General features: G+C 45.1%; 2 protein-coding genes across 4 annotated transcripts in view; one reads left to right on the top strand and one right to left on the bottom strand.

Moving 5' to 3' along the window:
- LOC133392661 (uncharacterized) overlaps positions 1–7 on the top strand; it is a 3,250-nt gene extending 3,243 nt beyond the window's left edge. Inside the window, exon 4 of the mRNA XM_061652994.1 lies at positions 1–7. This exon is cut by the window's left edge and continues 19 nt beyond it. Coding sequence (XP_061508978.1) covers positions 1–7 — 7 coding nt within the window.
- Positions 8–23,247: 23,240 nt separating this feature from the next.
- LOC1280097 (uncharacterized) lies at positions 23,248–64,144 on the bottom strand. 3 transcript variants are annotated; one of them, XM_061656497.1, is made up of 3 exons: positions 63,868–64,144; positions 60,870–61,102; positions 23,248–33,298 (listed from the first exon to the last, which is right to left on the bottom strand). In XM_061656497.1, exon 3 carries the CDS (start codon positions 32,190–32,192, stop codon positions 29,559–29,561), a length of 2,634 nt encoding a protein of 877 aa, XP_061512481.1. In that variant the 5' UTR covers positions 32,193–33,298; positions 60,870–61,102; positions 63,868–64,144; the 3' UTR covers positions 23,248–29,558. The 3 variants fall into 3 exon arrangements, with proteins under 3 accessions (XP_061512481.1, XP_061512482.1, XP_061512480.1); XM_061656498.1 differs by having other exon boundaries at positions 60,870–61,099; positions 64,002–64,144; XM_061656496.1 differs by having other exon boundaries at positions 60,870–61,099; positions 63,868–64,142.
- Between the last annotated feature and the right edge of the window lie 7,945 nt (positions 64,145–72,089).

Here is a 72,089-nt window from a genome sequence, read left to right as displayed (position 1 = left end):
TTGCTAGCTGCCAGATTACAGCAGAAACTGATATCAGCCATTGACATGGCAGTAAACGAAACACATATGTGGTCCGATTCAACCATCACGCTGCAATGGCTTGCAGCACCACCTAGAACGTGGAAAACTTTCATCGCAAACCGAGTAGGAGAGATACAAGCTGCTACCAATGGATGCATTTGGCATCATGTGCCAGGGATCGAGAACCCTGCCGACATGCTATCCAGAGGTGTTTCTGCGGAATTGCTTTTGGAAAGCAACATGTGGATGCATGGACCAGATTGGCTGATGAACGATAGCTCGTGCTGGCCCAGCAAATCGTATGGACAACAGCACTTCACTGATGATGAGCTGGAAAGAAAGGGTAATGTTGTGTTAACTGCCCAAGTAGTCGAGCCCGACCCATTGCTCCTACGATACTCCTCATTCAGAACGTTGGTTCATGTAACTGCATATTGCATGCGATTTTGCCACATTGCGCGTGGCAAAGAACAACGCGAAACGAGCGATCTCTCTGTGGATGAGATTCAAAATGCTAAAATCGTTTTAGTAAAGATGGTACAGCGACAAGTATTTCCCGATGAACTACGACAACTACGTAAGAAACAAAAGCTTGCTGGTGGATCCCCACTCAAGCTACTCCATCCATTCATTGACAAGGATGGTGTCATACGTGTTGGTGGCAGACTTGGACATGCCGATTTGCCATTCTGTGTGAAGCATCCGATCGTCATTCCTGGGTATCATCCATTTACCCAATTGCTGTTGAGGCAGCAACATGAGAAGGTGATGCATGGTGGCATCACATCAACACTTTCAGCCATTCGCGAGGAGTTTTGGCCATTGAATGGCAGGAGAGCGGTTCGATCTACCATCCGAGCATGTTATCGCTGCAACCGAGCCAATCCTGTTCCACTTCAGCAACCGATGGGACAGCTACCGCTTTCTCGAGTCACTGCAAACGAAGCATTTGTCTGTACAGGTGTGGATTACTGTGGGCCGATAATGCTGAAGCCTGTTCATCGCAAAGCAGCTCCTCAAAAGGCGTACCTATGCATTTTTGTATGCATGAGCACCAAAGCAGTGCATTTGGAGCTTGTGGGTGACTTAAGTACATCAGGGTTCCTGAAGGCTTTAGACCGTTTCATCTTCCGACGAAACAAGCCGAACCATATCTATTCGGATAATGGTACAAATTTCGTCGGCGCAAAGAACGCACTTCACCAAGTCTACCAGATGCTGCATGACGAAGCTCAAAACCGTCAAATCAATAACTATCTAGCAGAAGAAGGAATTGAATGGCACCTTATTCCACCTCGTGCACCAAACTTCGGTGGGCTTTGGGAAGCCGCCGTGAAGGTGGCCAAGAAGCTTTTGGTCAGGCAGTTAGGTGTCTCGCTACTATCTTATGAGGATCTAGCAACAGTGCTGATCAAAATCGAAGGCTGCATGAATTCTCGTCCGTTGACGCCGCTTTCGAATGACCCTAACGATTTGTCAGCTTTAACATCGAGTCATTTTCTCGTCAAGGGAATGATGCGTCCACCTCCAGAAACTGACATACGGGATCTCCCTACCAATCGACTCGACCAGTATCAGCGGTTGCAGAAGTACGCTCAACATTTCTGGCAGCGCTGGCGTACAGAGTATCTTCATGAGCTTGCTCAGCAACAGCGACGTAATCCACCAGAACAACAAGTCTCTATCGGAGACATCGTCATTATCAAGGATGAACAGCTCCCACCCGCTCGTTGGCCCTTGGCTCGGATCGTGGAAGTACACCCTGGGCAGGATGGGATTGTGCGTGTTGTTACCTTAAAAACTGCCTCTGGGGTAATGAAGAGACCTTCGTCTAAGATATGTTTGTTAGAATGTTCACGAGAATTTTGAAAACTTAGTTGTTCAAGGGGGCCGGTATGTTTGGTACCGCATACGGTAGGATGTACTGGTGAGGAGAAGTGTAGAGGAATGAGAATTTTCGGCGTAAGTGTGTGCGTGTTTTTGCACACGCTGCTTGAGCTGGGTGCGCGGCGCTCAGTGATCAGTCGCGAATCGATACTGAATAAAGACACACGTGAACTGTACGAACAATATAAATTCCTCCGTGTAAGGCAAATATTGATCAAATAAAAATATCACAACGTAGGGCAAACTTGCTAACGATCACGGGACAGAACAAAAGTAGTTTAACAGATTTAATGGGACATGGTATGATTAAACGAAAGATATAGTTTACATTCAGATACTTAACAAATTGGAACAAAAAACTCGTTTTTAACCGTTTGTAATAAATATTTTGGGTTGTAAACTACTTAACTTTTTAAAAGTTTAAAATTTTGCTAGTTATGGCTCTTCTATTGTTGAGATGGCGAAATAAAACAACTTTATTACATTAGTTTATTGAAAACAGCCATCGTATTGTATCAAAACCATCCCGCTAACCTGCAACAATCGTAAAGATGCCAAAACCCACCACCGCAGGTAGCGTAGCACCATGCCGTCAATTTCGTATCATAAATTTTGCATTGATCGGTGAAGTTGCTGAAAAGTTGACGGACCAACTCGGACCACCGACGACGACTGGGGCCTAATCTCACCACCGCGCCATTATCGGAGTGCCCGTAGAGTAAACCCCAAAATGGATCGTTCCCAAAGCGGGAAGGAGGGGGACAACACCAGGGTATGGAAAGGAACTAAATGGGAATTTCATCGCCTTGACACTGCGATTGTGGGAGAAAACGGGGGAGACGGAGGATTTTTTGGCGAGATAAAGCGAAACCGACTGAAACCGGTAATGCTAAAAGTTTGCCTCGTTTTCGGGAGGGGCAGAAAAGGAGCAAGGAAAAGGAGCATTGCAACAACAACAAAAAAAAGGGACAGCTGGAACACTCTGACAGTGGGCAATCCCAACAACCACGGGGGTGGGGAGGTTTAAGGATGGCGGAAACTTTCTCTATTTAGCTGAGTAATTGATCAGGTGGGAGCGATTGGATCGATATTTATTCGTCTCCCAGGATTGGCTCTTGATCCTCCCTCCCGACCCTCTGTTAAGAGGAAAGCGATGGCTGACTCCCGGGAATGTGGGGATGGCTGAAGAAAAAGTTTCGCCCGTTAGCTTGAGGTTGATGTGCTGCTCGATTGGAATTTGTTCAACGTCACCGTGTTTGGCAGTGGTTCGATCGGTTTTTGGAAATAAATACATTCAAATGCGCACGAGCCGAACGTTTTGCGGGGGTCCTAAAGCTGAACAACAAACCGAGCAACAACTGGCTTCAAAGAATGTTTGAATTTTTTTCCTCTTCTTTGTGAACACATCAAACGCCATTGCGACGATCTGAAAAGGGAACTTGGGGAGAACTAGGTGCAGGAGAGGGGGTAAGATTTGCTGTCGTTATTTAGAAGCATTTCTTGTACGCTTAAGCTGATGTAAGCTGCAGCATATAAATTGGTCCCAAATACATCAAAGACAGGCGTTTGAATGAAACTAAATCATCTTATTTTTTTTCTTTCCACTTCAAATGCACAAGTGTTGTGTATTTTCACAAGATGTTTACAGCAAAATAACAAAACCAACAATCTGAATTCAGAAATTCAGGCTTCAGAATTAGCTCAACATAGCATCCAATTCACTATGAATAGCGGGTTTCGCGATCATTACAGAGAGCTGTGCTTACTATTCTTACCCCTCGCATACATCGCACTCTCCAGCAGATTTTACCCGTGACCAAACCTGCTAAGATCGCTCGAGATGCGAATGGCCGCCACTGGTCCGAGCCGAACGTCTTTAATTAAAAAGGTAAACAACTTCTGGCAATCAGGAAAAATTACACAGACACCCTAATTGTATTAGCCACAATTAACGAACGAGCAGCACCCGAAACTAAGAGAATGACACGCCCGGCACACCAACCGGACAAGAACAGCACCCCGTACCCCGTACCTGGACCCAAAACCCGGTCGTTCTCGGTTGAACGAGCAGCAGAGAATCGGAACGATGATGCCTTTTTCGATGCTAACCCGTGGGCTATTCTACTGTGTCTCTGTGTGTATGTGTATGTGTGCGTCCTGCCGGAGACTCACTGCTCCGGAAACCAGTTTACGGCAAACTACAAAATGGTTGGCCGGATTTCACAAACACATACACTCGATTTGGCACACTGTCGTCGTCGTCGTCGTCAAACGGTGCCAAAGCTTTCGCCGCACCGGAGGCTGTTTTATTATAAATTAAATACAGCTTCCTACGAGAAGACGTTTGGCTTTGGGGCACCTTTTCCAGCTTCCCGTACGGGGTTTGTCTCTGCTACCCTTTTTAAACACTTCCATCTGAACCGGAGTTCCGGTCAAGCGTTTCCGCTCACGAGTAACAGAGCACATCTGTCAAACTGGTACCCTTTAAGCTGAAGATATTTTTCTACCTTTCCACCTACTTTCAGAACATGGCCGGCATAGCATCAAGGTGGTGTTGTGCAAAAACATCTACCGGGCACGGGACGGGGCCCATCACCGCGACCGCACTAGAATCTTTTCAGCATTGGGGGTTCGTGTAAGCGCATGCAAGCAGCGAAAAAATGTTTGCTACTACCAGCAAACGCTCCAGCTCGGTACGGAAGCACACACACCGGCTCACGCCCATTTATAGATAGCCTCGGGAAGGATCTGGCACCTTCAGTTTGCACTCCGAACGGCAGCTCCATGCAACGAAACCAGCCATAGCGATGGGGAAGGGCAAAAAAAAGCACGCAAACACGGTTGCAGAAAGCGTACTGTGGTTCGCTGCTGGTAAAGGAACGGAAGGGGAATTCCAAACAACGTGCATGGTAAGAGCTGGCAAGATTGTCCAAATTTAGACACATACAAACCCCAAACCTCCGGGTCTGCTTTTTGTAGCCATTTTCCAATTGCTTCACCTTCGGGCCGACAGTTCGTTAGCTTTGCCTGTTGAAGCCTTCCATTGCACGGTGTTACGGTTGTACAATGCACCCACACAGAAGTGCATTAGGAGAGCATCGGTAAGTAGCATCGAAACGCAAGAAGATAGTACACAATAATCAAGCATCTTTTACCGTAGATTGTGATGGAAAGGAACTAGCAATGGGAGAAAAAAACTACGAGCTGATGCTACACTGAAGGAACATTCGTGGTTTCAGTAGAAAACTAGAGCCTGCGCTAGTGCTTGGAATGCATGGAACGAGCGCCAAATCAGACACAACGCTACCCAAAAAGCTATCGTAGCGAGAAAATGGTACGCCCCCCTCGAACCGACAGCCTTCAAGCAAAGGCTCGTAGCTGTTTTGCAACCATACAGCAGCAGCAACAGCCGCCCGGTGAAAGTATTTCAACCCCAACAGTTGACCCCATCAAACCGGGTCGGCAACGATCGAGAAGCGCAAGGTTTAAATACCACTCCCGGGGCCTCAGCATCACCCAGCACACAGACACGGGCGCTGCGAGTGTTAAAGCATTGCTTTGGGAAGGGAAATATTTCTTCGGTAACTCCCAAACAACCCCGAACACATCAAACAAACGAGTGAACGGGTAAGGCAAAACAAGACAAGAAAAAATGCTACACCATTCACTACACTACAAGCCTTTACCGGGAAGGTTGTACCGGTCGGGTTGTGTAAACACATGTTCCGATCGTAAATGTCTGCCTAGCTGAAACGCTGGCAGCTGATGATGTGCTTCCTTCGTGAAGTCACTGGAAGAAAACACTAAGAACGCGAACGGATTTAGCAGGAATCGATTGCTACTCGTACACTGTACGTTACCGCTTTACGATTTGGCTTCCGCTTGATGAGCAATTGGTGAGATGAGCTACGTTGCTTCGGTTAACCCCAATGCACGCGCTATCACTTATTAATCTGACATACTTACTATTGGATTCGTTTTTACGAGCAGGAGATGTGTTTGAGCTCGCAACGATAGGTGTACCGTGCCATCATTAACATCAGATAGAACCTGGTATCAGTTGGGTGCATTCGATGCACCAGTAATGTATAACATTACTGTGTAATTTACGCGGCGAAGCGTCTTCTCTTCTTTTGGCGAGGTATTTGATATCATTATGCAATTTGGTTGATAACAGCGTGATTTGTTTCGCTTACACAATCCACACGATTAATCCGGGAGAGAGTTTTGAGATTTAAAGTGTACATTTTGTACAAAGAGAAGCAAATAATTTATCATAGGGATTATCCATCAACTACGTGACGCTTACGAATACTTATACTTAAGAGTACCATTTAACGTTACGATTGATTACAAAGGTGGGAGGGAAAGCTACTGTTTTAATAAAAGACAAACAGAAAAATAAAAAAAAAATGAAAAAAATCCAAAAACTGCTTATTGGTATAAACTATTGTATTATTCCTTCCATGAAACGACAATAGTCCTATGACATTTAATTTAAATATATTTCCTACATCCGCGTAAAAGGATTTCCAAGGATTTTTGGTTCTTCTTCGAAATTATTTGGATGATTCTCACATGTTTGTTTGAATAGTTGCCGCGCTTTATTGAGAGTTATCCAGATTAAGTAGGATGATTTCTATTGGTTTTCAATACTACGATGACCAATCACAGGAACCAAACAAAACTATGAGATACGGTGAATAAGTCGTGAGAAGAACAACATAATTATGAGAAACAACTAATGAATCGCAATAAAGTAAAGTAAATGCAAAGATTCAAAACTTAAAGAATTAAGTAAAGAGTTGATTCTCGACGAATGATAAAACTCTCCAGAATCGCGCTAAGTAATTTGATCACTTTAAGCGAGTTGAGGGTGTGAGTCCGAGTGCTTCATGCAATACCTTTATTAGTGTTACTTAATTTCTTAATTTGTTGTTTCTTATTTTGGAGTATTTGACTTAAATTTGTACGTTGTTAGCAGTAACGAATGCGTTTAACTCGCATCAGTTTGATGGTAGAAATGATATTCAACGTTTACCACTCACTTGCACAGATTGCTTGTTGCTTAGGATTCAATATCCCCCTTTCAATGTGTATAATTCATCAAGGATGAAGCTTTTCTTCCTGCAAAACAACCACGCCACATACTGCAGCAGGTGCGTTAGAGAGATACGTTCACCGGAACCATGGTCCCAGCTTGTGTTTCTTCCACTACAGTGCTTAGCATATACACGCACAAACACACTTGTGCATCGCCCAGCCGAGTACGATGTGTACTCCTGCCTTTGCGCAGAACTTGTTGTTTGTTTCCCGATTATTCCATTATAGAGATTTCGAAATTTAATTAAATGTTTGATATGACAAATCGTGCTATATTTCCGACACATGCATTTATTCAAGTTTAATTAGGTTTGCACCCGTGCGTCAAACGCTACCGGTCGCCCGATGCTTTCCATGCACCCAGCAACGTGCCGTGCGACGTGCCTTTGCAGGGCGTCCAAACAGCCATCACTGCTGGTCGTAGGTAGAATAATAAATCCCACCCATTTCCATTTACTCGTACCAAACAGGCCGGCTCGAGCTGGAAAATCACGGTGCGATCGGGAGTGAAATATAATTTTCACTGTGCACGGAATTACTTAAGCCCCTCCGCACCGGTACCCACGGCTCGTTGCGAAAACGGTTCCCATCGAATGGCTGCAATTTGAATGTGAGGTGCAAATTAGATGCCGGTGCGTGTGCATGCGTGTGATGCATGGGATGCGTGTTCATTTTTCGAGGTCAACGATAGATTTGATTGCTGTCCAACGGTACACACCGGGATTCGTTCCGGTGGGTGCTGGGCCGTTGGAAGCTGCCACTGAAGCTGACAGCGAGCAGTTGGACAGATTTTGCAATCGTAATTTATCACATGCCGCACGCTGACAGTGCCCGCTGCAATGCTGGGTGAGGTATTAGAATAATTTGTGATCGGTAGAGAAAATAATGCAAGTCCCCCTTCGGAATTACTGTGGATAAGGTTTTTTGTCTGTGTTGTATTTTCCCTACCCGTCATTTAAAAATCGAATACGAACTAATTTGGAATGGTGCTGATTTAAATAAAACCTGGTATAAATTTAACTACGAATTATGGTAAAACATTATCCATACAGACTACTTAATGCTGCGGGCATTAAGCAGTAAAGCTCCTGCCGGTCCGTTCCCATCCGGGACCACTGGGGCTTTCATAATAGATTAGCGTCTGGTCGGTACCATGACCACTAGGATTAATTGAATGGATTTAAATGATTGATGAGCGTGCGTTCGGGCTAGGGGCCGGTTGTATCCTGCAGTTTGGCTTTTGCTGTTGATACTATGATTTTCATGCTGGCGGCAATCCATCAATAGTTTTGCAGGAACCTGAACAAGCTTCCCGGTAGAAGAGTGTGTACTTACGCTGACTGTGCATTTTGTATTTTTAGGGAACGTTCCTTTTATTCGAATTTCATTGACCAGCATCGAAGATTTAACAGAATGTTACATATTTCAAACCATTGATTGTTTGATCCAATGTTCTATAAATGTACATGTGTGTGACTCTAATGTATTGTTATAGGTTATAAAATTATACATTTAGAAGAAAAAGAATTCTTTGGATTGTGAATGAATATTTGGAGCAGTTTTTAACCAAATAAATAAAACAAAATTACGCAAAAATTAAGCTTAAAAACGCACTTAAAGTAAATGTTTGCATGCCTTCTTTACATTTACAAATACATTCAATTCATATAAAATAAATAATTTATTACCATTTGCGAGAAGTAGAGCACAACCAACACAAACATAACTTCAAAAGAAGAAAGAATCAAATACAAAATTCATTGGGTCCTCACAATTTGATGTTATATCATTAGAAAACTATATTGCAGAAATAATGTACTAAATGAAAGTTTGCTGAACGATTTCCTACGTACCGTGATCGTGACTCTTGGGTAAGCTGTAAAAGCCCATTTAAGCTCACTCTAGCACCAGGATTAAGAGGTGTCCACTGAGAAACGGTTTGTTCTGTAGTGTTGCGTTGCAACGTAGACGGGACACCTGCAACGCACCTTTTTCTCGCGGACCAAAACCCTCAAGAGCTCATACTGATTAACAATGGAATGGGCTTGGGCGAACCTTCGTGGACTCGGTCCCTTGTGAGCGCAGCCGGTGTGGCTCAAGTCACGTCAAAGTTAGCTCACACTAACGAAGCGGATTTCGAGTGGTCATCCACCCGGTGTGTTGCGTGTGCTGCCGGTGACGTTCGTGATGCCGTGAGCCGTGCGAGTCATCCATATAAAACTGCAGCACCGTACCAGGGTAGTACGGGTAGCACCGTGGGACACCTCTCACCTGAGCATGTCACTAAGAATCGTGCGTGTGTTACTGGCAGAGCTGTACGATCGCCGTACTCGGCTCCCGCGCCTGGTTCCCAGTCAACAAAGGCAATATGCATATAAAATCGCAATCTACATTTATAATCAATTCCATCGGGAGTGCCGCAAAGTACTCTACGGGGCCGGTCCATCCTATACTGAACCGAACCGAACCGAACCGTCCGAAGAAATGAAATGGCACATCATCGTCATCATCATCATCATCATCATCATCAACCTCGTCGTCGTCGTTGTGGTGAATGCAGCGGACCGATCGAGGTCCCGGAATCCCAGGGACTCCCAGTGATTGTGTGATGCACGTGCTGCTAAATGAAAATTGTGAAAACTGGCGGCATTTTCTTTTGCGAGCAGCGAGGCGCAGCCTAACCTCCCAGCCCAGGTTTCGCATTGGATAACGCTCTCTGCATATCAATTAAGCGCTAGTCAGTCGGATAAATGGATACCTTGCGGTGGATTTCCCACCGCACAAGAAGCGCACTCAGCAGCGAGGAGCATTCTGGGCCGGTCGAGAAGTAAGAAAGCACCCGAAAGCAGGACATACCATTGCCCGTTGCGGTGGTTTAAGTGGCTTTCGAAGTAGACCGAAACCACCCAAAACGAAGTGCCCCTGTTCGGGGCAGTAATCTTTCACCGATCGTATTTGGTGGACCATAGCAAAAATAAAAAGGATCCCTCCCGATTTGCTTACACAGACAGTTTTCTTTCTTTGCCGTTTTGCCCTCCCAATGTGGTTCGTGGTTGGTTTGTTTGCTGCTTTTGTCAGTTGCAGTCTTTGTTGCGCTGTTTGCCGGTCATTTGGTCACCGATCAGTTCGCTTCTGAAAAGTGCAGCAGTAGCATTTGCGGCCACATTTGCAACACACGAGCATTTGCATACGAGTAGGGTGCCTTTTTGGCTGGTGGGTTGTGTTTTGTGCAAAATATTGAGATACGCAGAATATTCATATCCCTCCGCTCTGTTCGCTCTTCCCAGCCCAGCGGGGACCGTAGTTTTCGCGGGTGTTTGCTGTTATTGTTTGTGAAATGATTTCATGAATTTATACGATCCACAAACATTGGGGTGAAAATAAAAGGAACACAAAGAGGAATGCTTCTTCAGAGACAAAGAAACCTCTTGCTTTAGGGAGGGCCAATGCTTCGCTGCAGCAAAATCTGCAAGCCAAAACTATCTTCCCGGGAAAGTGGATTAGGTGCTAGTTAATATTCTTCGATTGTGGTTGTACGGTTTTGTATGGTGAGATTTGCAGTGCGGCAGTATCATTACGTTAAGCGACAGATGAAGCAGGTTGGCTTTCTCCCGCATAAAACTATTAAGCGCAATGATCACTTAAATTATAGTCCCCGATGGACTCTGATGCCTCTCCCACCGAACGGGCCCAAAAGTAACACCGCCCTCATCTATTAACTTTCTGACACGTTACGACTTTGTGAATCGATCGTTTTTTATATCACTCCTTCTCCATTGGTTAACTGTGGACAGACCAAAAAAACTCTTACATGTGTCGTAACAAACCCAACAGTAAGGAAACATTCAATTCCATTTTGGCCCGCGCTCGGGTGGAACTTTTCTAGCCATTTTCTATCCGCAGTCAGTCCATAAATTGACGTGATTTATCTAAAAGCCAAATAAAAACTAAAGTTACTTCCGTTCAGTCGTTCCACCCCGCCCGCGGAACAGCCGGTGACAAACAGCAGCGGCTCCCGGGCTGAAAGTCAGCCGGCTCATCCTGCTGCGAGCTGCGTAACTGACCCAGGACAGGATGAACCTATTACTGTTAACGCTAACGTTGGGTGATTTCGGTTCGATCGAAGTTGTGTGGCGTTCTTTGTGGCGTTTTTTTTTTATGCTACTCCACCATATGTAGTCGTCTCGAGCCCGCTCGAGGTGTCTTATAAATGTCTTTTCACCGTTGCTTTCACTCTTACACCGTTACACACTCGACAGAGATGAAGCAAGGGGATGATTGTGATCCGATAAAGTTGAACCTTTTTTTTGTTGTTATTGTGTTGGACTCTGGACTGCGTGTTATTGCTAGTCGCACCATTTTTCGACCTACGAGCTACGCTTCGACAGGCGCCGGGGCTCAGTGGTAAGTGGCAGAGAAAAATCACCTCGTACGTGGCTAGAAACACAGCGAACCAATCAGGCAAAGTAGAATAGATTTTTTGTTTTGTAGTTGGAACGTACTATCGAAGGAAGGCAACCTCGGGACACTCTCGCTAGCCCGAGATTGTTTAAAGATAGAGAAGAATACATGGGACACCGGTAGGACAGCGTTCAATGCACGACATTGTTCCCCGAGAACGGACGGTATCTTCACCATCAGTGGCCCGATGTGGCCGAGCGAGAAAAGCCTCCGTGCCCTAGAAGGAGCGTCCAGAAAATGTCGACCCGAAAACTCCGACCGTTCCCCCGGAAAGCTAAACCCGGAAAGATAGCATTGTGTGATTATGTGCCGGGCGAGCACACGGGCGAACAGAACAGAACAGCGGCAAAGGTATTTATAGACACCCGAAAACCCCGGACAGCGAATGTGTTTCTTTGGAATGTGTCCCCGTGCTCTCCGCAAGCTGGTTGCTCCCAATCGTTCAACGTTGCTCATAACTCTTCACGGATGCCCCGGCCAGCCGCCGGTCGGAAGGAAAGAAGGATTCGAGTATCAATTTTATCCGTATCGTGGCACAATCTGATCCTCCATTCATTTTCTTATTATAACATGCAGTGTAGAGACGGAGATACGGAGTGCGGTATGGTCCGTGTCCGAACATGCACGGATGGGGACACATACGCCGGATCAGAGGGCTAAAAGGCTTTAGCTTGTGGATAGAGAGTGTGTGTGTGTGTGACCGCCCCGGTTTTGCTGAACCTTCAGCTCATAGCTCCGGAGTGGACAGTTGCGGGGGAGAAACTAGGGTCTCCCAGTACGTTTGCTACCGAATGTACCACACCATAAGACACCTAAAAGAATGGGAGGATTAGTGCAGGGAGATCTCTGGGACTGTCTGCTCCCCCACGGGAGAAGCGAGTAAATACTGTTGACCTGGATTGGTGATTTTTTTTTGTCTCTCTGGCGAAACAAACTAGCTTTTCCCGAGCGAGCAGAACAAGCCAATTTCGGGTGCCAGTTTCACCGTGATCAAGATGCTTGCGCACTGTTTTGCAATGTGTGATTTCTGTAAAAAAACTAAATTTCATGTGATTTTTCACTTCCGATAAGGAATTGAGCGCTGTTTGTATCGCCGTGCCGAGTTCGTCTCTTTGCTGAGCTCTTGCTGGAATAGCAATGTCTCTTCTATTTTGTGCGATTTTTGTCACTGTCTTTATTCCATGAAAGACAAATAGCCTTTGGAACCTGTATCCTTTCTTTTTTGCTTAGAATCTGATCCAATAACCCGATGGATGAGCCCAGACAAAGCTGACCGCTCGCTAGGTGATAGCTGTCAAACAGTTCTCACAGTAATGGTTTTGTGGTGTTGTGACATTTCATACAGCACCCCAAAAGCCACCAAGTAAAATCTTGCGAGAGGGATGAAGAGACATCTGCCTAAGCCACTGTACGGAAGCAGACATGGCAGTCTGTCCGAGAATCATCGCTGTCGTTGGCGTTATTATTAACACGAGGCTACCATCTGCCCGTGCGGCAATCTTCTACCATCGGTAATGATGGCACGCTAACGCTTTCGGCAAACAAGCTTATCGAAAAGTTCTGGTCGAGAGTTTCCCTTCCCGAATGCTCCTCTTGTCATTGTTCGAGGCCTACTGTCCTTCCCTACCATAGACGAATCCCACTCACAATCTACGGTGGAAATGCTTTCGACTGTCACTGTCCAAGAAGCAGAAACGAGAGAAGAAATGGTGAACCTGGCAGGGGACAACAATTGACAACTTTTCCACCCTCGGTGCGGTTCCTTTCAGCCGGTGACAATGTTTGGTTTGAATGGTCGGCGGGAAAAACAACTCATGTGAAGCGCGCCTACACGACTCTCGGCTACTCTGCGCCGGAGCGTGCAAGGGACCTTCTAGTGACTTTTGGGATGGTAAATCTTTGGAAAGCGAAAAAACACACGATCGAACTCACCACACATCAATCTGTCGCATTCCCGCTGTTTTGACACACAAACGCTGGAGCGGTTCGGCGGACAGATTGCTTCGCCATGTGCGCCTCAAACTGGAGCCCCAAGCTAGCACACCCGATGGATGGAAAGGAAAGATCGATTTGTCTTTCTTTTTTGCTGTTGCTTTTCTTCCACTAAAATAGGACACCGGGCCGACCGTTTCGGTACCGTTTATCGGTCCCACGCTTTGCTAAGTGGTTCAAACAGTTTTCACTTAATAAAATTGGCATAATGACTTTCGCGCCCTTCTCGGGGCCCCGTCGTTGGTGCTGGTGGTTGTAGGATGTAGTGTGGTTAGCGGGAAACAACAGGGATTGTCAGTTTGGGCGCTGCCCGTTCAGTTGGTTTGTTTGTTAATTCTGTAAGAATGCGTTTCGTTTTGTATGCTAAGCGGGAGCGGGATGAAGCTCTATTTGTGTTGCCTCTCAACCGAAACACACGGCGCTTATTGGAAGGCACAACATAAAGCATGCTAGGCGGGGGCAGTGGTTGCTTTTTTCGATGCCCCAAAAGCTTGGGAGGGTTCGGGTTCGCTCCCTTTCTTCTGACCGGAGGACCCTTACATCAGTGGAAAGTAGTTTGTGTTTGTGTCATCCGGAGGGGTGTTTTTTTATTTTATTTTCTTTTGTTGCTGTCCAACTTTCACCCCTGGCACAGAGTTTTGAGTGCTTTGTGTGTGTGTTGATTGGTGACCGAGAAAATGACCTTATCCCGGCGTATTTGCGGCGCAAGGAGCGTGGGCGGTGGGGTTTAAGATTGTGATTTGAATTGTGGACAAATCTTGAAGTGAAAAGTTCCACCCTCAGGGTTACGCCAACCAGCGGAGCTGCCTCACCCCGTTCTGGGGTGTGCGGCTGGTTGAATCCAATTCTAGATCATCTGCTTGCCGCCTTCAAATAACGAGACCGCTCGAATCGTTCGCCATCGTTTCCAATTTCGCTCCCGCCGTTTCTTTCGCTCTTTGTTTTTCTGCTCCTTAATTTGCTTGTTTGGCTGAGGACACTTTCCAAACCTTTAGCCTTTGTGTCATGTTGGCGGTGCGAGGTCTGTTTGGGTGTCTCTTTTCCACGGTCTCTATTTTCCTACTGAACAACTTTCTAGTTTACGATCGGGAGCAAAAGTTTGACCCCCACCCCCCACTTGAACAACCCTCCCGAACTTCATCCGCCCGTCCGATTTCCGCTGGGAGTCGTTAGTTTTGATGAAACGCTCTCGAAACACTGGAGACAACGTTAAGCTTCGGGCGCTTCCCGAGCGGTCGCTATCGATGTGCCGATCCTTCGCTAACGAATATCAATCAAATTATTTGCAAAGTTTTCTCTCGAGTCAATTCAATTTCGCAAAGTTATAGGTCAACGGGAGTGCGCGCTGAGAGTATGCGGGAGACAGAGACAGAGCGGGCAAGGATCGAAAGTAGCCAACGGTGGTGAAGGTGAAGTTAATTAAAATGTTTTGCAGTGAAAGAATGGCGAAAGCGATGGCGATGGGTTGGTGGAAGCTGAGGGCTTACTTCAATTTAAACAATTAATTTTACGATGTAAAATTATCTATCGTTTGAAATTTGCACACAAAACGTCAATGTCAATTAAAAGAGCACAAAGCTTTCATCATTCGGAGCTCGGACGATGCTCGAAAGGTTGGTTTAAGTTTCTTTTAAAGTGAAACGTGTTCTTAAAGATGAGCCATTTTCAAAGTTTGGTGCAAAGCATCAAACCATCAGCGAACGTTGTGGCTATTTATCAATTTACCCTTAACAGCTGCTGACACTTTGACATACACTTTATCGCATCGCAACATGCGCTGTTGTGCCGGCTACTACGGGCTAACTACTGTTCATGGTCATCCCGCAGCAATAGCTTCCTAACCATCCCCGAACCGATCAGATCCAAATGGGTAGCGGGAAGTGGATTCTAGCCAACCGAGCTTCCAACCAAGAAATGGCTTCGTACGGTCGCTATTACAGCGATGCGAACTCTGGCATGCATCCTCGCAATCTCAGCGCTCGATGATGATAGATGCATGGCGTGCATCGGTTGGTCGAAGCAACGGTTCCAATTCCATCGACGTTGCAGCGGTCTGTTGGTTTCGTAGAATGTTTTACGGCATATTACGGCAAGCTCGCTACACAATGATGCTGCACCGTGCTGATGCAGCCTGCAACCCTTACCAGCTGCGAGAGGAAACAATCCTTCTCGCTGCCGCTTTTCTTCGGTGGTGCGCTCGCGCGCTCGCGTATGTAAGGTAGATTCTAATGGAAATTGATATTAATCTCCTTGTTTATTAACACCAAAAACAGCTCTGCCGGTTGAGGGTAGCTGGTAAAGCACTCAGCAACGGTTGCTCATGGCTTTGGGTGCGCTGTTGTTGGGATGTTTCTAGCAATCGTACAGGCTTCTAGGACATTGTGATCGAAGTATCGAAAGAGGTGAAAGTTTTTAAAGATTCTCCAAAGAAGCCCATTATAAAGTTAGCCTTCCATGCTGAAGTAAGTCTTTATTACGATCTGAGCCAGTGAGAGCTTCAGACGTCTTGCTTGACAATTATCTTTGTTTGGACAAACATGTTAGCTCGGTAATTGCTAAGGCTAACAGGACGGCAGGTATTATTCTAAGGATAAGTAAAATGTTCAACGAAACAATATACCTTTAAACAGAACTAAGAGTCCATTTCATCGTTTTCTTTATCCCTTAGCTCCAATAACGCAATCTCTGGAGAGACATGTTTACCCAAGGCACCAACCTGTCAACTAGTGAACCCAATCACTTCCCTTACCCCAAGGTATCACAATTGTGTATTTGTAATAACATTTCACCACGTGGTAGAAAAATTCTGAGCACAAATCAACAGCACACTTCCAGCAAATCGTTGTTCAAACCACCAGCCTAATTACTTCCCGGATTTCAAAGTCAATTTCTCCCCTCATATTCCAAAAACTCACACACCAAACCTAACATGTGTAACGAGAAACATAATTTCCTTCTCCAACGCGGAGGGCCAACTTCTGCAAAGCAAGGTAGCTAGCAAAGGGTCCCTGGAAGGAAGCAAAAATAATCCTTGCTGGACGGGGTGAGGTCGGTTCACCTTCGTAACAACCACTGGGTTTGACTAGTTTTCGAAACGAGCCACCCCAAAACCCCAAACACTCGGCTCCCTCGCTGGCTGGCTGCCCGGGGCCGATCGGGTGGATTTTAATAATTCATCACAATAATGATAATATATTTACGCCTAATGGTAGAATTATGATAAACTACCCGCAGCCGACCGGAATTTCACCGCTTCTTATACGCCAACGCAGCAGCGCTTGTGATGCGAGTATGTGTGCGTATGTGTGTATGTGAGAAACCCTTACGCCGTGAGAGGGGTTTCGGGGCGTATTTTCGGCATCCTGCTATGTCTGGCACCACTTCCGGGACCGGCAGGGACTGTACCGTTTCGTTCCCTCCGTAGTTCCTTCCAGGCGAAAGAGTTTTGTACGGAAAAAGTGCTTCGCCGACGGGGGATTTTTCCATTGGTCTTCCCGCGTTTGGCGGCGATGCGTAAGACGAATTTCCAGCATTGCCCAAGGATTGTTTCACTTGCTGCTGAACGCATCGATATACACCCCGATAAGCCTGGCGGGTGCTTTGCTTCAACTCCCCCAGTTCATTTGTTTCCGCCAAGCATACGGATGATGTGCCGTCGATGGTGGAAGGCTTGCGTTTGGCATACGATGGTATGCCCACGCACAGCAGCCACCCACTCCACTCCGGCAGTCCCACGAGCGTTCATGAGTGGGGTTTAGCTCCTTCGCTTTCACCCTCGCCAATGCTGCTGTTGGTTATTTTTCTTCGCTTATCAACACCATCATCATCATGCGCTGGGTGGGGACTGAACGTTCCTTATGCATGGGAAGGGGAAATGGGGGAAACCCCCGGACGGAACGTTCTAGAGTGAGGTGTGTGTGTGTGTGTTGTGTCGGATGTTGTGTAAAGAACATTATACAAAATGCAAAAGAAAGGGCACCATCCGAAAAAGGGCGTCCAGCTACGCGCCAAAAACGCGCGAAACGGGCACATACGCACAGTAAGATAAATTGAATTTCAAGGGTTTGCCGAAGGGAAATTGGCATATTTCGCTTATCCCTGTCTCAGGCTTGCCTTTTTACGGATTTTCTTTCGCTGCTACCGAGCAAGAAGTACACTGGAGATCTCTCTGTACGGGACAAACAAGCTGCTAGCTCCAGTTAGGGTGAACACCGGCAGGGGACTGCCTGGTTTTACCAGTGAGCTATCCCGGGACCTAATCCCAGGAGCGCTCAGGATTAGGATAGAACGCAAACGCAGCAGCTGGGTTTTTGTTGTTTTCCACCGCCAAAGATAAATGATGATGGGCTATGGTTGCTTCGTCGATGATTGGAATGTTATGATGGTTAAAAATGAAAACGCTTCATCGATCTTTGCGTGCGCGGTGCGGTTTTGGCGTGCCTGGAAGCAAGCGAAGGATGTGGCAAACAAATAAAAGCGTGACCGAGCCGTGGGTTAACCGTGCAGGGCGTTCCGGCCCTTGGCGCGATGCGTGTTTACAAATGCGGACCAGATACCGGGAAGCGTAAGAAAAACAGTTCACGAAATTATTCTTGCTTCAAGGTACTGTTTTCGAAATGGAGCTTGCAGTAGGAGTTTCGCTGGAAACGATGAGATTCTCTTGGCTTACGATGTGGGATAATGAGATGCATTGTTGGGATGATCGGCCCCATCATTCTACGCAGTTTCTGTGGCCAGCACAGCCAAATGGATCGGATAAATCGGAAATAAACTACTAGCAGGAACAAGAAAATAATGATTCACAATTATTGGGTCCAAATCGGTGTCAAGGTCCAGTGTGTAGTAACCTTGACAGAGACAAACGGTGATGAAGCGTAAGCTCTTTTCGAAGATTTAGATGTCATAGTAAAATTGTGTGCCTATTCTGATCAAAGTAATTTAGAATCATTAGACGATTACGGATTGAAATTACGAAAAAAGTATGGGTACGAAGAAATTACGAATAAATTATCAAATATACGAAATTGCCCAATTGACGTGTTAGCTATCCTTGAGGCTTGCTCGTGAAGCTGGTTGATTCTCTGCGCTCATGATTTTTTGGGTAATATTATTACTTGTAGCGTATACTTTAAAACTGAATTCTATAATGGTCACGCCTTTTTATAAACAGCTCATGCACATCATTATGCGGTCAGAAATTTTAAAATGATTTATTAAAAGACTGATCCAACACAGGAAAAATGTATCACCGTAAAAACATTTATATTGCCAGCGATAGATATAACTGCAAACTATGCAGCAGTTTGCTAACTACTGGGATGCTTCAGCAAGCTCAGCACCAAAAATATTACAATTTAAGTCAATTGTGTAAAACCATTCCAGCAACCTATGTTACCAGCCATTGCCATTGAGCTGGTTGCAACATCTCCGTTTTGCAATAAAACATTTACATACGTTTTCTACCAAAAGCATCGAAATATGATGGGCAACTGTTGACACGTTACAACATGTTGCTTGATTCCTTCCCAAACAGTAATCGAATTCTTATCACTACTGGTCAGCAGCAGTGGAAGCATTCACCCTCAGCAGCCTTCACATATTGCACCTATAGCGGTAAACATTGTCAGGCCTCAATCTGCTTGCGATTGGCTACGATGTATGCAAGACAAACTTTCTGATCCCATAGGTAGGCAAATTTCGGCATACACGCCCAAGGTGTATTGGTCCGTTACGCTGCCACCTTTGCACCTGAAAACCTGCAATAGAGAAAACGGCTACGACATATCTTGCCAACCATTCACTGAAGGACTGCGGCGGAGGTGTTTTTGGTTGTACGGTTGTACTGTTGTGAAAACTCTCAACTCCTGCTACATACGGACGGGCTCGGCTCGAGGAAGAAGCCCATCGTTAGCTTGGCACTGCGTAACGAGAGGCTTCTTTGCACGGTGTGTTGCTGTTGTGCTGTGAGTGCGTATGTTGTTTGCTCGTTTGTCGATGTGTTTTGCATTGGGAACGCGCTAAACCTTCCCACCTTCACCTGCTTTTGCTGCTAACCAGTATTTTCCCACTCGGCCTTCCGTTCGAGTACAATCAGACGAGCAAATGGCATTTGGAGTGTTTTCGAAATTTAAATCAACACATACGGCTCTTACGGACACCCCTTTTCGGTTTGAAGGTTGTCGTGGCGGCTTCCCCCGTAGCCCGAAACGTGTTTGTGTTTCGGAAAAGGGAAAATGTTTTGCATCGGTAATCGGACAGGGGCCCGTGGACCACACATCCGGTGCTAGCCATTAAACAACCCATTGAGGGGCCGGCTGGCTGGCTTCTTCGGGCGCAGTAATCCTTGCGTTCCATTAGAATGGCGACTTTCGATGTGTGTTCGGGTGATTTTGTTTGCGCTGGGAAAATACAACGTTCTGGGTGCTGTTTCTGCACACGGTGACCTAATGGTTCTGTTCCAACCGTGCTATCACCGGTACTTCACCATCGGTTAATTTTAAAACCGAGCAACCCGGCAAAAGACACTCGTCTGTTGAAGCATAACGTGTCTCATCAAAGTGAATGTTTGAGGACGAGCCTCGTTCGAACGGTTCAAACTCGAAGTAAATTGAAGTAGAATTATTTACCTACGTAGCTTTAAGCGGATGCTTGAGCGGAAAAAGGGTTTGCGTGGAGCAGGGTGTGTCAATAGCCCATTGTAGTACAAGCTTATTCACTTTATATGTTTAATCGTTATCGATTGAGGACACTGGGAGTTTCATCACAATGTCGAGAGCTGTCGTACTCGATCGAATGTTGACTGTGAGTTTGATGTTAATTATTTCATAGAGCATTGGTGTATCATTCGTTGTCTGATGACAGGTAGCTTCAGAAGACGTTGAGGCACTAGATAGATCTAACAGTCAGAGACATTGCTGATTCTATGAATATAATTTAGAACACAAAATTCCCAGTTACATATCATTGTTGGTAAAATTTAAATCTCTTTCTTTATTTGCTCTTTCACATGATGTTATGAATGTTCATGGTTTTTATTTAAGCCACTTGCTAAGCTGTATTAGGATCCTATTGAATGGTGCAGTAGTGTAGAAAATTATAAGAATTTGATAGCATAACAAAACAGATTGATGTTGAATTGAATTGAATTGAATTGAAGCTATTGATAAGAAGTAAGTAACGAATGGCTATCAGAATCGTCTGAGAGACTTAAGACGACACAAAATTGTTGCATATTTTAGGATGAAATTATACTTGAGAATAATTTATATTCAAAAATACCGAAACACATCATTACGGTTCTTTAATTTTTAAAGTTCTTTGCACTTTAAAATTGCTTAGAACTCGTTGAAACCTTTATCAAACCTGCTGAAACTCAATCAGCTTGCAATTATCAATAAATTGAGCCTGTTGACAATCATCTTCACCACTGCACTTTGTTTGTATAGCTCATCTTTTTTTAGCAGGAAATAACTTGTAGTGATGACATTCATTCCACTGCACACACAAAAAAAAAACAAACTTCTCAACACAAAAGGTGCAAGAAATCTAACGACATTTCTCGGAAGAAATCGAGCTGATTGCTACCTCTTAACCAATCTGCTTCGCAGCTCCGTGCTTCCTACCCGAGCTGGATGAACGTGGCTTTACCGCAGTATCAGTAACCGAAGTACTGTTAATTCCTTAAATCTCGTTAGCAAAGCCGTTGAGATCCTTCAACACTCGTGCACACACACACACACGCGCACGCTAGCATACACACGCACTGCCACGATCGACCGTTGCTGGGATAACACCCAGCTCCATTGGTGTATTCTTCATTGTCTGTGCTAAAGGCTCCGATGCTTTTAAGATAGCACGGACACGTGTGCGATGCATTTAAGAGCCAACCCGGAACAAAAGCTCTCTGACACACGCACACACACACACACACACACACCCACGTACACAAGGGTAAAACACATACACAGTGCTTAATCCTTTGATTCACTCGTTTCGCCTACGTTCGCCTTATGTCTGACATTATCGTCTCAGCTTCAACATCAAAAGATTTGTCTTGGATTTCGGGCCCGACATGGAAGTGGTATCTTTTCCACAGTACCGCTTTATCGTCTGCTGGTAATCAAATTCATCAACACGATCCCGCAACAACGGAACAGCCAAGCGGTGACGTACATTGTTGTAATTTATCGCGCAAGACAATCCACGGCTACGGGCCCTGCTGCACGTTACGTCTACCAAATCAAACAACAGATAGCGAATGTATTGCGTCGTTGACTTCAAAAGACGACCTTTACGCTTGCATAAAAATAACTCTCCTTCCTGTAGGTACGATAAACAAACGAGGCCATATTGTGAAAAGGGTGCACCTTTTTTTTTTTCTTCCATTTTAACCAATACATCTCAACCAGAGCAATTTACGCTTTGCCGCAGGCGGAAGCAGCAGTCGATTGTTGTGCTCATTGTGGTGCTAAGGTCCTAATTTTCTTTGCGCTTTCCAAAAACGGGTTATCTTTCTTTTTACGCAATCCCACCCATCGCTCCCTTTGTTGACGATTTTAACAATCACTCGCACCAAACGGCGGTTGATCTGTCGCCGTGGCGAAACTTTGAGAGTGGGGCAAAAAACAACGACAACGACACCAAACGTGCGTGTGGGAGGTTAAAAGCTCGCATCCGCAACAACGTTTGCTTCCCTTTTGGCGAAAATGTATAAATATATTTTATGTCGGTCGAAAAAAAAAACAGGCGTTTAATGGGCTCATTTTCTGTTCGGTACGCTGAGGACGGTGGTATGAAGAGACGCAGGAAAAGGAAAAGGGGAAAGAAAGAAGACGTATTTGTGTGCCTTCCCCCTGTAGCCCTAAGCCACGCACTGCTGTTTTATGCTTTGTTGCATCAATTTACGAAACTGCTGCACGTTTTTACAAGGCGTCGTTTGGCAGGGGAAGAGGAGTTAAGAAAAAGCCATCCACGGAAAAACGATCCATTTTCTACAGATGTTTTAAAAACCAAAATGAACGCCAGAAGACAACAGCCACAATGGCCGTGTGTGTGTGTGCGTGAGTGCGTTTTGCAAATTGCCGTATGTCTTTTTTTTGCATGAATCTTTTTCTCACCCAACGTGGTCCCTCCTTTTCCATAAAGTGGCTCTCGGGTGCTCTGCCGAAGAACTTCATTATCGAGCAAAGGCGAAAATTGAGACATAAACCATCGGCGTGGCATGGTGTAGTGAGGTATTGAGGTGAGGCAAATAAAACAAAGCACCACTAGGACGGCGCGAAACCAAGGGGCTGCCCGGGCTGCTTTATCGTTACCATTTTGTTCGCTCGATTTGAAGAATGGGAAACAGATTAAATCGTAAATGGCAGCGAATTGAAAGAAGCTGAGCAAACATCCATAGTGTGTGCGTGTTTTTTTTTCTTCTTTTTCTCGCCTGTTTCCGGCGGCGAAAAACAAAGAAAAATCAAATGAGAGAGGAAAAAAAGGAAGCACGAAATGAGCACTAAATGATTCCGACCCATGTGGTAGTAAAAATGCGTATTTTGATTAAGCACAAAAAAGAGGAAACGTTTGGAAGAAGACGAAATGCAAGCAGAGAGGATCCAAGGGACGAAAAACAAAGCTCCAGCGTCGGTTACTTCGTGTGGGGGTAAAGCTGTGATATCTTTCAGAAAAGAAGAGCAAAACGAAAGAAGAACCCCCAAAATCGACATAAAATCAAATAAACGAAAAGGAACTGAAAAGAAAAAAAAGAGAATGAAACGCTCACAAACGCCCAAGACATAAAACAGTATTTTTTTATGTATATTTTGTTTCCAGTTTTTTTTTTGTGTTTCCTTTTTCTTCCCTCAATAAAAATTACCTTTGTTTTATAACCTATTTATAATTTGTGTTCAATTTTATCTGCCGCTTCTTACTGCAGTTTTCTTTATGCTTTATTTTCTGTCTGCCCTTTTCCTGCAGTCATCTGCACACGCATGCTAGTTTCTTTGTTTTTTCTTCTTTTTTTCTAATTCAATGTTTGTTGTTATCGTCGTTTCGCTGTCGTTTCTTTTTTGTTGATTCTATTTCCTATATGCTGCTTTCTTTGTTTTCCGTCTTTATTTTGTTTTTGTTTTTTTTTTTCTTCTTCTGCTGTATATCCCTTAACTCCATCACCATTTACCATCACTCTGCCTCTCTTTACAGCTTCCATGGCTTTGTTTGTCATTAGGGTTAGTGTTTTTGCTTCGCTTAATTTTACTTCTCCGTATGTATCTTTTTTTTACGTTGGTGAAGTTTTCATAACCTTTTTCGCTTACTGATTTGCTCTATCGTTTTTTTCTCTTCTTTTTTTCCTACACGATTGAAACTCTAGTTTTCCCATCGGCATCGGAAGTGTCGTTTCATTTTCTTCTTGATTTATATATGCTCTTCTAAATGGGTGAGTGTTTTTTTTCTTCTTCTTTCTTTCGCTTTGTTGCTGTGCAACGAATTCGATAGCCGTTTGATAGCTAATTTGGAATTGCGTTTGATTACCAGCTGCCGCGGGGGACAGGATTTCACGTTTATAGTTTCTGTGTTGCTTCTGCCGTCTTGCTCAGTTTTATTTCCTCCTTACCCACGCATTTACTTTATTACCAAATATATTAACAGCAAGGGGTTGGTGCGCACGCGCCTCATCTTTACAGCCCGGTGTGCATGTGTGCGTGAGTACGGTTTGGGGTTTGTTTTCTGTTTTTGTTTATCTTTTTTGTTTTGTTTTGTAGCGTTTCGCTTACTTTATATCATCGCCATTATCAACGGCTATCGTTATCGTTACCGATGATCATTCGATCCACGCTTATCGACGCTGAATCAAGTGTGCCAGCCGATTATCTTTTTTTTTTGCTATAGATTATGCCACACAGACCTGGGGGGATTCGGGTGCAGGGGTTGTTCGGTTTTATTCGACTACCACAGACTGCTTGCCGTCTTCGAGGTCAATTGCTCATAATTTCTGTCAGAATAATAATCAGCAGTGAGTTTGAAGAAGGAAACAAATCCGAGGTCGAACGCATCCCAGCGTGTGTGTGTTTTTGTGCACGCATGTGCTCTGTGTGTGTGTGTGTGCCTTAAGTGGGCCGTAAGTTTTGTGTTGCCCAACGTCGAAAAAAAGGATCGCAATCAGGCTTTCGCAATCAGCCATAAACGGGGCCGTACATTTTTCGTTTACGCTCGGTACGCCTTTATGGGGAGCCACCGTGTACACCTTCGTCTTGCCGCTTTCTTACCGACTTGGTCCTGCTCGGCACCGAAGACCCGAAGCCGGTGTAATCATTCACACATAAATGCTGCCAATTTGAGAAGCATTCCAAAAGCCCATATTTCTCGTTCGGCCATGGTCGAACGTTGCGTTAACACACACACGTGAGCGAGTGTGTGTGTGTGTGTGTGTATTTTCCCCGTCCTAATAATATATTTTTCCTACCCTAAGCTTTCCCGTTGTTTTCCTCCCCATGCCGTTGCTTCGTTTACAGCCCACAGCCACAGCCGCTCTAATCGGGCCCGGTGTGCTCTTTTCGGTTTATATCCCACCGAAAAAGCTCCCTGGAAACGCACAAATCAACAGCATGTGTGAACAGCTTGGTTTGTACGCTAGTCCATCCGTTTTTCCTTCCGACGTGGCTTGCGTCACAGCGAAGAGGAAAAAAAAAGGCAGAAACGAAAGGCCCGGGCCTGATTTCTTACCCCGGACACACCGTAGAATGCTGAATGTTTTGCCATGTTTTATGCGTTTTCCCGGGGTAAGTGCGCATTTGCAGAAAAGCAATTGCGTATCTGCAGCTAACAACTGTCGAGCGCCGGCCGCCGCTCCACTGTGGAGTGTATTGCGCCCGGGTTGAAACATGCAGGACAGAACAGGGCAGGCAAGAAGGCAACAAAAACCAGGCAGTGCAAGAAATAAGCATTTTTATGGCAATTGGCCATTTGGTTTGTGTTTGTTTTGTGTGCCCCAACGAGTGCTGTGCCGAGAGAAATGTGTTTTCTGATGGACAGCAAAGCAGCCCGGCAGAAGCGGCCTGCGGCACGACAGCACGTTATGTTTGGCTTTTCTTATGTTGAGCATGTGCTCTTAGTGGCAATTAAACGAAAATTTATCTGTTGCCCCACTCCCACAAACATCAAACAATCGTGCACTTTTGGACCGGTCAAACCATTGATTTTAAGTTATTTTTTCCCCCGTACCATTGACACAACGAAGGAAGGAAGCAAACATTGTATTGTGCACAACATTTTATTGCTTACACATTATCTAAATACCCACCTCCAATCATGTTGGTATGTGTGCATTCAATGTGCAATGAAAATCGTTCTCTGCAACTGATTACACACAGCAATGTGTTTGTGTATCTAAACAGCGCCGGCTGGAAAATGGGAGGCAGCAGCAATCCTATTTGCGCTGGAATTAGTGCAATAAATCAGCTAAAAGCACACGCGTTAATTATTGGCAGCCGGTCCGGCCGTTAATGACATTCACGCCGCTTGATGCAATTATGGAGATGCTTCAGCTCGAGCGCGCGACGGTGCATTGCGTGCATCACACACACAAAAAACAACACCCATCGCTGCCCACTGGCTAAACGGATGCAGATTGCACATCGAGTGAAGCGAACCGAAGCGTTGATAAATTAAAATATGATTTTAACAATTTTATCAAACACATCCCACATGGAAAGCCCTGGACTGGAAGTGTGTGTACATGTGTATCGGCTAATAGGCTCATGCATCCATGCAATCAAAACCAAATTTGATCAATGTTTGTAACACTTTCCGATAACACCTGCACAATTATGAGCGCTTATCCTTAAACACTCAAATAAGCTTGTTCAACCATTGCGTAAAACATCGGAATCAATCACTGGAAGGATAACTTAAATATGTCTGTTTGTTTGTTTCACAACGCTTTGTTTTTTGTCGGTCCAACCACCTCCACAGCCAGCCACTCTGTTTGTCCGCAATGGAAATGCAAACAAATCGCTAAATCGCATTAAATAGTGTTTCGATTTACCGCGTCCCGTTCTTTGCGCGGATGCATTTTCCGATTAGCTGTGCAGCGGAAAACCGTTCACGCCACACTCCACAAACGCACTCAGAAGGAATTTATAATAATGGTAATGCAATTCTAGCCCCTTGTTGGCGAGTAGTGTATATGGAATATGGATTTAATTAAATAATAGGAAACATTCCCTTCCCTCGTACATATATGTACGGAAAATATATTGAGCCTCTGTTATGGCTAACACAAGGTAGCAAAGGATTTAATTTGTAATAACGCATAAAAATCCTCATCGGGTCGTAGTTTGTATGATGTTTTTTCCTCGATGCACTGTTGCGAATAGTGTTAAAACATGTTCAAAACGGAATGCGTCATATGCCATAAGCCTTATGGATAAAAAGTTTCGAGTTTAGAAGCTTTTTGTTGCACTTTTACTTACTACTTGATGGCTTTTCAAGCAATCACTGATTACATAGCGTGAGTTAAGTCATGTATGTACTAAACACACACAATTTCCTGGTATAAAACGGTTTCCTATTTCGCTCCGACGCTGAAATTAATCCGTGTGTAACAAAAAAAAAGAATAAAAAGGAACAATCAACCCTTTGAAGCTGACTGGGGCCATTTAGGTAACATTTTCATGAGTCACATATTTTAACTTTTCCTACGGCACTTTTCCACATTTTCTCCGCACCCCCCAGTACTCAGTGTGGCACAATATAGCTCGCGTGTTGTGTTGTGACTTTTTGCTACTGCTGTTGCGTCCATTTCCATCGGCTTATCTACAATCTATTTTCACCTGCACCACGCTCCCCGTTTTATTTACAATTACCCCTTAATGCATCTATTAATCGATTACGCATGCTTACCATTTCGTCCCGCACGAAGGGGGTGGCGTTAAATCGACCGCCCAAATGCACCGACCTCATACGAGTGCATCTCTTTCCGTTTTTTGCTCCTAATTTCATTTTCCAAACTATTATGGCGGTAATTTGCATTTCCTATTTTTTTGTTTGTGTTATTTTTTTTTGTGTTATTTTGTTTTTCCTCCCTTTTGAAATCGCTCATGACTTTTTCGAACACGCAAACACACACACACACATACAGGCCATGATGTTGGACATTCTATCACTCACGCCCGAACGGGCACAGCAGCCATGGGGAGGAGGGCGTAATGGTATAACAATGCTGTCGGCTACAGTTAAATTTTTCCTCGCGCACGCACACGCACACTCACACCGAAGACACTCACAGTTTGCGTTTTGCGCTGCAGCTCGTCGGTGCGATATCAACGTCAACCATTTTACACATTCGTTCACATACATACACATACCCATGCACACGTTTCACACCTCTGTACAGTTTAGTGAGTGCTTGCTACAACCGGAACCGTGGCACTGTTAACGTAATTTTGGGTTTACATGTTTTTGTTTTAGTTCTGGGAGCTCGTTTTTTAGCTCGTTCATTTCCGTTCCATTCTCTAATCGCAAGCATGCTTCAAACGGCAAAGGGGGAGAGGAGGAAAATAAAGCAAAACCATCACACCGTTCTGTTCATTTTTTCATTTTTGCATTCGTTTATTCGACTCTTTTTTTGTAGTTTCTTTTTGAGGAAGCTGAAGGCTAGATTCCGTATTTTTACGGGCCTAAGAAGAGGAGGTTCGATTTCAGGAGTTTCTGGGGTCACTTTACACATTGTTTGAGCCTTTAGTTTTAGAATATTCAACATCCAAAGTGACATGCTTTCGCTTTCCGCAAACATTACTACTTTCAATCAATTTCAACTTCTATTTACGGTTGCGCTCGTTTACTTGAATTAATGTACGTTTTTGTTGTTGCTGTTTCTTTGCGCTTTAACTGGTTGTTTGTGTCGGAAAATAGTAAATTAGAAAATAGTTAAGGCTACTGATTGGAAAATAAAACTGAAAACTATTAACTGAAATAAAAGTATGACGATGTTGCTGTTCGTAGTAATTTCGCACTTAATGTTCGCTACTTTGAAAAGAAATCCTTCATCACTTTACGCAATGCTCATAACCTACAGGATCTTTTCGCTCTTTCAACGTTTCAACTGTATTCCCTTGTGCGTCCAACAAGTAGCTGCTTTATCGCATCACTAGACGGCATGAAACCTGAAGAAATGATCTAAAGTGTATGGCGAAGAAACGATTTGATCCAGTAAGAATGTAAAAAAGCAGTCAGATTCGATTTATTTAAAAGAGTTTGTATAAACTTGTGCAGATTGGTACACAACAAGGTAAAACACAATGGAAATCGTTATTTTAAATCATGATAAAATGACAAGAAAATGGCAAAAAATACAAGAAAAGACGAGTTGTGAAATGTATGAAGATACACATCAATATTCTGTTTAAACGTTCTGTAAAACTATTGTTAACAACGTAAACTTTTCGAAGAATTCAACTTCATCCTGATTAATGGAATTTATTCAAATTATTGCAATTACCTTAAGGACTCTTCTTAAATAATAAATCAATTAAAAGCTTATGTAAATAGTAGTATGTTCAATCTTAATCAATAACTTTGAAATAATGTGTTCCTTTTCCCTTGAAATAAATATCATTTTAAGCTGCCAATAATGATTGGTTATGATACAAAAACTGATTTCATCAAGCTAGTTGCCAATTTTACAACAAAACTACCTATTTCTTTGAACCAAAACGATTGGAAGCAAAGGAGCAAAGTTTTAGTGCAGAATTGTTTCCATTCTAAACCTAGGCTATGATTCACTTACCCCGTCAAACTACTAACCCAAGCACTTGCTGCACTGCTCACAAACAAGCACGGCAGCACACAATCGAACCGCTCGCTCGTTGTGTAAACACCCTAGCACGGTTTTTCCGATCAGTTTTCCCCCTCCTTATACGTTCTAAGTGGCGTTCTACGTTATGCTACAAATGTACAAAAAACACTAAAACCCGCACGGCACGGGACCTTACCGCCCACCGCTAGTCTTATAACGGCACATCGTCCGATTCGAGCTGATGCTGCGGGTGCCGGTGCTGCTGCTGCTGGTGATGGTGCTGCAGCAGGCCCGGGTCGTGCATGGGTTGCTGTCAAATGTCGCTCGTCTCGTGGCTGTCGCCGACGTACCCTTCGTCCGGGCTGTCCGCCAGCGGGCCAGTCAGATGCCGCAGCTTCACCGTACTACCGCCTCCACCCCCGTCCTGCTCGTCCTCCTCCTCTTCCTCCTCCTCGCGCTGCTCCGGTATGACGTCCTTGTCCAGCTCGGACGTTTGCGCACCCACCGAACACTTTTTCAGCGCACTGCCCGGCTGCGTCTGTGGACTGCTCAACAGTTGCTGCTGCTGCTGCTGCTGACCGCTGGGGGATGGCATCATGGGAGAGGCTAGCAGGGCACCGCCGGCCGGTGCCATGATGGGGATGAGCTGCGGATGGAACCCGGGCAGAAAGGTGGGCCACTGCTGGGGCGGTCCGGGCGCCGGTCCCACGCAGAAGCCGGCCGACGCAGCCGCCGCCGAGCTCATGTAGGCCACCGGGTGCACCTCGCCCTTGTAGCCGTCCGGCGGGGAAGGGAACTGGCCGTGCTCGTGCTGCGGGTAGCCCTCGGCCGTGTACCGCACGTCGGTCGGGGCGTACATCTGATAGGCGGCTGGTGATTGTGTGCGGTTAATAAACTCGGCATCGTTCGCGTACCGCGCGATGGGCTTGCCGGGGCCACCCGGCTGCTGCTGCTGCTGCTGCAACTGCTGCTGGTGCTTTTTGTGCGGTAACGTGCGGTAGTAGTTGACCGGTGGCCCGCTCGGGGCCGCCATCAGGCTCAGATCGACCGGGTAGCCGTTCTGGTCGAGGAAGCAGCCCGGACTGAGATGGATATCGACCTGATGCTGGTAGGCGGACAGGTCCTTCCCGCCGAGCGCTGCCGTTCCACCGCGCGGCAAGGTGGAGAGGGCGGAGGAGGCGAAGCGCGGACCCCGCAACACCATCGGTGGATAGTAGGGACCCTGTCCCTGACCTTGCTGCTGTTGCTGCTGTTGCTGGTGCTGCTGCTGCTGCTGGAAGCTAACCTCACTGCCACCGTCCTGCACACTGCTCTGCTCGTCCGAGTCCTTCTCGCCCAGGTCCGAATCGATCGCGTCCGGCCGGGGCCGCGCCTTGTGCTGCCCACTCTCCGCATCGTTGATCAGGTCCGGGTTCTGGTCCTGGTAGCTGCGGGCCGACGGTGGGCTGCAGAACTGCGCCATCGCCGTCATGTTGTTCAGCGCCGCCTTGTCCAGCCCGTTCGGGTTCGCGTTCAGGTAGAGCACGATGTCCTGCGGGTTGCTGCCGTCGCCCAGCCCGAGCGCACCGTTCAGCTTGCCCGCCGTCAGCGGCTCCCCGAGGTCGTGCGTAATCGAGGCACACTTTTGCTGGCCGGCCGGTACCCCAACCAACCCATCGGCGGTGGCACCCTTGGCGCCGCGCGGCTTCTTCGCGCCACTGCCCGAAGCGCGGCGCGCTCGGGCACACTTGCAGGCGACGATGCAGCAGAGCAGGGCGAGCAGCACGGCCGTCGCTGCACTCGCCGCCACGATCGCCAGGAAGTACTCCTCGGAAAACGTCACCTGCTCGACCACCGGCTCCTCCTTCACGATCACGTGCAGCGTGTAGTTGGTCTGCACGCGGCCGGCCGAGTTTTCCGCCACGCACGAGTACGTCCCGTTGTCGTCCGCGTTGATGTTGTAGATGAACAGCTCACTATGCTTCGCCCCATCCAGCTCGTCGACGAAGTAGTACAGGTGCAGGTTGGGCGACAGGAAGCTATCGTTCAGCAGCACCTGGCCCTGGAACAGCCACGCCACCGTCGGCTCGGGCGTTGCCACTATCCGGCAGTCGAGCGAGATGTTACGCCCCTCGGCGATCTCGCGGTACGACGTCTCGGGCGTCACCACCGGCAGACAGGCGAGATCGTCGAGCGTCAGCGTCTTGACCGTTTCGCCCGCCAGCCTCGCCGGACCGCTGCACTTGATCTCCTCGCGCTGCGGCACGTTGAAGCTGTTCAGCCAGGTGTACACGTCCGTCAGGTGGCAGTCGCAGTGCCACCGGTTGCTCTGCAGATTGATGCCGTGCAGCGACTCGGGCAGCACGTGCGCCCCGCGTATCGTCGCGATCCGGTTGCCGTCGAGCCGCAGCCACTCGAGATTGTCCATCCCGATGAACGCTTCGTCCTCGACCAGCTCGATCTGGCAGTTGCTCAGCTCGAGCGTCGTCAGGTAGGACAGCTGCTTGAAGGCGCTCGCACGCAGCGCCCGGATCGGGTTGCCGCTCAGCGACAGCCGCATCAGGGCCGCATAGTCCTGGAACGTTTCCGTCGGCACCTCCGACAGCGTGTTGTCGGACAGGTCGAGCTCGACCAGATTGGTGAGCCCCCGGAACGCCCGGTCGTGTATCTTGACCAGCTGGTTGCGAGCCAGGTAGATCTTCTGCAGGTTGATCAGCTCCATCTTGCGGAACCGCTCGCTCTGCAGTATCGTCAGGCTGTTGCCGGAGAAGTTGAGCACCTGCGTGCCCGGATCCATACCGTCCGGCAGCCGGTTTAGGAAGCGGCCACCACACTCCACCGTCTGCTTGCCGCCCTTCCACTTGCACACGCACACCTCCGCCGGGCAGCCGGTCGCCGGGGGCAGCGCGCTCCAGCTGACCGTCAGCGCCAGCAGTACCAGTGCGTACGTGTCCCACCGGTACGGCATCGCTGAGGCAGGCAAACACTGGCACCACACGTGCAGGATCAGGAAATGAAGCACGATCCTTCCTGTACACACAACTCCCTTCGCACACACACACACAGAGCACCGACTCGACCCGTTGAAGGTTCCAGAAAAGGGAAGAGACGGCACACACACGCACACGTACACTCACTTTTTACACTTTCCCGAGCTATCGCCAGCGCAATGCCCCAAACGACTGTTGGAGCCTCATTTTACGAACTTTTTTGGGAAGTTGTGGCAGTTATCTAATGTCCTCGTACCGGCTCGGTACAACCATCGCACCTACACACACACACACAAGTACACGTTTCACTCCCACCACAACGGTTCGTTCACTGCGGCCATCCTCCTGCCTTGGTGCGTCTTTGAAGAAGTAATTATGAATGACATTTCCAACGACTGCACAACCACTGCGAGACACGTTCACACCGCTTGCTTTGATTTACGTTTGATTTGCGCGACCGTCACCACACGCACACCTTTTGGTCGGGCACAGAGAGAGAGAGAGAGACACACACACACACACTCACTGGACACACTGCTTAAGGATGAGCACGTACCACGGTGGGATTCTTTCCCGTTCTTGGAGGCCGGCCGAGGATCGCCTGGAGCAATAAAGTGATTTTAATTTCGTCACGCCCGGCCACAACCCCGAAACAGCCAGCCCAGCAGCCTCAGCTAGGCAACACAATTAAGCGCGTGCATAATACGCGACCCACGACGCCACGCCACGAACGTGCTGCTGAACCGGAGCTGGTGTTGCTGGTGTGATGTTTAATTCCGGCACCACTTGAAACGCGAGCGAGCAGGTTGCTGTTGGGTGGTGGTGAAGGTGGCGTGAGCAATGAGAGGACATTCTGCCGTCCTTCCCCCAAACGGGGAGAGGGCTCTCCAGGACGGGTCGTGTTGATTGTTGGGCGCTTGTTGGCGTGTCAAGAAGTCGTTCCGTGGCACCCACACAGATGGTGATAATTTGCCCGGGTTGTGTTGTATTTTTTAGTGCCACACTAGCCACGCGCGACCAGATTGAAGCCTCTGGAGGTGCATCGCCAGTGTCCAGGAAAGCGGGTCACTGCGCCGTGAACAGGCTGGAAAAATAGGGAAGAGAGAGAGAAAAAAGAGCATGAGATATAAATAAATATTCGTGTCACCGTGGAGCCAGTGCTGGTGGGAAGTGGATTGAGTGGATTCGAGAGACTATTTCGACAGCTATCTGGATTCCAGGGAGCATCATTGACAGCAACAAAAACAGCCTGAAGTGGAGTTTTCCAGGTCACTGGTTTTATTCTGAATCGTTTCCTGATTATCATTCTGCCCGGTTTGGCAAGAAGCGTTTGGCGATGGCAGAAGAACAAACGAGGCTTTACGGTCTGAAAATCGATTAGACGTTCGAAATCATTTACACCAATTGACAGCTTCCACTAGCATTTTTGAAGTGGTTTTGTGAAGTGGTTAGCCTCTTCAAATGACTTCTTGGCTTGGGAGAGAGAAAACAAATGTCAACCGAAGGAAAACAGTTTCTTCACACGAACGCCATGTGAAGACGAAGTAAACGAGGGAAATAATTAAATCCAATTGTCTGACCAACCGTAGTCTCTTTAAAGTGTGTCAAACCGTTCCAATCGAACGATTACTTAATCGATAGTAATTTCCCCTCTCTCTTTCTCTCGCTTCGTTTTCTTCTCCCACCGGGGAAAACGCTTTTGTGTCAGCAGTATAATTACCTCCGATCCGTGCATTTCCCCCAATCGATCGCCCTCGAGGTCAAATGCAATAAATCCCAACCCAACAAGCTACCAATGCTCTTCCAATTGCTACTATTGCTTGCCGAATGTTCTTCGATTCGGGCGATCCTTCACCAATTCACCCATTCACCCAAGCAGCGATAAATTTCGCCACCAAGCTTTTCACCAAGCTGAGCACCTCCACTGACCCACTGGTCCTGGATCTACGCATTAGTTACAGTGTGCAGTGTTTCGGTAATAGGATTATTTCGGACTGTCGCATTGTCTGCCTGGTTTGGCGGTGGGAGCGAGTCCTCGCAATTGTTGCACCGAAGGATTTAACGCACTTTAGCATCCGCCGCCCGGTCCCGGTTGCGTTGGGGCAAAGTAAAAATGGAAGCCGTGCCACAATACTGCAGTACTGCATGCGTGAACGGGAGAGCCGAGCCGCATTCGGTAATTGTTATTAAGAACGGTGCAATAAATAATAATCGGATGTGAATAATGGTATTTGCGTTGGAATTGGGTTTACTTATAGTGCACAGTGAAAGGGTGGTGTAGAGTAGTGCTGCTGAAGAAGATATGCGAAAGCACAACACGGGTTTGCAGTGAATTATTTTCAAAAATAAATAAGCGAACAACACAAAAGCCAGTCTGCTTTGGAAGGTAAGCTCAAAACACTCATTAAATTTGACATAATTATATCTGCTTTGGAAAATCTGGATTATGAGCCAACATCTATGAACAGGGAAAGAGGGGTTCCTTTGGTTTTAATTCCGTCCCCGAACTCATTACAACCAAACCGGCTTACTTTTTAATCACCTCTTCATCTCGCACACCCTCACCCGGTTCTCCGGGCACTGGAGTGCTTGTTAATTGAGTTAAGTTTAATGCAGGCATACACGCTACACGACACTCTGCTCGGTGGTAGTGCATTAGGTAGGTACACCACAGGGCCTACAATCTACACCCGGAAACCCAGTGGAACGCTTACGGGCGTGGCGTAAATCAGTGCCACCGTCATTTCACTACACACACTCAACTCGTTCGTGTGTTTGTGAGAGGATTCGCATGAATTTGAAAGACACACAGACGCCGGCATTCACCTTATCGCCAGGATACGCTGACTTAATCACTCAATCCCATTATCGACATTTGCATCTACTGCTCCACAGCTTTGCCTGGGAACTACCGAACGGAACCGAGTGCTTTGGTGAGTGTGCGTGACATGTGGGTCACCAAAACACACCTATCGACTGCTGCTGCTGTTGCTGCTGCAGTCACAGATTTCGATCCGGTGCCTGTGTGGTCGATGCTGTCGCTGCCATCGAACTTTTTATCACCACGGGCGTAGACGTGTCATCTGGTACTGAGGTTTGAAATTTCTCGCACAACCTTCCAAAAACCCTCGAACGATGATCAGGAGGATTTGGACAAAAAAGGGAAACATCAAGCAACACCTCCCCAGGAGCCTCGGTGGAACGTGTACAAAAAGTAGGACTAGCACAAGTGGCAGATGACTTGTACGCAAAGCTGATGAGGAATTCACGGGAAGCGGCCGGCGATACGGGAGTGACGATGGGTTTAGTTCCATGTACATCCGATGCCCTGTAACGGTGATAGCAAAACGTTCTCAAGCGCAGAATGTTACGCTTGTGAGGATGTATGTTTTTTCTCTCTCTAGCAATGAGAAAAAAAAACCTTTTGCCTTTTTATAGCAGTTAAACCAGCTAGATGGCGCTGCAAGCACGCGGTGGATTACATTAAACATGTATGCATAGTCCCGGGGTGAACCTGGGTAGCTGCGTACTGCGTTTTGAAGGTGCAATCGATAGCCCCGACATGGATACGGTGCCGATGGATACGGGGGCAGCCACACCGGAGTGTATGGGAAAGTTCGATCGATTCTGGTGGTGAGTGAATATTGAGTTTAGCAACCTTGGTGCAATGGATGAAGCCACAGTAGTTGTTCTTAATGGCTCATACTACAGGGCGATTAGGGACGGGCGATGGCTTAAGGTAGCATGTATCCTGTCTGAACGTAGTTATGATGGTCGAGGGACAACACAGAGGCTACATCAATCGACGTAGTTACAGTAAAGTTCACAGCTTACATCATTTTCTTTTTTTTTAATAAATACACAGAATTTGTCGGATCTTAGGATCTTAGCAAGTTACATGCATAAATTGCGTAAATAAATTGCATAAATATTTCCATTTAATTTGGCAGAATTTTCAAACAATTTCATGCAATAAAATTTGTTGGAAAATTATTGCATGAAATGTATTTGTTTGATGTTGTATTGGAAAAAGCAACCATAAAGACGTAATACTGAAAATTCTCTGAAACTGAGGTTTTAAATATTAAAGTATGAGCAGTAAAAATTTTTTTGTTCCATTTTTGAAACATCAATCAAATTATTATGTGTAGCGTTATTGTATGAAACCTTATCAATGTTTTCAACGGTATTTCAAGATTTTTTTTTAAATTTATCGTTTGGAAGTAAAAAAATCCCTTTACAAACGCGAAGTGAACATTTTCCCGAGAAGCAACCATATCTCTCCGTATCATGTTTTGCATTTGCTTCAACCAAACCAACTGCTTCAGCGTGTCAATTACTACATTAAAATCACTGCTTGTGACACCAACGTGCACCCAGCTGTCACCGAGCAATGCCGCTTCATCATTCGCCGCACTATCATTGCAGCGTCTCTGCACTTGACACACGGTGCGATATCACGCTGATACGTCCTTAGCACGAGTGCAAAGTTCATCTTTACATACCGCGCCATTCTGGTCGCGTCGAGTGGACGTGTATGTGCTTGTGTGTGTGTGTGTGAGTGATGTATTTCTCTTTTTTTGCATGCACTTTATTCTCTTTTTTCTGGCAACCTCACTACCACACTTTTGTACGTCAGCGTGAAGCCGCCCGGTAAATGGTGAATGAAAATATGAATACCTTTTCTCCTATTAATAGTAAAGATAATCTTTTCCACAAGTAAATGCACCCAAACACACTCACACAAGCAACCACGCAAAGAGACAGTTCAACCCTGGTTTTGCTTTTTTTTCCTGGATACTGCTCGCTCATCTTCAGGTTAATGGGATGTTATACCGTGATGCTCTCAGGTGCATTATGGTTGGTATTTTATTCCCACACAAAATGCAACTTCCCAGCCCAAAGTATGTGAAAAATATTTGCAATCATTTCAGGAGAATGCAACACACAAAAAACTTCAACATTTTTTCCCCAGTTTTGGCTGGTGCATCAGGCAGTGAGGGGAAAAAAGTCCTGTAAACGACACGGCACGTGGAGGGAAAACTGCATCCAACAGCAAATCGCAATGGCGCCGAGAATGGCGAAAAATTGTGATGCTCCACTATTTCGGTCGCAGGAGAAGCGGCCGAAAGCGAAGAAAGGGGCAAAGCGTAAACGGACGCTCCTTGCTGAAGGCTTCATCTTTTACTCGTCTACTGTACCGTCAGCGTCAGACAGCGACGGTAAGCGAGGACGGCAAAGGGTTCACCGAAATAGAAGGTGCGCTGCTGCTGCTGCTGCTGCTGTGGAGGGACTTTCATCTCGTTAGAAATCAACACGTGTGGGCTGAGGCTTCCAGCAGAGGGCGAGATGTTGGAGAAGTTGTGTCGGAGCCGATGCTAGCAATTCGTGGTAGAAAAATGTGCTATGTTCACCACCGTTGTTTCCAAAAAAAAGTTAAAAAAAAAGAAAGAAAGGCCAAAAAGAAGCGACTGATGTTCTAAAACGGGAGAAGACCGAGTTCGCTTTCACGATGACATATACAAAAATACACGCGCACTCGGCTCGATCGTTTCACACACGGCACGGCAGGACTGCGACAGTGTGGCCGAGACGAGACGGGCAAGCTGTGCGCAAAAAAGAGGCAAGCAAAAAAGCGACAAAAAGAAAGGATACGACACGAGGACGAACAGGACACTGCAGCGCGGCCCACGGTGCGGTAGCGCAGTCGCCATCCGTCGTCGTTATCCGGGGAATGTCTTTGCCCGTGTGATTTTCCACCAGATTTCCATTTTTCTTACCGGCTGCCGGCTGGGTTGGGGTTCGGGGATTATGTTCTCTAGCATGTGATGTTGGCGTACCGGTGACGTGATTCATACTGATTGCCGCACCCTTGAAACTTGCCGCGGATGAAACGCACACTCACACACGCACTCACCTTTACATTAGCATACAGTGGCGGAATTTTGTCGTGCGTGTGTGTGTGTGTGTGTGTGTGTGTGTGTTCTGGCAAGAGCGGCGTACCGACATTCTTGCACTGACATTCGTCCGCTCGCAGCAGGTGCCGGGAAAGGATTTGTGCGAATAACATGCTGGCTGGTTGGCTTGGATCCCGTTCGCTGCCGGTATGTGCCGGTGTACAAGTGGAAATTGCATGTTTTGCTAAGGTTAAAATTTTGATTTAACAGCAGACCAAGCTACAGCAGGGTGAGATAGGTGGGGTACAAAGGGCACCTGACCTGAGCGGATGCGTCTCGGGTGTGCTTTGGTGTGTGCTTTGGTGCCAAACTGGGGGTTTGTTATGCTTAAACAATCAAGTTGCGTAGTGTAAGGCGGTTTGTGGTGGGGAGCGCTATGTTTTGAATAAATTTAATTTCGTCTCAAAACATCAAACACTTCTCATCAAAGTGTGTTTAATGTCGATAGACACTGAGACAGCTTCATCATCAATCAGAAAAGAGTTATATTGCAGCATCTCTCTCGTAAGGCTCTCATAGCATACGTAGGAAATTGGCGTTAGTTTGGATGCAAGACTATATCTTTAGAATGTTTGATCTCAAATTTTGGGAATTGTTGACTTAATCTTCAACATTTGGGGATTTGAAGGAATTAGGAATCGGGTAGGAATCATAAATAAATTTACTATATTTGATTTGAGTAGATTTATGACAACTGAAACTTGAAATCACGAAATCATTTAAAAAAAGTGTAATTTGTTTGTTTTTTATATGAAAACCCGATTTTGTTCACTCCATTACAACTTCCAAAATTGGCATGAATAGTGTAAAATTTTGAAATTCTGTCAATTCAATTATTAGCTACCTAACTATTTAATTTACTAAAGTTATATAATTATAGTAAATAATTATATAATTAAAATTAAAATTAATTACAAATATATTATATAATTATAAGTGTATAATTACAATTTAATATCAAAAACTTATACGTTAGAGACAAAAATTGATGCGTAGTGTCTAAATGATTCATGATTACTGATGACCTAGGGCGAAAAACTTGATAAGCCGTCAAAAAGTAATGTCCTTAATAGAAAAGCAGATGAGTTTAAGCTATAATTTAGTGGAAACGACTGTAAAATGGACAAAGAAAAGGTATCGTAAAACCTACAAATATTGGTTGGATTGGTGTATCTAATCCAATGTGTTCGCTATTGTTCACTCGAATTGGACGTTTTATTTAACTAAAAATCAAAACCTTTCTTTCAAATGTTTGCATTGAAAGATTCAGTAGGGGAAGGTAGGTAAAGACGGACACTGCGGGTAAGATGAACACTTCTCATAAATGCATGAAAAAGGTAATTTTCGTGTAATTCAACAATGTAGAATCCAAACTGAAGGTAAAACAACACATTTGAGAACATTTTTCGTGTAATATAAGCGAAATTGGTTAAATTCACGAACAAAAAAAAATTCAATCGTGCGCACCTTTGTGGATCTAATTTGATTATTGCGGGTCTTAAGCTCTGTATCTTGCATTGTTTATATTTTCGGAAGTTTTATTACATGAACGATTTGTCATGATGGTAAAGCAAAAAACTGGCGAAAGAACGAGAATGAAAGCAATACAAAATCTTGTTTTCTGATGGTTTAAACATCCTGACACCATAGCGGGAAAGACGGACACTTTGTCATAGGGAAAGATGGACACCGAATTTGTTGAGTTATTTTACTTCTTATATCAATTGGTGATAAAAATATTTCTTCAAACACCTTAAATAAGGGTATTTTGAAGATATAAACCATTACGCAACTAGAAAAAGTAATAAATAAGCGATAAATGAAACACCGGTCACAATAGCAGTCATGCGTTATGATATAACTCGCTCGACGTTGATGAGGTTCTTCACGAAATCCAATATTTTGTCACGACTTGGACAACTTAAAAAAAAAAAAGATTAAGTGCAGATATCTAATCGTTCAGGAATAGATGAGAGATTCTATGGCTTTACAGAATGGGGTTCAAAAAGTTCAATTTTCAATGTAAGAAATGGCTGGACCCATTATCAAGTCCCTCAAATATGCTGTGGTCGCGGACTTTCTGCGGAATAATTTCCTAAAGCGTTGTTCTGTAAATTGTTGTTCTGTAAGCTGATGCAACGTAGACACTGTTAGTGCCCGATATTAAATAAGATGCCTTAAATTCTGCATTCTACGTTCTATTAGAAGCGATGCTAACAATTCCTAAATTCCCGGCTGATTGAATCGTTGTTGCAATTGGCCAAGAATTGGTTTATAAACGTACCAGGACGTGGAAAGCGATAAATATTGTTAAAATACTGTAAAACTCTTCAATTTCCTACGTTTTCTAAAGGTGTCCATCTTACCCTTCATGGTGTCCATCTTTCCCATATCAGGTGTCCGTCTTACCCGAACATTTCAAAACTGCACGAAAAAAATCATGTTTTTCATTAATGAAAAAAACGCAAAAATCGATGGAAACTTAAAAGTTCCAACTTTTTCTGATAAAACATGAGTGTAAGATAATGTATGCATATTTTCATGGTCGTTGCACCTATATATCCTTACATTTTGACCATTTCCCTTAACGTGTCCGTCTTTACCTACCTTCCCCTAGTTAATTTAAAAACTGTCTTATGAATTCTCTGAGTCTAGATGTTTATAGTTTGAAAAAGTTTGAAGCTTAAAATTCAAACAATATTTTGCCATGATTTCTAAACTAAAAAATTAACTTTATTTTTTTACGGTTGAAAAGTTAATGCTTAAATTTATGTTTTCCCCTTGAAATATTCCAACAATGCCTTTTGAAGCCTCAAAACCATTTCTATTTTAGGCATCTTCAAGATAATACACCTTAATAACAGTGACCTACATTTTAAAAGCTTAAAATTCATGTTCCCTCCCTCCCAGCTCAACAAGTACGAAAAAATGCTTCCTCCGCCCAGCAATGCCTTCCCCAAAAGCCCAAACATGGCTGAACTCTTTTAGAGGCAGAAATTTCACTTAAAACAACATGTGGCACCATTTGCAAACAGTGCCGGCAGTTGGGAAAAAGCCGTCCAAGCAAGAAAAAAAGGTAAACCACTTCCATGCAGCAACTCGTTTGTTCTTCCTTTTTCCCTTTTTTTGCTTTTTCGGGAATACTTTCAAGAAAAAACAAATAAAAGCGTACAGGCGGGCACGTGATGGAACCAGTCATGCGAAATTGTGCCCACCCGGTACCCGGCGTCATTTGATGCGGAAGTAGAAAAACGGCATAACGGCTTGAAATTGAAGACATTTTCTGAATAGGATCGGAGGTAAAAGCATAAGATGCAAACGACGCAACAAGGAGCAAGAGTGTTAAAAGGGAAAAGAGTAAAATAGGAATCTCCTCCCGCTGAAAGAAAAGAATTCAAAAATTGTTCAGGTTTGTGTGTGTATGTGTGTGTGTGCTTCTCCTACGGTTAGAATGGAAACAGTGAACAGCTTCCTATTCTTTTGCTTCGAAACCGGGAGGCAAATACATTACACTCAAACCTCTCGTAACAAACCTCCCGTCCGGTTCATTGGAAGGGAAATGGAAACGAAAAGGTTTTCGTGCTAAAAGTGGGCTGATTGGATGTCGATCAATATCAATATCGCGCGCCCACGCGCTCATGCAAGAGCAGCGGGAAGTGCGGAAAAGAGAGTTCTCCTGTGTCTGTGGAGCAATTCAGTGTAAATTCTATCAGCATTAAGATATGTCGCTCCGTCTGCAGCACACGTTCTGGTTGCCATTTGGCACGCCTCTGTCCTCCATTTCATCCTCACTTCGTCCTGTAGCTTGCGCGTCGCCTCAATTATTGCACCTCACGCTTACATCCCAACCTTGTCCTGCCTGTCTGCCCGCCCAAGAACGCAACGAAGCGGGAAGTTTTGGTCTTGCAATCCCACTGTTTGTGTGTGTGTGTGTGTGTGCCTTCGCTTTCTCGTGCGCTTGTGTGATAATAGAGCCATCCTCCCTAGCTTTACCGTACATTACTTCACGTTTCGACAATTTGTATGGAAATTGTTATGTTATTGAGTTGAGACGCCGTTCGGCACTGTATAGTACCGAGCCGTGTTCTATCTCCGCGGCACCGGGACGGATGTGAAATTGTGTTTGAAACGGGAAATGCAACACACACACACACACACACACACACACACACACACACACACACACACACACACACACACATAAACACAGCCAGCGTACACAAGATGTACGCCAGACGCCAGCCGGCTAGACATCGTCGACGCTCGCAAACTGCCCTTGCCCTGGGATCTATGCCACGGATGTGTTTTTCCCCTCTTTTTCAAACACCCCCCCGACGGCCCCCCGGCTGGCGACAGCTCGTGGCTAGCAGCCGGAGCCAATGTCAGAACGATCGCACTCGAATGCATTCCCGTCCGCGCATCCGCTTCCGGGGTGGGTTGAAGCGAAAAGCCACAAACTCACAGCCCACTGCGAGCTCACGCGAGCAAGAAATAAATACTCAAAAAAGAAGGGGCTTGAAAGAATTCCGGGGCCTCGGATTTCGGCGGTTATTGCTTCCGGGACAGTGGCAGTGCAGGGACATCCCATCGTACATACCCGCGCCCGTGCACCACACAACGAAGGGCCATCTTTTGTCGGTAGCACCATATTTGTCTTTCACTCGTCGAATTGATAGAGTGCTGCTGCTGCTGCTGTTGCCGTCGGTGCTGGTTGTTTGGTCCGCAAAAGATGATTGCGAGTAGACAATTTGGGGCGCTGCTCTTCGATGCTGCTGCCCTATTGCAGATGAAACTGGCCCAGCCCAGTCGCATATCGATCGATAATGCTGTCCGTTTGCCAAAAAATCCACCTCTAATCGGTGGGGGATAAGAGGTGAGGGCGAGAGAGAGAGAGAGAGGGAGTAGAGAAAGAGCACATTTTTGCCCCTATTTTTGCCCTTCCCTGATGGCTGCCAGATAATCGGATCCAGGGTGGGATATGGTTCTGCTGGTTATGGGTGGATCGGCGCTAAAGCTCGCCAAAGCTCGTTATTTGCTTGCTTGATTCCAGTGTGAGCACTCCGAGTGGATTGGTTGTGGCTCTGTCGGTGTGTGTGTGTGTGTGTATGTGTGGGAGCATTTTCACGACCTCATATTCGCTCGATTTGCGGTACGAGCTGAAACGATAACGAACTGGCCAGCCGTACGTGGGGACTGTTTATTTTGCACTCTGGCTGCATTATAATATCGTTTTGTTTTTATTTTTCATACCATATTTTTGTGTGTGTGTTTTTGTAATAGATGAATGAGTAACGTGAGGTGAAAATAGGTTCAACAACTTGGCTAATAATTTTATTCTTTATCTATGGTTTTCCATTCACGATTTCCTGTTCTAAGTTAAAATGCAGACATTCAACACAGCTTTTCTTAGGTTTTGTAAAAAATAGAGACATCTTTTGTGAAAATTTTGCTTACGCTGCAATGTTGATATGCTTATAGGACTTGTTTAAGAGTCTTTGGTCGTTTGTTTGTATCAACTTAGATGATGGAGCTCATATTATTCTATTAGGGGAGCATTTTATTAAGTTGAACTAAATGAATCGTATTTAACTACAGATTTGCAATCAATGTTAATGTTTTTTCAATAGTTATGATTTTATCATCATCTTCAATTTTTAAAATTTTTTAGAGCATTTTAAATTATTTTATTACAAAAAATTAAGAATTGTTGACCTTAAAGCTAAACCATACAATCATTAAAGCTATAATTAGTTTTGAAACATCATTAATGTAAAAGAGTCATTCTTTCCAACTGATGTTCATTCGGAATGCTTTTTTCGATGTAAAGTCATCACTCATTAAAAATAATCAGTCGCTGTAATGAATACCTTAAAAATTAGAGTGAAAACGCAAAAAAGAACATTGATTCTCCCGATTTTTGAAGCGCAATATTCATTTATCTTTAATAATCAGCTTGTACAGTGTTTAAATGAATAGTCGATTTTTTTTAATCCTGGAGTTGATTTTAATTGTAAACAAATTGTGAAAAAAATCATATCCCTCAAAGCTTAAAATACTGTGTATGCACACACACACACACTCACCGAAGCACATTGGTTATATTTATTTCATGCAGAGTCGGAGTCATGCAGAGTTTACTGCACATTCCATTGCTGTTTGGACAGTATCAATAAATAAGTTTCTGTGTAAAAATTCTACCTAACCAATCGTGAGCTTTAAAGCGTGTTAAACACTCACCGCACCAGGTGAAAAAATGATGATCATTAGCAACGCTTTAATATGTGTGGACGAGCCAGAGTTTTTTACGACCCATTTCAGCCAGACATTCGGGCTTTGGGGTATTTACGACCGGGAAATCGTATTTTGAATTTTTGACAAAGTTAAATCGTTCAGAAACATAACAAAAAATCGTGCGAAAATGGACTACATTAACTTTAACTGGTGGAAGCTTGAAAAGGGAAAGTTCTTTTCACATTGGCCACCCCAATTTACCATAATCTACTTTTTTTTTCGGTATGCAAATTGTACCCCCAAATAAATATCTTTTTTTTTTATGATCCAGCGCCCTTCCCTGGCATCATAATCTCGCGCTTGAGTAACCTATAAAAATGGCTAATTTTTATGTGCGAAACCAGCGTAAAATGAACCACCATGCAACCTCCCTCTCCCTCCGCACGGTCATTACGTACCGGAGGGGGAAGCGCGCAAAGGAATTACTGCTTCACCGGTTATCTCAATTTCCTCGACCATCATTAATTTAACCGCAGGCTACAAAAACCAATCGATCTGCTGCAGCACTGAAGCGTGTAGCGAAAGCAAATCAATTCGATGGCACTGGCCCCGGAAGGCCGGGACGGGTGAGGGCGAAGGGAAGTTAACGAAGTTTAGTTTACAGCCGCGTTTACAAACGGGCGCGGGCGCTTGGAAGCAGGTGCACATCGGGCGCACATCCGGGGTTCGATTCGGGACCGCCGACGCTCTAGCTGCACGTTCCAGGGAAGTTCTCATTACTAAGGGTTCGAAAGTGGCGGCAGTGGCGGGAGGATGCAGGCTTGGGAGGTAAAAGTTGCCGCTGATGAAGCGAAATGGAAGTTAAATACGATTTTCCTCGCTTGGTCTAATCTTGTGCCGCCCACTGCCACCATCCAGCGCTGCCTGGGCAGGGAAAATCCGAAACGGTTCAAAGAAATTACATTTCTCCTAACGAGCGCATGATTTTATATAAATTTTCGATCGTTACCAAGCGCAAATGGAAATGTCCTGCCAACCCCGGGCGCTCTAGTCTGCGGGTCAGCCCCGGGTCGAATGTCGTTCGATTTCGTTTCCAATTCGGTTCGGCGGTCGCAGGACGTTGTGCGTGGCTCGAGCCGCCCCAGTTTTCAAACGATGGCGATAATAGCTGCAATTACCATTGTCATCAGTATCTTCATCAACGTCATCGTCGTTCGCGGAGCGTTTTATGTGGGTGTGTGTGTGTATTTTTTTATGTTTTACTGTCCCTAGTGGTTCGAGTGAAATTGTAGTCAAAATTGAGTGCTCTCCGGCCATTGCCGTTGCCGTCGTACCCATCGCACAATGCTCCGCACATTAACCGCCGATACAGAGCCGTCCGATTCGGACATTTAATTGACGACTTTCTGCAGGAACGTGCGTCTATCGTGTGTTTGTGAGTGAGATAGCCGCTCTCTCCCTCTATGAGGGAAAGATGTATCAGCAGGAACGAACTGTTTCGCATTATCGTGCAATATCCCTCCCCACGGCAAATAGATTACGATCGATTGAACCGATCATGTTGCGTGCAATTTCGCAGTAATGAATTCCCATTTCGGAATCGATTTTATGGACCCACCCAAAGTAGTGGAATGGTAGGCCACAAAATCCGGCAGTAGTCACTACGAGGGAGGTTGCAAAAAGGAGACGGAGTTCGTCCAGGACCGAACCTCAACTCGAACGATCGGAAATGGATTTTAGTTTTACCGATGAACACTTAAGCACACTCGTACGCAATCGGTGTGGGAGGGGTAGCGGAAAAGTTTGCTGACAGCGGCCCGACCGCCCTCGACCCTCGACTGTGCTGTGCTCGGCAGGGAAACCAAACTCCCCTTCCTTCCCGCTGGTGGTTAGGAAGCGCTGAGCACACTTACGGGAAATCTCGAAACGATGAAGTAATATGATAATATTTGCACACTGTTTTCCACCTGCCGCCACGGTGCGCTGAAGTGGTGCTCCGGCCGTGGGTAGATGAGAATGCTTTCCAGCGGCACCGGTTCTGACGACTACCCCCCCCCCCCCCCCCACCCTGCATGCCCGTGGTGAGGCTTTTAATGAAAAAGTTTGCAATTCTCGCCGGCTGCCGAGTCGGCGGAAGTGAGATTTCGGTTGGAAAAGTTTAACCGTATTTCCGTTGCGAAAAAACAAACACACACACACACACGCACACACTCACACACATACAAAGCATGGCGGAAGAAGGGGAGGGAAAAATCGAGCAAACAGCAGTGGGGATAGTGAAGGTTTCGTCGTCGTCGACGTCGTTGTTCGGGCAGTCAAGCTTGCTGGAAAGGATGTGCTGTAACTTTTTCAATCGCTCGTGTACATTTTCTATGAGCATATGTGAGTGTGTGTGTGTGTGTGTGTGTGTGTGTGTGTGTGTGTGTGTGTGTGTGTGTGTGTGTGTGTGTGTGTGAGTTTGTACGCGTATTTGTATGAGTTTGCACAGCAACTGATTGTGCGAACGGCGTCCTTTGCTTGCTGAAATGTTTAGCAAGTTGTTCGGCTTGCGTTTACAGATTTTATGGTACGTTAAGCCGTTTCTCATGCGTAATGGAGAAAGAACGTTTCTAGCGAACGGATCAACTGAATGGAATTCTTGTCCAGTGAATCGTTTGAAAGTGATGTATCTGTTTAAGGAAAAGCGGGAAAGCAAAAGAAGAGTTTTGAGGAAATTATACAGTTTAACAATGTAATCGAGATTTGGTGTCTGTCCCGTGCCTATGGTTTAACCGATAAGTGATTGATAGACAACAATCCGTTGGTGGTTAATGGAAGGCCTAGACCCATCGCAGACGTTTCACCAGAACTGAAGATGAAGATTCTGATGAACAATTCTTTTTAAAAGCAAATTATACGGAGCCTACTTTCGTGCTGGAAGCGCTTTTTTCCAAAGTGCAATTCAATCTATCCATTATTTCGGGATGTAAATATAGTCCATTGAAAGGAAATGGAGATCCATGTAAAAAGAGAACGAATCAAACTGCGAGATCGAAGAAGTTAATTTCAATAAAAAGGTTAATTTTTTGAAAATAAATATAGTCTTTGTGTCTGTGAATCCACTAGCAACGATTGTTTGTTCCATAGAAGCGTAAAACTTAGTTTGTAAGCTTGTAAGATACAAGATTCTATTTCATTTTCACTTTGTTTTAATCCACTAATTCATAGAAGCACAGGCAATAACTTTAATGAGTTTCCGATGAACAATACTTAAGTTAAATGCTCGCTTCATGATTTTAACACGATCAGTAGTAGTAGTAGTAGATGTAGTATGTAGTATTAGATAGTCATTTATCATCCGAAACAGAAAATTCTTGTATTGTCGATCGTTTATAGGTCGTTATTTCGATGAAGTGAACTGTTTGGATGAAACACATCAAAACCCACAGCAAAAGGAATGGTAAAATTCTTGCATCAAACACCATGGACATTCCAAAAGACTTCCTCATCTCAGCACAACAAATAACCCCATTCCAAGGAAGACTGCACTGATGCAATGTACATATAAGTCGTATTTGTACATGATACATGATGCATTATCCGAGCACATCATATTGAAGCCATTCACTTACAATGATTGCCATCCCCCCCTCCACTGCAGCACACCGCAAACATGCTGCCTTAGTGCAAACCAGCCCTATTTCTTCGAGCGAAACAACTTCCAACTGCCGAATGCCACATCTTCTCACCCGGAACGGAATGTTGTTCCCCATTCCATACTTTGCCATTCCATCCGGTCCCACACCGCCCGTTTCAGGGTGGTATTTTTATGAATATGCAACAGCAAAGAGGAAGCAAAAGGCGGGGGGGGGGGGGGAAGAAACCCCTGCGCAAACTACAAGCAAAAACTTTCACCATCGACATGTTCGTGTGCGATGTACCTTGCGGGGGCTACATCGGGGCTTGCCGAGCGAGCGATTTTGGAAGCAGAAGAAACAAATACTTCCCGTGTGCCTCGGTACGTGTGCCACATGCACGCAAGAAGTTGGCCACCAGAACGTGGCCCCGGGAATGGCAAATCGTAGAAAACGGTAAAGGGGCGGTCGGTTCGGTAGTTACAACACTTGCCATTTGCGGAAGCTGGAAGTGCAACTTTTGATAGGATGGGGTGGCGAACAGTGGACCAGGCAGTAAAACAATTAGTCAAACGACCATCAAACGAGGATTATTGCAATCGATTGTTGTTGTGCTGGCCGGGATGGGGCCGGTTTGCTTACGCCGCTGGGAAACTTAATCACGGCTCTAGCTCGAATGCAAACAATATGGTTCACTTGGCGCTAGTTGTTGGTGAAGAGAATAAATCGTTTGTGGTTTGTGGAAACTTCCTATGAGTATGGGAATGTTTACATGATGGTAGCATTTGCTATTTAAAAAGGCGGAAGCGGTACAGAATTCACGGTACAGAATTCATTCGAATTAACATCATCAATAACATTGTTGGTTTAGCTTAGTTCGAAAGTTTAATAGGATAAATTGCTTGTTTATCTAGTTTAGTTATCATAAGTTTTGAGCACATCGATGGTTTTTCCCCAGGAGTTCGTAGAAAAAATCTCAGTCTAAAATTACTCATTTAAGCAGGTTAAATGCCGCGACGACTGAGACATGTCAAGAAAACTGTCGACGCCCCGACGACTGTCAAGAAAAGCTTATTTCGCAGGCATGTAAGGAAGTGAGGAAGGAAGTGTGTTCGTGTATGTGTGTTTTTTCGAAAATTGGAAAAAGCACGATCATGCATTTGTAAAATTGACGATTCGTTACCCTAAGAAGTCTTCCAAGGCTGTGAAAAGAAAATCAATCAATCATCAACGTTAATTAGTGCCAATTGCAGTAAGCCTTTTTCGGAGAGGCTCAAGAAAGTTGTTGTGCCTTGGAAAAGAATTCGCATAAAATAGGTATATTCTCGAGAAAAGAATGAAGTAAAAGCAATGAATTACATCAGCTTCTAGTTTGTGACATATTGTAATTAATTTTACTAAAAACTAAAAAGAAAAGATATATGATGAATCAAAACTGCTCAGACGTTAAAGCAAATGACGCATTACTTGCTACCACATTACTCCAAACTTACTAGTATGTCAGTGGTAAGCCGTAGTTTGAATGCCAGTCTGCCATACTGAGACAGAGGATCTTAATAATTTACGAAACAAACAGCAACCATCTATTAAAAAGGAAATGGTCGTTGTGCTACAAACACATTTCATCAATGGCATCCTTCTAAAGGCAAAAGACGCATGTTTACGCTTCCAGTTAATTAGTGAAATCATCTCGAAACCCATCCTCCCATTGCTTCAACCACAGGGAAGCAATACACGCCGTTAGAGAGCGAAAATGTTTGTGTGGTTGTGCTTCACTTCACCCACGGCCCGGGCCACAACCGGTCGCAAAAGGAAACCGTCATAGAGCTTACCAAACTGTCATTCCACATTTGCCGTCCCGTTTGCTACATTCCTAGTAGCGGCTGCTGGGTGTGTGTGTGTGGCGCACACAAAACTCGTCCAATAAATCATTTGCAATCGATGTCCGATGATTAGTGCCCGTGAAGCGTGAAAAGGAAGTCAACTGCCATTCGAAATTGGCCATAAATCAATCGTGCGCCGGGAACGAACGCAAGGGGTTGGAATTGGTTGGAAACGCGCGTGTTGCTGAGTGGTTGAACTTATTTTTCCAATGGCTCCTACACACACACACCCGCATCATCACGTGGTTGGCTCGAGGGCCATATGTGCAGGGCCACATAAACTCGCGGCTCGAAGGTCGGTTTGGCGTGGCATGTTGTGTGTTGGTATGTTTCCGAGAAAACGCCATGCGCTCCTATTGAGTGTGAAGGTTAGGGGGGGGGGGGGCATGATGAAACCGTTGGGTGTACGGTGGTAAATTTAATTTCCCTTCACTTCACATCACGTGGCCGAGGTTTCACTTTCATTTCACTCTCGGTGGGATGGGCAAAATAAGCAGCATGCAGGAATGAACTAGGGGAGAAGTATAAAAAGTATAACGCAAGCAAAATAGCGAATACATAAAACCCCTTCGGTGAAATATTTCCCATGAATTTAATTTTGAAGCCATGCGGATAATTCGTATCGTATGAAGCCGGGGAAGGTTTTGTGCGAAGCGCACCTCCACCCATACGCGCTGCTTCGGCATTCGCCGGCCTCGTCCAACCGTGGAAGGCCTTTGGCGAGGGTTTTGCGAGGGTCCATCACGCACCGCGTCAATCCATAGCACCGCGAGGCTTAACGTATGCGCACATGCAGGCAGCGCAATTCCCCGGTGGAATTCCACCGATGGATTTTGTCCAAAAACCGTAGTGTAAGCGAGGGATTTTCCCGGGGAGGAGTGAGAGAGAGAGAGAGAGGGAGAGTTATTTTGTTATTTATTTTGCCCCCCCCCCCCCCCCCCTCCGGACTCTCCGGACTTCTGCACTCTAATACGTAATACGCGCTATCTTACCCACCGATGGTTAGGAGGAGGATGTTGAAATGCGAGCGAACATACAACAACAGCAGCGGAAAAAAACGATACGAATCAACATTCTAGCTCACATGCGAAAAGTTCCTCTTCAGTTGCAGTGAAGTGACAACACACACACACACACACACACTCACGCACACCGCTCACTAACAAAACTAAGCTTACCCTTTTTGGTAATGCTAGAGGCGCGGGTGGGCCCGTCACGTCAGGCACGTCGACCCGTCGAGACAGAGTCGCCTGTCTGGAGTGGTATGGGCGGTTTTGTATTTTCTCTCTCTCTATCCATCTCTCTGTCCCTTTCCTTTGCTCTCTATTGAGTGGAATAATTTAAATTTCTGTGCCCCTGCCGGTCCTCAACCGCGCTTCATCAAAGCTTCGCCCCGTTGGTGGGTTTTTTGTTTACCTAAACGAGCTACAGTGCCATTTCGTGTGTGAGTGTGTGCGTACATTCCATAGTGGGTTTTGTCTTTTTTCCCTTATTTCGGAGATTTTTTTCCCCCACACAGTTTCTCGCAAACGAAAGCACGTTTCTCATTTAGAAAAAAACACGCACACAAGGTTTTTTGTGTTGCGGCGAGGCTTCCCCCCCCCCCCCCCCCCTTCTAAAACAGCACACCGGAACGAAGCTCACCCACCACGATGAAGCCATCTCTCCGATGACTTCTTCTGCTTCTGGGACGCCCCAGGACAATCATGCAATTAAATCAATTCCAAAGCTCGGTACGATGGTCGTGTTTTGATGTGAAAATTTGGTTGGGCTGTCTGTAGAAAAAAAAAGACTGCGCTAACGTCAGAGAGAAAAACAGAAATTGTTGAAAGAATTGGTAGTTTCTGACAGCAGGATGTGTCGTTCACTTTGCTTTTGAAGACTGTTTTGCCCTCTCTTTACATGTTGGGTTGGAAAATGTTATAAAAAAGGCAGCATGGAAGCAAAAACATGCTTCAGTTTAGGGCAACCATGAGTTGTTGTCAAGTATTTGCCAAGGCAATCATTTTTCGAGTACTTTTCGAGTAGTTTCGTTTCAAGCAAACGTCGAAATGAGTACTTTTCGAGTAACTTTGTTTCAAGCACAAAGGGAACATAATTTTTTTTTTTAGTTTTGTATTTATCTTCTGCGTATATTATGTGATATATCATAGGTGTTTTGTCACATCGAAATGAGTTTCCCTTTACTATTAGTAGCATATCCAATTCGATTATCCGAATTCTCTGGGATGAATTCTTGTTGGACAATTGACCATACATTTTAAAAGAACTGGTCTAAAGAAGCCATATTTCAGACACTTGGAGCCTATGATGCTCCATAACAACAAGTAGATTAAAATTCCCTGTGTAGTTATCAATTATCATCGAGCTTAACCTACATTTCCTCTATATTCTCGAATTCATACCATGGAAAAATATCATGGCTTTTTTCGCAATAAAGACAGCAACAGCAAAGAATCTAATGAAAAAAAAAAAAAAAAACAAAATAATTTAGTTCACGTTCACGTGTAGCTTGTCACACGCAGAACATGTTCATATTCTGTCATCCAAAAAAAAAAAAAAAACGCTTGAAAAATGGTTTCGTCCCATCGCAAACCACCAAACGCCGGTAAGGACGGTGTTGCCCGCACTGCTAATGCACTTCCGATGTATATCCTGCGTCGCGGTGTGCAAATATTTTCCCAGTTTTCTACGCTTAAAAAGCATCGTCAACAAGCGTTCTTAACATAACCTTGCACCACCTCCGGCAAACGATATTCTGCACCACATCCCTCCCACTCTCCATCAGCCTACATTTGGGGCAAAAAAAAGTCTGAAGCTGACATTAGAAGGCCAAAACCGGCGGCAAGATTGAAGACCACAAATGGGAATAGCTCCAGCATGTTCGGTGTCCCTGTATCATGTTGCAGATGATATACGATACAGCACGACATGATGCCCACAGACACACACACACACATACACACTCCGAGTTGTCGGGTGAGCGCATCGGGATCGTATGCATTCGCCCACGTACGGCGGTTACGAGCCGGGGCGGATGCCATCAGCTTCCAGCGCTATCTATCTTTTCGCGCCAGGCCAGGGCCAACCTGATCCGCTACCCAGCAGGCGCGTCATCCTGATGATGATGTGGGAGAAGTTTCACAGCCGGGTGCAGCAGGGGAGGATGAGTTGCATAAATCCATCACAAAAACAGATTAACTTATGACGGTGTCCGTCTTCTGCCGGGGTTGCGTGGGAGAATCACTGTGCTTTCCGCTGGCAGGCAACGCTGCTCAAACACCATCTATCTACGCCGCACAGATCCGTGAAGGATAAAAATGGACCTTTGCCGCAGTCTTGGCGGTAGTTGAGTGACCAGCGTTGCCGTGAGTCCGCAAGAGGGGCAAGATCACACACTGGTTTTTCGCCAGCACATGCCAGTGGTGCGATGGGACAAGGTGGAGATATTATTTCAAAAATCTACCACCCGAAAATCTCGTCACATAGTAGCCCGGATGTGGCAGGCTTGTACGGTTGGAGCCTCACCAAACGGTCGATGATGGCATCTAAGGTTAGCATGCTATATTTGCAGGGCAAATTGGAACAGGTAGGTAGTGCAAAGTGTCAAGGGAAATCGAGAGGAATGAACATTGCATTAGACATTGTTTTTTTTTCTATTTTGCCTTGAGTTATTACAAGTTGCAATTTTGAAGAATTTGTTATACGAACTTTTCTAAAATTAACAAATACTTTTCATGAAATTGTAAACTATTTTTGATGGCTTTTTCAACGAAATTTAATATCCTTGTTATCTTAAAAAATCACTCATTTTGTATTTGTTGATGTTTTACACATGTTATATTAACTTCTTTAACAATATTCCGTTAAATTATATCTTCTTAATCTATTTCGTGGTATTTTATTATCATTTTGCTTGCTACTGGTTGCCTCTTTCTGGCCCAATCTGCAACCAAGCAGCATTTGCTTGAATATTTAAAGCCTTCCAAATCCATTCCTCCCCATACACCACCAGACTAATCGTGTCGATGACCCAAATTCACTTCCCACCTAACCATTCCGCACACCCCGCCCAAGTAAAGGCTCAGCAGGAGTAGGGCTAATATTGGGCAAAACAGTTTCTTGCCCAAAGCTTAAGACCATAATCGAGCGAACCGTTAAGATAGCGCATAGCATTTGGTTTTGTTTGTCCCGTTCATGGCGTCCTTCTTGTAAGCCTAAAAGTCAGCTAAAATATACAACCAGCCTGAATGGTTAAAGCTCTACGAAGTTCTCCAAGCAGCAAAAAAACGGAGCTGGGAACACGATTAAACATTTACAGGTGGCCGTTAAGGCAGACGGTCCTTTGCTGCTGCTGCTGCTGCCACGGACATCTTAAACCAGGGGCCAGAGTTTGTTTGTGTGTGTGTGTGTGTGTGTGTGTGTGTGTGTGTGTGTGTGTGTGTGTGTGTGTGTGTGTTTGTTCTCGCGAATGTCATCAAAAATTCAACAATCACTAATTAGCTTTGTTGCGGAAAGAGGCAAACGTGTAATGGGGATGAAAACTCATGGCCAGCCGTGAACGAGAACGTTCACAGCTGGGACGGTACGATGGTGCCTCCAAATGGTGCCGGTGATGAAATTGTTCGTGATTCGGCTACATCAACCCATTTAACAAGCGGGCTAGTTGATGGTTTCGTGTTTCTTCGTGGGCCAGATTGATTTTTGATGTTAAACCTAACACCTTCAAAAGTGAGATAGAGAGAGAACCTTCTTTAAGACGACAAAAAGGAAGAATATTGTTTGTTTGTTTTTCATTCAATGTAGTTGATACAGCTTTCTGTGCTCTCAACTATAATTAAATAAATTGGAAAAGTATGAGCATCTGTATATCGGTAAAGCTATTAGGATATCATTAGGCGAAACTTGAATTTCATTACATATTTAATATTAATGTTTCATTTATTTAAATGGATTTTATATTATATAAACTACTGAACTACTTTTATACCGAGTAATACAACGTTTTACCGTGCTTAGCCAAGCTTTTCAACAAAACACCATGCGTCTCCATGCAAAAAATGAAAACAACTGGGCGCCTCCACGTAGCACGTGAGGGACTCACTTTTTTATCTTTAGTTTCTAGTCAGTTCTTCATTATTTACCAAGCCACACTAATTGCTATTTTGCCTAGTCTTATCTCTCTCTCTCTCTTTCTTCCTCGCTCTCCAAGCGGCTCTCGATTGTGCCAAAACAGTTCAGATTCAACTCCAACTCATCCACTGCAGAGACACCCCAAGGGAGGCTGTCGACAGCGGAATGAAACTTCTATTAGTGGCCGTACCAGCAACGTACATTGTTCGCAGCGACTGTATAGCAGCTGATAATGACTACCGTGGCGAGTGAGCAACACAATATAGCTGCGGAAGGGTAATGCATTGCGGTTGCAAATTTTCCATTTTCCATTAAACGAAACCTTCCTACCGTTCTTTTACAGCAGAGCTAGAAGAAAGAGGAAAAAAAACTCTCACACACACACAATGAAAGCACCTCAAGTAGCTGTACAATGCCACGCCACGAGTGTAAAGAAAATAAATTGCACACAAATTGAAACAGGGTGCAAAGCAAATGAGACATTGACCGAAACTTTTGCCAGAGAATGCAAAGGAAGCAGAAAGCCACAGAACGCCACCAACCCAGTAATGAATTGCACAATGATGATGAACACTGATGGTGGTGCGATGTGTTGGGCACCGATTGTGGCAAACCACACGCCGCACTTCCCCTGCAGCCGAACGATGGCAAAGTTGCTTGTCTTTTGCGATGGAAAAAGTGAAATCATAAAACACGGGGAGAACGATTCCATTTCGCGCCCCACAAGGTGCCGAAAGTGAAGCACCGTTTGGTGTTCGGTGGACCGTAAGGCTTGGCTTTACGACCAATACAAGCGCTTGCCTTTCCCCCCAAAAGAACAGCTCACACCTGCTTCCCATGCGAAGGATGTGCGTTGGGCTGTGGGGGATTCAGGGGGCGCTGTGCAAAATATAAATTGGAAATGATGCGTGACAGCAGTGAACGGGAAGCAGCTTCCGGTGTTGAAACATCTACCATTCCGCACTGCTCTTGGCTCGTGCTGACTTTCTTACTTTGGGCGCTGTTTGTTCGCTTTTGGTCGATGCTCACTCGAGCGAGAACGCGGCGCGACTGTGGGCGGGACGGTCCGAATTGGGGGATGGTTTGAATTCTTCGCCAACACCATCAAGCAGTACGTGACGGCATCCACTTGACGGGATTGTGATAACGGAATAAAAAAGTCAATCAATTCTGAAACGATGGTGCTACGAGTCGTTGATAGAAAGAGAAAGGGAGAGTGTGAGAGAGAGAGAGAAAGAGAGAAAGCGAGAACGTCTGAAATCGGAAACAGAAGCGCATAAAGTCAATGATGGGCTTTACCAATCGCTTCAGCCTTCAGCTTGTTTTTTATGATGTTGCAGGGGTCAGACTGATTCGATTGAATTTTGAAGCAAAACCACCCGACCACAGGCACGTTGACGCCGCCGATCATCTGACATCCAACAGCAGCAGCAGCAGCAGCATTCGAGCACGATGTACGAGCAACGCTCTTGCCCTTTGCTTTTATTCAAACACGATTCATCCGGCCGGATGAAGCTTTTTTTGGTTTGCGAGTTTTGTGAGTGCCGTATGCTAGCGGGTGGAGTGAAATATAGGCCTAACGTTGAATTGAGTCATTTTCCAACGGCCAACAGTGCAGGAATAGTTCTTCGAATTAGCTCGTGCATGATTGATTCTACGACACCTCAGTATGGTGGACAGAAAAAAAAATTGACAGCTCAATCTGCTCGCCAAACACGACGCCAAGCTCAAGGATGCTTCACTTTATGACTGCTACACAAACACGCACGTACACATTTACAGAGAAGCAGTTCGGATGGCTTTTCATCGAAAGAAGCCAAACCTTTGCTCGAGAAATTCCCCAGTTTAAGGCACGGCGCACGCAGACAGGGTATGGATTGAAAGATAAGGGCCTGGAAGACGCCCTCCGGTTGTCACAGGCACGCTCGCTTGATCTTGCCTTACTGCTTAGCCTCGTGTACTTTTCTTTTTGCCGAAGGCCACTCAGCCAGAGTCAAGCGGGTTTTCTGGGAGATTTAGGACAAAACTGTTATTCGAAACAGTCGTATTTGCGTAATAATAGAGTTTCCTTCGGAGAAAACAATTTCCCTTTTCGCCGCATGCCGGCCGAAAGCAAGAACCCTTTTCTGCAGCGCACAGGCACACACACACTATACCACGAGAGCGGGATGATGGTTGGTCTGCAACCTGCCAGGTAGGGCCCCCTCCCACCCCCTCCCAAACCAGATGACAGCAGCTGCTGACGAAGGTTTTGTTTTCAAGGAAAATTTTCTACACCTTTATCAGACCGGTGCCGACGGTACCATGGGCTTCCGAAAGGTATTTGCCTGCCCTTACTGTCACTGTGTGTACTGTCGGTGTGTGGGTGTGTGTGTGCGTATGTAATCGAGAAGTGTTGGTGTGGAAAAAGTGTGCTGTACCCTTTGCCGGGTGAACAGTTGGCAAAATGGAGGGAAAAAGGGGCTTTTATGGGTCATTTTGTGCGTACGTGCTTATAGATTTAAATGTGTAACTGAATGTGATCCGAAGGTTGTCATTTACAATCAAAGTCCATGCGTTTGTAAGTATAAAGAATCATTCTTATTTAAAAAAATCATACAAATACTTCATTATATTTAAAGTTCATGATTTCAAACAATTGACTCAGCTATGATGGTTTTACTTATTTAAACAAAACATTGTTCTTGTTATAAAACAAACATTTAATGATACATATTCCTTGTTGTCTGTGGCTTATAGTCTTGGCAGGATAATAAGTCTTTCCGTGCCGAGAGCTTGGTCCGTATGGTTACTAAACGTATGATTGATATGTCGTTAGGACGTGCAACTTGTTAAACCGTTCTCAGAACTTATAGAGCTTTATGTTCGTTGCTCAATGAGTTGTTTAATTTCTTATGATCATCACAAACATCATTACTATCATCCACATGTATTGCATATTAGTTACAATAGACATTAGATAATGTGTTTCCGTGTTTGTTTATAGAGATGTGTTCCTTCTTTACTAAGAACGTACAATAACAGATTTCATACAAAAGCAGCCATAGCAAATCGTGGAAACGATAATCTTGCTAAGGTATGTAAACTAGAATGAATACAAACCATGTTTGATGGTTGATACTTCAGCATGTTAGCTATTGTGTCATTTTTTTTCATAATCATTCAATTAACTAAAGAAAAGATGCTCTGTAGTTGGAGCACCCTGCATACTTCTTTATGTTCATCCTAAGCGACAAAATCAACATGCTTTCTCGCATTCTCAGGTTTACTGATCTATTGCATAGAATGAGAAAGCATGTCGATTTTGTTAGTTGGGATATGTACCTCCATGTCATACATAAACTCACAAACTGTCTATATAAACACCGTCACTCTTAACCTTCATAGAAAAATCGCGGATTTTCATATAAAATCGTGTTTTCTATTTAAACTGTCTACGAGTACGTCCAAATCGCTTCCAGAAAATATCAGCTGTAAAATCATGACTTTGGGGTCCTTTCTGTTTTAAGTTCGTAGGCTGAAATTTCAGCCTGTCAGCTGTTTGCATTGTATAGCAGTTTTCGAGCAGCTATCGAATTGAGTATAATATACAGGTGGGCTTATCCCAAGGTGTATGACTTCAGAAGGCAGATTTTTATCGTTTCTGTTTCTGAAGGAACTTTTTAAGAGTGTTATATGTATTCGTCAAGCCTCCAGAAATCTTGTTTGAACAAAAGTTTTCACCCATCCTGTCAAAAAGTGATATTCAAATTAAGTTATAAAAAATATGCTATGAGACCACCTGCACTACATACACTTTGATTCTAGATTCCACCACGTGATCTCTTTAATGCACCTTGGGGTAAATGTAAACACCACCTTGTTTTGCCATTTTTCGAGCAGGTACTCGAATCTAATTCTAGCTTTGAGGCTAGAATAATCTAGACTGAAAATTGCAGGCTAGTTTTGTGTGTGGTTTTGTATGGAGTGTTTACATGATTTTAGCCTCCAACTGTTAAACTCCATACAAAAAACTGACTAGAATCGTGAAGGGCCCCTTTAATAGAAAAAATCAATTTATTTGTGTCATGATATTACAAACTGACATTAAATTGAAGGTATGAGGGATTCTTTGGTTTTGTCGCTTAAACACGGTCAATGGTTTGTATTAACATTTCCACGTATTTCCACCATTCGCTGGTCATTATTTTGAAAAACTTCGCTTTGTTTTATCCACATATAAATTTTACTCAGCCACTGCCACATTTTTTTTAAATATGCCACTGTCATGGTGCCGGAAGGAATTCATCGAACTCTGCCATTTGGTTCCCATCTCATTGTTACTCTGCATGACCACTTGGGTCTTTATGGTAAAATGAAGAACGAAAAGTCAGATATCTTCCCATTCCTGAATAAAAAACAGACGAATTATGGCGAATGTAATACAGACAAAAATGTAATACTTAAATAGAAAATGTAAAAAGCAGAAATGGAAAAGTAAAAACCCTAATGAATATTGGAATGAATTGCATTCATTGTAGTATTTCACATTCAAACCCAATCCAAAAAGTCCATAAAACAGGGAGCTATTCTGTCCTCCAAGTAAGGTCCACCGTGGATTTCTACCCCTTTTCCCTACTTATGACAGGAACTCGAAAACTCTCCCCTCTGTCCGAACCCGTAACCCCGAAAAATCGCTTGCGAGATGAATAAAACAAAAGTCTCTCCCATAAGCAATCAGCGTAATGGATGTTAAACGTTGTACGCACGTGTACTACCCACTGCCCACGGGCCCACTGCCACCGACAAAGCTGTCATCCCGCCAGTCCCGTCCGGGCAATGTTTTACCCAAATAGTTCATCCAAGTAATTTAATATTCCAACCAGCTTTAATCGACAACGGAGTGGTTGTTTTTTGTTTAAATCGTCTCTCCCTTCAATACTGTACTGTTGCTGCTGCCCCTGGTTTTGCTTAAAAATCTCTTGCCTATCGCTTGTTTGCCTGACCGCAAGCGTATGAAACATTTTTCCTAAAACGAAGCACGTATTGGCAGCAACTGCAACGCCACACCCCGAAAAGCCCCGTTGCTTGATGTTCGTGCACATGTAATGGTTTTGGAACATGTTGGCAAAGCAGAGGTTTTCGGCCCACTCTGCCACTTTCCCACTCCGCTCTGATCGAACAATTTGCTCCAGCTTCGGGCTGGGTTTTGGGTGTGTGTGTAAAGTTTTCCCAATTATAACACCCGAAAGACACATACACACACAAACATACACACACACAGATAGCCGGCACCAATGAGCTGGTACGGTGCCAGAAACCGCAAAAAGCTTCGTGAAATTTTGCCACCTTCTCATCCGCTTCGGTCGGTGTGCAAAATGCCCCATGCAGCACGATGGGGAATAAAATAAAATGCGAGACCAACACTCGCACACACACACACTTACATCGACAACTCGACTGGATGGGGTGCTTGGATCGAGGGGAAAAAGTTTAACACCAGCCCGCGGTCAGTCCACGCGCGGGCCATCATCGGTTCGCGCAAACGGATTCGGCAACATTGGCTTGCGGTTTCGCTTTGCAACTGTCAACAAGCCCAGCGGGTGGTGGACAGGTTGTGTTGCGCAGGGTAGTTTAGTTGGCAGGGATTTTTTGCTCCGTTTGTTGGTTATTTGCTCGTCACAAACTCCAGCACAGCGGTTCGCTGGAGTGTTTGATCCCGGGGATGCTAATTTTGCCACTCAACCTCAACCAGCCCAAGGAAGGGTCAGAAAAAAAGAAGAAAAATAGCCACAGGGGGGGGGGGGGGGGGTGCGTAGAAAAAAGATTCCAAGTCTCGTCTTCTGTTTTCAACTTACCTTTTTTTTACCGACCGGGGTCAAACGGGTCCAATATTGCAATAAGATACCACTGGCCACTGTTCTGGGGATCGCAGCTACTTTCGCATTATCACTTCTGCCATTTTGCTGTTCTACGTTTTACTTCTCACTTTTCCCCTCCATACACTCCCAGGGCAAAGTTGTTTCACTGGCCAGGGGGCTTAACCCGTTCTGTCAATTGCCGCCCTCGCTACAGAACGTTCTGAAAACTGCTTTTCAAAAAAAGAAAGAGAAGGAAAGAACGCGTAAGTAGGTGGTGGCGCGAAGAACCGGTCGGTTGAAAAATGATCCCTTGGGGAGGTTTATCCTTTTCAACGTGCGAGGTAATGCTTATTTTTATGATCCTTTCCGTCGCCTGCCTGCCCGTTCACCCGCCAATCACACTGCCACTGCCTTCCAATATATATAAGCACACAAACACACACACAAACAAGCACACAAACGCACAGCTACTTTGAAGCCGGATTTTTTTTTTCGGTTATTGTATGCTGTCACAAACACGCGCACCGTGCTACGTTTGACACATTGAGACGTATTCTAGGAAAAAACAGGTAGTGGGGGGAGGGGGTGTATTGCGGAAAGTGGTGGCTCTAAAACTGCTTTTTAATCCATTTTCCAACGTTGACGTTCGCGTGATCGCGCCCCGATGATGGCGTTTGCAGGTGTGATGGAGGCGATACTAACGATGGTTCCTTTAATCCTTCGTTATTGAGCGATAAATCCTTTCGCTCGTCACAACCCGCTCATCGAACACACAGACAGGCATAGACACAACACGCACACGCACACATACACATAATAGATAGACGCGTTGGAGTATATTGAGGGATTGGGGTTTTTTTTTTGCTTGCGTGAAAAACTCTTGGTAAGAAAAAGCACTACAGTACAGGTAGTAGGAAGCTTAGCGCTGATCGGTGGGATTTTTTTTTGTTTTTTGATGGTTTTTATGCTTAGTTTTGTTATTTGAAATAAAATAATGTCACATAAATCATGATTTGCTCTTTTTTATATGCTTTGGATTATTTCCGGTGAAATGTATGTTCGTGTTATCTTTCTTCCTTGTCCATAGTTACATTTCCTCTTTGCTTCATGTTCTAAAGACATGCTGCTAGTTTCCTGTTTGTGTTTTCCCTAGTTGTACGAAACTCCACTTACACTACTCCACGACACACTCAACACATTCGACCTAAAACAACATCCATCCATCAACGACCCACCGTTATGCCGGTGTTGCCGTGTAAGCAGGCGCAAACAGGCCCAGCCGGATGAGCCTGCTTGCCAATCGTTTGCCAACCGTCGTCCTCCCTTTCCCAGACGACACATTCGACACCGAGGTGCTTACTTGCTCCCCACCGGAAGCAAATTATTTCACGCACCGGGTGGCAGTCGGCTCTAGTCCGTTGTGGTGTATCGAGTGTGGTGCAAAAGCCGCCTGTCCGCCTGTGTTTATGATTATGGAAGCAGCACGCACGCATGGGGTTGGGATGGGTTTCGAATGGAGCCTGCTGGGATGTTGATGAATATGTGTGAAAAATAAACCAACGATGGAATGAGTGACAGTGCCGCTAGTGGGAAGGATGGGACGGATTAGGGATGAAATCGAATTAGCATGTGAAAGTGATGGGTTCGTTGTCTAGCGCAAGACTTCTGCCAGAACTGCTGTTCTGGAGCTCATTCGATGGGACTTTTGTGTGTGAAGGATGTGAAGGTACTAACGCAGCTCTCCACACTAGTCTACACGCATTAAGGGTTCTATTTTTGGGAGGGTTATTTTCTTCACAAAACACACCAATCAGGCCGGCTGAAATCCAGACGAAGGTGGGAAACTGCAGGAGTGATTTATTTGCAACACAGTTCCACATTATTGCCTCGTTTCATGTTCACCCAGGTGGAAAGGCAACCGTTGATGGAAATCTTGACACTTGCACACGGTGGCAAAGGGATGTGTTTGATTATATTTTTTTCTTGCTCCTTTTCACAAGCTTCTCCCTTCACTTCAGAGGGTCGATTTTCACCGAAATCGAACGATACAACGCCCAGTCGATTGATTTTCTGGCGAAACGAACAAGAAGAAAGGGGGCGCATAAACCCACCCCGGAACGAAATGGATGCTAACAAACAACACTCATACACACGGCCACGCACACACACATATACTAGCATCACGATTCAACGGTGGATGCCGTTTCCGGCAGGTTCCGGGCCTGTTTCACCGTTCTTTTTCCCACTGCGAGTCACGTTTTCACTTTCCAACTTTCCACTCGAATGCGTCTGCTTCCTTTCACGCACGGGAGCGCTCTTGCTCTGTCGCTCGCAGTTGCCTTTACTCGGCTGCAGCCACCGGCAGCCATCGAGGCGCCTTGATGCCTGTTTCCAGCACCACTACACTATACACACACACACACACACACACACACGTACGTACGGCACCCATATATCCGCCCACTCATACGCTTGCTGGTGCGGTGGAGCATGGGAAACGGTGAAATAGGGAAGCGCAAATAATAGGAACAAAACACGCACACCACACGGGCAAGTTGTCTTGACTCGATTTGGAGGCCAGAATTTCACTCAACCACTTGGGTTGCTGCCCTGGAGCCGGAAGCAAAACCCTTCCCGAGCCGCGGGTGGAGTGTTTAATCGCTTTTTCCCACAAACTCGAGGCTCGAAGCTACTTGTTTGTGCCTTGCTGGTAAACAGCATCCTGCAACATTGGGCTGCACGATGCGGCAACAGCAAGCAGCTCCACTCTCACACATTAATCGTGAAGCGAACGAGTCAAGCACACACACACACACAAACACGACACAGGCGTTTCGTTTGAAGGGTAAACGCCGTCGTCTTTGCTTCACTCAGTGGTCACTGTTTCCGTTTCATCCGGCAGGATCGTGTTACTTTTATTCTTTCTTATTGCATCTTTAACTCCTTTTCCCAGCTTTTCACAAACCCACACGCACACACACGCACACACACACACCTGAGGGAAAACAGCGTTTGCTGTTGTTGTTGTTGTTGCTGCTGCTGCTGCTGCTGTTGCACTTCGTCACCTCGTCACGAGATAGGTGGCCGCGCCGGAACCGGTCGCGGGTTTTACACGCGGCTAGTACACACCTACAAAAACCCGACCGTGTGGCGTCTTTCGCACCGAATGTGTCTGCCAGTACTGCTGGTGGACAGAACCGGGCTGACCGACGGCATTTGGCGATGCTGCACAGCGGGCCCGATCTCCCGAGCATCTCCCGAAGCTGGCACCATCGAGAGCCATCTCTTCGGGCGGTTTGCTGGTTGGTGAGAGCGTGATGAGTGTTTTGCTCTCGCGAGCGCTCTCCGTTTTTGTTTTTTTTTTCTTCTGTCCAGCACCGCGGGACCTGTTCGGTCGTACGGTGGCTGTTCGGCTGTTGTTCGGCGGGAGAGCGCATGCGTTTGTTGTGGGTAGGTCGCGCAGCGCCACTGTGAACGGTGGTGGGAAATACGGGAACTAACTTGCACATACACACGCACAAAGAGAGAGATGCTGTCGGAAAGGTGAACGGGTTGTTTTTACTTCCGAGTTTTGATGATGGTGCTGATGGAGTACTGAAGCGATGGAGCGGGTCGGTGAAGAGGCGACAGGGAAAACGAGGATTAGAGCGAGGATAAAAGAGAGAGAAAGAGGGAGAGAGCGAGATAAATGCGATGAGAAAGCCTTTCTGACAGAGAGGATGTAAAGTTGAAGGGTGAGGTTATCCAGAATGGGTCGGGAAAAAAGAACACACACACACAGAAACGCATCTCTTGGTTTTCGATGCTTTAATGTGGGCGAACATACATTTGAGGGTAATTTGTACTTTAAAAAGTGACAGTAGTATGGACAAGTTATGGAATTGTTATTGATATTATTTGTTACCTTCAGCAGGTGCAGATCAGGGATAGGCATTTTAATATAATAATTGTGTAACGATTCATATTTCCCTAAAGAGCAAACCATATTTGCAATTCAGATTAGGAAACTATCTGAGGAGGAAATCTGACATCCTTAAAAGTATGCTTATTTTGGGGTAAATTTTGGAAATCCCCCATAAGTTCTGCCGAGCAATGTGAAGTATTATTTCCAAAGCCATTATTTTCGTGAAAATTTATTATTATACTTGAAAAGGAATGATTGGATTTCTCTAAAACTGTCTGCAACAAAAATATTTATAAAAATCAAAACAATTCGTTGAACGTTCAACCAAGAATCAGATCAGATTAGAAAGAAAAAATCAGCATAATGTTTTACTTTTTTTGTGCTCTACCATGTCTCAAGAGCTCCCACAGAAAAATATTCTACGTATTGTAATACAATGACCCAGTATTCAAAAAAAAAAACGAGTTCGACATCGAAAGTTATGAAACAATCTTTGCTTCAAAGAAAAAAATACAAAAAATTAAAAATCCTGATATATAACTCTTTAAAAAAAAGTAAACTCTAATAGCAGCAGCGTCATCGATTAAAATAACAATAATACCAATCAAATATTACAAATTTTAGTAATAACCGAAGTTTAATACAAACTGTGTCTCACAGTTTTATCCTGACAGTTGTTCCAAACTGATCCCTGCGCATTGGTTGTTGAAATTCTTAAATTTATATTAAAAAAAATCACAATAAAAGCTTTAAATTACCAAAAAAAACTGCCATTCGCCCTACAGTTGTCTCATAAAGCCACTTGAGCGCATTTGCACAGACAAGATGACACAAGAACAAAAAAAAAAAAATGCGCCAGAAATGACAAATCTCTCCCACTCTTTATGCTTCAAAATCCATTTCATGCATTCCCGTAATCATCTCACATTTCAACCACCCTCATCCTCGCTCTTCACATGATCCCCTATCTTACGCAGCCTGCGACAGGGTTGCTTTCGCCCCAAAGAGAGCGAGACTACACTTCACGGCTGGATGGCAAGCAACCGGATAATAACAACGGTTTAACCGACCATCAGATCACAACTACCGTATCCTTTTATGCTGTGCTACGGTGCAGCAGCGGGAGGGGATAGTGTGAGAGCTTCCGGAGGGGGTAAATGTTTGGGAGAAGAAGAGTTCAAAATGTTTAAGCCAAGAATGCCTGCTTGCCCGGGTGTGAGTGTGTGGAAATGAATGTGAAACAAGCAAGAGAGAGGGAAAGATTGAAGCAAAGCAAATCAAGAAAGAAAGAAAGAGAGAGAGGGAGAGAGAGAGAGAGCGAGCGAAGGGCAAGTAAAAGTCGGCAAGGGATGGTAAATGAGTCGTACCGTGATCGTTACACAATGGATGGACTTTGACTTATGCTTTTTACGAGCTTTTTCCCTCCCTTGCTCCCTTGCCAGTGGGTGGTTTTTCAGCTGCTGATTCTATTCATTCAATTCTAGACATTGGACAGTGAATACGGGCAAGTGTGTGTGTGTGAGGGAGCGTTCAAGCAAAGTGGGATGACTATTTTTCATAGCCCCGTAGCCCCGGATCGTCTGCTCCACAAACCAGTTGGTCAGTTTGGTCACTGTGTTCCTCAACGATGTGAAAAATCAAAAGAGCAAAGCGCAAAAACGCAACGAGAAAAGCTCTCAAAACGAGGGATACAAATTTTTCAACCCACCACTGGGAAGGACCGAGAACAATAAAAGGAAACCTTAAAGCGAACAATGGTGAACAGGTTCGAGGTCGGGGAGGATCCCATCCGCAGCGTAAAATGGTCAACCACCGGGAACGGGGCGGTTGAATTGAAACAGTAACTAATAGATGCATTGCGGGCCAGAGTTGACCCCCGGCTGGGAAGGGTAGTGAAGCGTTAGCATTGAAAAAAAAAAACCAATGATTCCCTGATTCAAAAGCCAAAAGATACGCTCTAGAGTACAAACTTACGACTGGAAGCACTATTTTTTTGCAAATATGTGTTCTTTGAAGCTGAAAAAAGGGAAGAGGTAAGCTGTACGCCTCGAAATGACGTTTCGAGTGAGTGAAATCGGCATGACGCATTACGCCACGGTAGAACAGGAGTACGAACAGGAAAATCTGAATTACACGGCAAAAAAAGCAGAAATTTTATCTTCACAAGTGCAGCAGCAAGCGTCCGATGGACCATCCGACCAGACCGATCGTGCCAGTGCTCGCCGGCTCGAGCTTTAGCGCGGGTGATGAACGGCCAAAGTTATTACCACCATAAACATTGATCGGACATCGTAAAGTTGTGCATGTTTCGAGGGGTCGTTAAAGCATCAAGTGTAATGTTTTTATGGCATAATGTGACAGCACTGGAAAAGTGCACTGGCACACAAACACATACACTTATACCTAGACGCTTCTGCAACTCTTTCAACAATACATCCGCGGGTGAGGGGCGCCGAGGAGCAGCTTTTAAGATAAATTTTGCAAAAGCTTTCGGATTTATGACGATCATTGCCCGCAATGATAAGCTGCTCTGGGTGAGGAGAGGAAAAAAGAAAATCGTTTTTCCACATGAATTTCTTAAAGCTTTCTAAGTAGATACCGTCGGGACACTACACGTCAAGAGCGTTTCGTAGTCCGGCACGCTTTACCTGCCCTTCCATTTTATCCTCATCGACGTTGCATCTTGATATGGTGCAGAGAAGAGAAGAAAAAAACTCGTATGTGTTTGTGTCACTTTTCTGCATCCCCCTGTTGGAACAATAACAGTTACACCGGTACATCCCAGATACGCCCTTCGAGTTTTTCTCGTTCGCTCGTCACTCGAGCGCTCTCAACACCTTGGGGATAAATTTTCGGCAGGATAAATATCTTTCCCTACGCCGTGTGTACGAGCCATGCAGGAGAAACCAATTTCAACGTACATCATTTGACAGATATCCAATTACGATGCCCATTGAAGCATCAAATAGAGTCGTCTTCGTCGATAGGAAAGACTGGATCGAAAATAAATGCGCACCAGCCGCATCGCGGCGGAGAGGGCGGCAGCAGCAGCAACAGAACAGTAACAGAATGCTAGTGTAAAAAGCTACTGCTACGCGCGTCCCAGGAGCAGAGCGTTCCCCTCTGGCGCACCCCTGATTGCTGCTGTCTGACAGCAAATGTCACCAGACAGTTTTTACCATTCGCTTGCCCCGTGCCAAAATAAACTGCAATTTCTTCATGTAGCTAAGTAATCGGAAAACGAAACAGGTAGGTTCTGGTAGAGAAGACAGGATAAAGAGGCACATTGGCTGGGGTGTACCGGTTTATGAGTGTCAAATTACAACCTCGCCAAGCAGTAGCAGCCAGTTATTGGGCGGAAGAGAGAATGATGAAAATATGTGTGATGTTATTCAATAGATTCGAGGAAAGATTTATCATCACTCTTCCTGGAACCGGAGAAGCACCGTTCTGCTGTGGAAGCCAACATTGATGGCACCGGCTAATACACTTGTTGTGAACATGAATGTGTGTATGTGAATGTCTGTGTATTCTATGCCGGCTAATGAACGCCCCTGGCAGCATCAGTAAGCCAACCAGAATGGATAAAATATATGTAGGCAAACAGGTTCTTACCAATATGCGATATGTACGGGTTCAGTTTCGTCAGAAGCGTCTTCGCAACCAGCCTCAATAGTGCTTCATCATTGCTGCTCCCGGCATGCTCCCGGGTATGCTACGTCTAATAGACCCACATAATCTTGACGATACTATTTTCAACACTTCGCAGCTTACCCGGCCAACGCACGCCGAAGCCGAACAGGCTCAAGTGCACGGTGGCTTACGGTCATGGGTGAGGACCGTAATGGAGAGGCATTACAAAATGCCACGTAAGGAGCATCAGCAGCTTCTGCAGCACGGGGGAAGGTACGACGAGGGACAAAATATTCTTTATTGATATTGTGTATGCATTTCGGGGAAAGAAGAATCCACCAAAGGCAAGGGCTAGGAGTTGAGCAGATTTGAAACGAACATGTTGTAAAATTGTATAATCCCATCTAATTGCTACTTGCAAATGACGGCACTTTTTGCGGCACTGTTTACAGTGGTGACTGTAATTGTAGGAACGATGTTACTGGTTATGCACATTGTTGTGATTTTTTAAATGTCAAGTTAAAATGTTAATTTAAATTTGAGAATTTAGCCTAAAGGACTTAATTACATAATTAAATGTTGACCGTTAAATCCACTTGAGTTCTCATGTCCCAAGGTTTTTCAGCTGAGAGCAGTTGAACAATGCCCTCTGTTACAGGGTTTCCCACGATTTATTGGTTGGTTCCCACGATTTATTGGTGCGTTCCCACGATTTTTTGGTCATTTCCCATAATTTTTTGGCAGCAACCCACGATTTATTGGTCGGTTCCCAAATATTATTGGTCGGTTCCCAAATATTATTGGTCGTTTCCCAAATATTATTGGTCGGTTCCCAAATATAATATAATATAATACCGACCAATAATATTTGGGAAACGACCAATAATATTTGGGAACCGACCAATAATATTTGGGAACCGACCAATAAATCGTGGGTTGCTACCAAAAAATTATGGGAAATGACCAAAAAATCGTGGGAACGCACCAATAAATCGTGGGAACCAACCAATAAATCGTGGGAAACCCTGTATTGATTCTGGTTGCATTTATCATCAATTCTTGTCTATAATCTTGTCTATTTGTGTGATTCCAGATGGTTAAGTTACTTATAGAATAAAAAGAATTAATTTTTGACGCTTTTTAATGAACTAGATAAGGAAATGAGCAATTTTAAGGAACGTAGATTGTTTTGTTTCTAGGTATATTTGAAAATAAATGAGCCGAACTATTTATTAGTTTAATTTTACTTTTTTATAGTTTGCTTTTTGCGCATTTTACGTCATCAAATCGTACGAATTCATTGCAAAAGCATGTTTCTTTGCGTTAATATGCGCAATAAGTTTTCTCAGATTGCATACATTTATGTGAAATTGTACTTACACAGAGAATTGCTTCTTGTATCGCACTTTTATTGCTGTTACTAGTACAAACATCACACTACTTGCCCATGATGGCCTCATGCACGGGTGAAATGTGAACCATAAGCAAAGTTTATGCCAGAACCACGCTGGAAAAGCATTTAATGGGTATCAGTGAGTACGTCGATGAGTTCTTGAAAGTCTTACACGCGCGCACCAGTCATCCAAAGCTTTTTCCCGCACACGCTGCTGCTCGCCACGGAGTGGAGGTTGCGAGACATGGGGAAAGAAACTTCACAACTCTTCGCCCCAAGAGTGCTATCCATCCATGCCATCGCTCATCAACCTCCACACTCCACAGTAGACTCTACGGGACGGGAAACGAATGCCGCGCGCGATCCACAATAATGACTAGCGGATTGGTGTGTCAGCGTACAACGCACCCGATGTGTGTGTGTGTGAAGTTCGCTGGCTGCGTGGATAAGTACTGCCGCAGGCATACTGGCGGCGCTTACGATGACAACGAAGTGCCTAACGACCAGTCGTCACCAGGTTGAGATGGTACCACCAACTCTTGCGCGTTGCTAATAAGCGATGCCGTGCTACGGGAATGGATGGTAAAGAAACAGCTAACTACTATCCCGAATCGCCTGAACTACACCCCGCGAAACGCTCTTCACCTTCTCCTGGCAGTGCACTTGCGCACCCCCACTGATACAACCCCTGATATAATGATGATATATGTAGAAGAACCGTTTACTTAGTGGGTTGGTTTCGCATAGTTTCGGAAGATAAATTGTACACGCATAATTTACTTCGGACCCCTTTTTACCCAGAAATCCCGGGGCCCGGGTCCGGGTTCCGGAAGGTATGAGTAATGGGAGGTGCTACTTGCTTACGTGCCCCCACCCCCATCCGGCACCAACCAGTGTGTGTGTGTGTGCTTTATGGATTGTGGTGTCGCTTGAAGTCGGAAGCGTACTTTTTCATTAGCCCGCTTGATGAAGTTGCGTACAAAAACGATCACGGAGCGTTTCTTACCGAGCGTACTGGCAGCTTCGGCAGAGGGGATAGGAATGCACAGTGCACACACAGAGGATCACATCTGTTTGGAGTGCTTTTTAAGGAGAGTGGTCGGTGGGTGGACCAGTGTAATCGTAAAAGGATTAGATTAATTGAACGAAAACAATCCGGAGACACAGGCGGCTAATTAATTGACGGATTAAGCTTAAGAAGCGGGATGGCCAATGGGACACCCTCTTCGTTTGCCTGCTCCCACCCTTGGACAGGGTATTTGTGGTGCCAAAATGCAGCCGATAAGATTAGACTGCTGCTGCTGCTGCTGCTGCTGCTACGCTCGAAATGACCCAACCATCAGTCATCCTTCGAGTTGTGATCCCTTTGGAAATTTCACTTCCTTTCCATTCAACAGAAAGCACCACAATGGGATAAAAAGTGCTTGCATGTCCGTGTGTTTGTCTTGTAATCTTTTGCAAATGTGTACTTTAGGAGCAAATCAGCCACTCCCTTCCCAGCACCAATTCATTGTCCTTCTTTGTTCTAGCGGGAGGAGCTTTAAATTCCACAGAGCAGTAACTCATCGTATTTTAAACAACGGCAGCACCCTCCAACAACCACGACAAATCATAAATTCTTAGTACAATCACTATCTTTTTTGGGGGGTAAGCTATTATTTACGTTTGTGTGTGTGTGCGTGTTTCTCTTTTCATACCCCACAAACAGACACACCAAAGCCCAACAACCGCACCGCAATCAATATCCTTTTGTTTGCCGAACCGAAAACCGAAATGTCGTCTTTTGTTTGTGCATGTGTATGTGTTTTGGGCAGTTCGCTTTTCTTCCCATAATGTGGCTCTGTGTTTGTGTGTCTTTACTCGACTGTGTCCAGCGCTCCCAATCCTTGTTTTTTTTCCTCCGGCAGACGTAAATCAGCAAGGTAGAAGCTACCTACTGGTGCGTTTCTTAATTTGTATTGTGATCGTACGGGAGCAAAGCAAGGCGAAATAAACACGCAACGCGAATGCGAAATCATTTTTCATTCCCATTTGGTTGCGTCCATTTAAAGTATGGTCGTGCTGGAATCGGTACGGGATCGTGCGTAGGTTGTGGAATAAAAATATGAATGCCGGAAAAACATTGCCACTGGCCGGGATGAAAGAGAAATGCCAAAAACCATCACACTGGCAGTGATTTGGGTGACGGGTGCGTTTGTTATTTTGCAGTAACAATGTCAAGTTCATGGTTGCAAGCTGTGTTTTCTGTTTGTTCTAGCATTTTGTATGGAAAATGTATAAGCTTCAA

The sequence above is a fragment of the Anopheles gambiae genome, chromosome 3 (assembly GCF_943734735.2).
Source record: "Anopheles gambiae chromosome 3, idAnoGambNW_F1_1, whole genome shotgun sequence".
In the NCBI taxonomy this organism is placed as follows: Eukaryota; Metazoa; Arthropoda; class Insecta; order Diptera; family Culicidae; genus Anopheles; species Anopheles gambiae.
Note: the sequence above shows the minus strand (reverse complement) of the source record. Positions and strands in the feature narration are given on the sequence as shown.

Coding starts and splice junctions, on each gene's coding strand:
- LOC1280097 (XM_061656497.1), bottom strand. CDS start 32,192: ATGCCGTACCGGTGGGACACGTACGCACTGGTACTGCTGGCGCTGACG.